This window comes from Melitaea cinxia, chromosome 6 (genome assembly GCF_905220565.1).
Source record: "Melitaea cinxia chromosome 6, ilMelCinx1.1, whole genome shotgun sequence".
In the NCBI taxonomy this organism is placed as follows: domain Eukaryota; kingdom Metazoa; phylum Arthropoda; class Insecta; order Lepidoptera; family Nymphalidae; genus Melitaea; species Melitaea cinxia.
Window position 1 is genome coordinate 430713 of NC_059399.1, and position 72089 is coordinate 502801.

Below are 72089 nucleotides of genomic sequence, written 5' to 3' on the forward strand. Positions count from 1 at the left end.
TAAGTGGAGCGGGCTAGCTTCGAGTGAAGCAAACTCACTCTACTTTTTAATACTTGCTTGAAGCTATACATACATAAATACGTGGCTTCCCGATCTTAATTAGACTTTGAGGTTGATGGTTTATTTTTGTTCGATTAAATCTATTGTTATGAGCTCCAGAGTTTTTGTAAAACAATGATATTAATATGTTTAATATACCACACCATATATTTATAGTTCACTAGCTGCTGCCCGCGACGTCGCCTGCGTGAACGCTATACAACATATACTATTTTTCAAAAGATTTACATGATTCGAGATTATTCTACAGCATTTTAATAGCTTAATTGATTAAATTAAATATTGATGAAATATTAAAAATGTCTCATGAAAATATAATTGCATTTTTAAACTAATTCACCCCGATATAAACGTTTCGATATGTTTCACAAGTCCCATCTCCATGCGGTCTCGGATGCTGCGGATGCAAGTCGGGTTACGGTCATTTGTAAGGATAAGTCGGTGGTAGCGACGACGCGCACCGTGTACTTACACGGAGCTATGATGAATGTCAATGAATTTATGTTGTTTAAACGTTGAATATTGTCTATGTAAATAAAAATGAAACACTGAAATGTACGCACGCGTATAATATCCGAGAGAATGCCAAATCAGGACACGATTTGTATTTATTACTAGCTGTTGCCCGCGACGTCGTCTGCGTGAACGCTATACAGCACTAAACATACCTACGATTATACCTTTTAAAATAACATTCATTTACCCGTTTCTTCTTTATATTTCATATCTACAGAAAAATCTCATAGATGGCGCTGCTTTAAAATTGCCTTGTCTACTTATATTCATTTAATTATGTTTATGGGCTTAGTTACTTATATTGCGTGATTTTTATAGTGTGAAGCTAGCTTATATAGCATGGTTATTAACCGACTTCCAAAAAAGGAGGAGGTTCTCAATTCGACTGTATTTTTTTTTATGTATGTTACATCAGAACTTTTGACCGGGTAGACCGATTTCGACAAATTTTGTTTTAATCGAAAGGTGGTGTGTGCCAATTGGTCCCATTTAAATTTATTTGAGATCTAATAACCACTTTTCGAGTTATATCTAATAATGCGTTTTTACTTGACGCGTTTTTCGTCGTTGTATTATACCGCATAACTTTCTACTGGATGTACCGATTTTGATAATTATTTTTTTGTTGGAATGGGGATATCCCTAGTTTAGTACCGTGATAAGGAAACCAGGATCTGATGATGGGATCCCAGAGAAATCGAGGGAAACTCTCGAAAATCCGTAATAACTTTTTACTGGGTGTACCGATTTTGATAATTTTTAATTTAATCGAAAGCTGATGTTTATCATGTGGTCAGATATAAATTTTATCGAGATCTGATAACTACTTTTTGAGTAATCTTTGATAACGCGTAGTTGCTTCACTATTTTTTCGTCGATTTACGTTGTATTACTTGTCGATGTAATTGAAGTCGGTTTTTTTTTTCGTTTGCGAGCAAACACAATTATTAACATAATAACAACATTCAAATATTCGTCGTTAGATTACACGTTGTTACAGAATGAGTTGAGGAAATAAAGGTTCACTGCTCCTTCCCGATAGGTGATAGCTTGATAATATGTAGCCTATATGTTGACCCGACTTCTTAATAATATTCGTGCCAAATTTGAAGTAAATCCATGCGGTACTTTTTGAGTTTATCCCGGACATACATACAGACAAACAGACAAAAATTCTAAAAACTATATTGGCTTCGGTATCGATTGTAGATCACACCCCAAGTATTCTTTTAAAAAAATATTCAATGTACAGTTTTGACTTTCCTACTATTTTATTATATGTATAGATAACATAATACTTGTTATAGGGAAGTTACGTTTTGTTTACTAACATAAAATGATGTATGTTATTACCGACTTTTAATATTTAATTGTTTAATTAAACCGAAATTTAAATATTCGTTGTGACTAAATGTTTTACATTATTGTTTTTTTTTTGCAACTCTATATACGTAGCGTTGATAAAATACGAGAAAGGCAATTGCCTCGATCAACCGCCTTGATGTAATGTTACGCGTTTCAAGTTAGCGCCTACACACCGATGGTTTGCGATAGAAAGATAATAATAGAAAGATATATTTATTTACAAATATTTCTGTGCGGTTTGGATATCAGTCCTTGTGGGTCTCCCTACCGGGACCTGGAGAGCGCGTTAGGCTGTCGTTCCCAGTTGTTACCATCAATATCTGATAGCGATAGTTACTCATTGTAGGTCTCCTAATTAAGCTAAGCTCCAATTCTTTTCTTACACGGTGAATGCCATGCCCAGCAGTGGAATATTACAGGTATATTACAGGCTAAATTGTAATTGACCGATAGATACTTAATACAGTTGCTCGTGAAAGTTTATGTAAATATTTATATATAACGTATTTTCGTACGAATCGAAGATAGTGTAGAGAACTGCAACAATAATAGGAAAACGTATAATACAAATATTATTGAATATTTATGGAAATATCTTCAAACTCACAAGTGTTTTCGTACCTCATCGGTCGGTCGGACCGACTTCCGGGACTTGGTGAATATATTAACGAGTTCGAGGATCTATTTCAAAGTTAATTTTATAGTTTAACTGAGGTAGGATAGATAGGATATATAGGTAATGGGTAACGGCCCGACTAGGGAAGTACCTCGACCTTACAGAAGATCACAGCTAAATATACTGCTTTCAAGCAGTGTTGTGCGTCTGTGGTGGACAAGGTGACCAGAGCTCATGGCAGGTAGAGTCGCCACGTTGCGATGCTTGTGGTTTATAGGGTACGGTAATCGCTTACCACGAGGTAAGCCAACGCTTGTTTGCCGACCTAGTTATATAACAAAAAGTGAATTCCACTTTAAGGATAAGATTTCCACAACTCCTGAATGACTTTTATACTCTTCTTATAAACTTCAAAAATTACTGATTTGCCCTAAAATTATTAAAATGAGGTAGGGCACAGCAAATACGTTACTTGATATTTGGAGCAGACTCCGTGGAAGTACTTGGCTTTACAGAAGATCCCAGCCAAATAATCATGCTCTCGAATAGTGTTGTAATCATGTGACTGTGTAGGTGTCATTCAGGTAGTCCGAACTCCTGGGAGTGTACTGTGTTGAAAGCGGCAATAGGGCCGGCAACAATTTTGTGTTACTCCTGGTTTTGAAGGCGTTCATTAGCTACGATAGCAACCATGAGACAACTGCCCTTGTTCCCCATCCTAGTGACATGAAAAATCTGACGATATTTCTTGAAATTCGTCTTTTCATTTGTTAATGGACTTCCGCTGTAAAGTTATCTGTATCATTTCTTGACATTTGACATGATTTCTCTTTTATCTTAAAATTATTCGAAAAGATTTTTTATCTACTTTTATATGCCAATATTTACTTATCCTTTCAGTCACAATTCATTATTTCACAATTCAATTGACTAGCCCGTTGGCGCAGTTTGAAGTGACTTGTGTGTATTCTGCTCCGGGGCTTGTAGGTTCGATTTCCAATCCAAGTCTGGGTGTTGTATATCTATTTATTTATATATGTATTAAAAAAATGTAGCCTGTATACCAGTCGGCTGTTACGTGTAACACAAGCATTAAGTTTATTTATTTATTTATACCTTATTGGACACCACAACTACATTTAAACAATAAACACATTTAAAAAAACATTTACAGACTGTGAAGTACAATGGGCGGACTTATGGCTATTTAGCCATTTCTTCCAGACAACCCAAACAAAGGAAGGAAAAATTTAATATAATCTCGAGACAGGGTAGGTAGTGCAGTTATATGATAAACTTACATGCTAATTCAATATACACATAAATGCATACATACATACACACACACACACAAATACACACACACACACATACATAACCTTATTATAAACTAATAAATACATAAAAAATAATCATTATTATTATAATTGACAAAATTAATAATATACATATTAAATTCTGAGTGAGAAACATATCAGAATAAAACTCGTTTTATCTCGTCTCCAGTTTAAGATAGTGACTTTAAATTCAATAATAATACAAAAAATTAAGTTGCTTACTTTAGGAACAGACGAATGTGTGTGTATGTTGTAAATTTCTATTTATTTAAAAAAAAAACCTGAAAATCTCAACGTCACGTGGTAACCTTACACAAAATTATATTTCCAAATAAATTTCTTTCGATTTGACCGTATAAGTAAAAATACAAAAACACATTTTCATATAGAATAAGGTGACCTTACGTTAGTATTTTAAAAGTAACGGAATGTTTCGCAGCGACCTTGTCCATGAAAATTGTTGCGTAATGTTTTGATATATTCAAATGAAAACAATGACGTGGTAGGCTGGCGTGGATTAACACTTTCCATGTAGTGCTGGCACTTACACTACGTGTGTGAATAGCTTTTTTAACAAAAAAAATTTTGCTTTCATTAAACAATTAAAGAGACAACTGCTAAAGTTATTTTCATTTATAATTTTATACTTGTATATCGTAACTTTAAATAAATTAATTATTATTTTAACATTTTATACTTATTATAATAATCTGTAGTCTATTCCTGTATTTATCTAACGACTAGCTGTGCCCACGACTTCGTCCGTGTGGAATTTAATAAAATAGTTATTGTTCAGTTTCTAGAGTTATAAAATAAAAATAATCTTAAATAAAAGTAGCCTAAGTTACACCTTATTAAATCAGCTATCTGCCAGCGAAAGTCCCGTCAAAATCGGTCTAGCTGTTTCAGAGATTAGACGGACCAAACAGACAGATAGACAAAAATTATGAAGAATGTTATTTTGTATGCGTGATACATAAGTTATAATTAGAAACGCTAAATACGATAATCATTTGTTGGGTTTTACAGATTTTTAATTCAATCTAATAACTGTAATATTTGTGTGATTTGCAAGACAAGCGTAAGCAATTAAACAAGTGCTAATTACCACAAGGTACGAGTACCATTGTAATATATATAGACCTTTATAGGTACGCACGATTTTTACATAGTTAGGTACATTCTAGGTACTAAGTATTATGAAATCCGAATAATTAGATGCAAACTGAAATGTAAATAAATTCGTATGTATTTCAGTCAGATATAATAATTTTAGTATATTGTTATATATGTATATTATGAGATATGTGTGTGGCAAGAACAGAAGCGGGAAACGCGACAAGATAATGCTCTCAGCCTGTAATCTCGGAGCGAGCCGCAATTTGTTGGCGATTTGTTGCACTGTTGTCGACAAGCGGGACGTAAACGCGCTTACGAGTGGAACATGGAACATTCACTTTTCAAATTGTTCGACCCCCTTTCTTTAATTGGTGCTTCACATCATCTAAATCTATATTAAATCAAAATGGAAACCAAGTTTATTTATTTTAGGCAGCACTCGTAAGTATAAAGTGATATTTTTGTTACAAATTACTAATAAAAATATAAAATTTTAATAGTTATTAAAACTCATGTATCGGTGTGACAAAACGGTCTCTAACCCGCTTGCCCAGCGTGGTGACTATGGGCAAAACACATGAATTCACTCCATTTTTGGTGCGAACTTTTAGAGGCCTATGTCCAGCAGTGGACTGTATTAGGCTGAACTGATGATGTATTTTTTTCTTATAAAGAATTATGCATATATAACAAGATTACACTTAAATTAATGTCTATATTAATATTTTAAATAGAAAAAATTCAAGTTAAACTAAAGCTGGTTACAGCAGGGAATTTCCTGCTCAAAATATCTATAGAGCAGCCCGACTGGAGAACCTCGACCTTACAGAAGATCAAATAATACTGTTTTTAAGCAGTGTCGTGTTCCTGATGGTGAGTAAGGTGACCAGAGCTCCTGGGGGAATTGAAGATAGGGTCGATAATGCGGTAAATTTCAATGCTTCTGGTGTTGCAGGTGTCTATAAGCTACGGTAATCGCTTACCATCAGGTGAGCCGTACGCTTGTTAGCCGACCTAGTTATATAAAACAGCCCTTATCTTAATAAAGGTTAAAGCTAAAAAAATAAAACTATCTGAAAAATGTCTATATCTTGAAACTATAAACAATAAATAATAAATAAACGCTTCAGACTATACGGCCCCTAGATGGATTTTCTCCTGTGTCGGGGTTAGTACCTCGAACTTGCAGAAGATCACAGCTAAATAATGCTGTTTTCAAGCAGTATTGTGTCCCTGTTGGTGAGTAAGGTGATTAGAACTCCTCGGGGGATTGACGGTAGGATTGACAAAGCATTTGCCATGCTTGTGGTGTTACAGGCCCCTATAGGCTACGTTAATCGCTTACCATCAGGTGATGCATGCATCATGCTTGTTTGCTGACCTAGTCGTATTAAACAAATTATAATTAAAACCTAGATCTTTAATTAAAACTATTTTTCACATGAATTATGGGAAATGTTTTTACAAATATTTACCCTAAACTTACAGAATTTAATCTGTAATCATTGCAATAAAAATTAACTGAAATTTATACCGTCATCAGTTATCACTAAATTGATCAAAAATTTAATTTGTTACAAAAAGACTTTCTGAGATCTTTATCACGTTTTTAATATTGCGTAAAGAAATATATTTTTTTTAGCATACAATACACAGTCGGCTTAGTGAGTTTAATTTGTACGAAACTTACGAACGGTCGTGTGGCTCGTGAACACAATGATCGTTAATTCCAACAAAATCCTTAAGCGACGATAAATGCGGCAAATTTGTATAAATTATGGCGGCGACACACGTAGCGGTCCCGTCGCAATTTGCGCCCATCTAAATCAACCCGGAAGGGCTTAACTTACTAAATGGGCTCCCTTTAACAATATTTAACACGCTCGCCTAATTGTACCGAGTCGGCGATATGAATGATTTTATTGTTTGATGATTGTGTTCTTTTCGTGTTTTCTTGATTACTTTCATTACAAGTATTATCAAGTTGCAATAGTGTTCTAACATGACCAAAGCCATTATAATGTCTATTATCGTCGGTATCGTCAATATAAATTTTTCAAGTTCAGTACAATTAGGACATTTTAAAATATTTTTGAAGGCTGTCTACAATTAATACTCAAGTCACAACTGTAACGTATTCCCCTTGTCTGCAATCAGTAGCTTGACCCCAAACACGGCCGAGTAGTATACGGATTTTAATACAACTTGACAATATCAAAATTGAAATTTACTTTTTCAAGGCTTTGAAATCGCCATTAATGATATATTATACGTATTTTTACAATATAAAATAAATTTGGTGTGTGGCGACATCTATCGCGCGAAATACGAACGACTATATTCGCGCGATAGATGTCGCCACAGGTGTAATGAATTAATTATAGTTAACACATTCGTTGCCAAATTAAAAATTTAGGTTTTTAGCGGATTTTTTAGCTAATAATACCTCTCAACAGTACTTCAATAAGAAGAACTTCTCTGTTGGTGGTCGTGAAAATATCTACACACAATACAAGTCCAAACACGTCCTGATTTGCAAATCATTGTGGTCTAAACAATTTTTAAGAGCAAGGGTCAAACGACCGTTTAACCAACTCGCGTTTAAGAGTTTCAATAACAGTATTAAGAAAATATGAATGGATACTTTTTTAAATATTTAGAAACACTCTCCTCGTATTCACGTAATAAAAATAATAAAGATTTTGAAATCAAAGAATATTCAATTTATATATTAGAAAATCATCATCATCATTGCCCTTAGTCCGTCTATTGCAGACGATTTAAACAGTGTCAGACAGACACTGTGTCGCCTAGGACACTCTTCAGGAATACGTAGAGTTGCCTAAGTTCTGCGCCACCCACTCGACCTCATTGGCTAGGCCCAAAGGAACAACGAGTCGATAAATGTGGAGCAAGTTCGTCTGCAGGAGTTTTTCGAATTTTAGAGCTATGCCACGAATGCTTGACAGAGACCCCATTCCGGGTTAAAAATGAAGTTTTCCTTCTCCAGGACCCTGATGATTTTGAGCCAGGTTTATCCCTCGGTCGCCTTTTACGACCCCCACGGAAAAAAAGGGGGTGGTGCTAATCTATTGGCCGACACCACACTGCAGATTAAAAAATGAATATGGAAAAATTATTGAAAATATTTAAATTTCAAATTGTTTGGTGTCTGGACCGAACTGTCTGATTAAAAAAGCCAGTGAACGTCCCACAGCTGGGAAACTGCCTCCTGTCTCTCTCTTTCTCTCTAATTTATAAAACGAAGTATTGTTTAATTTCATTTTTACATCAAAACATTTATAAAAAGATTTGTCCTTTGATATTTCTTATTCGTTAGATTTGTAAGTATCCAAGAAAACATACGGTTTCAATCGCTTTTATGTTCACTGTTCAGTTCTTATGAGAAATCACACGATCTTTTATGTGAATGATACCTTTTTCAGATAAAAAAATCTTTTAGAGGAATAATATTTTTTATAATTTAATTTGTAGATATTAAAATTACCGTTTTTAAAAACGTACTTTACCATTTCGTAATATTACACCTATTGTATAAATTATCTAAAAAATATTTTATTATATTAAAAACCGCACAGTTAAACGCGAAATATTATTAAAATACACTTGGTCAAAATGCACGACAGCAAAGCTAAGCTTTTAAAAGACGATACCTTTATCCGGCTAAAAGCATTTTATGATAATCCGTAACATTAGAGCTGGTTAGCATTAACAGGGATATCTTCGCATATAAAAATCTTAGCTAAAAGCAAGAATTTAAAATCGGCTAATAGAGGACCGAGACCGCAATGATCCAGAAGCAGCACTAATTTCAAGTGGGGCGTGCTAATCGCGAAGGTAAACATTAAACGTAGTGCAGAAAATGTTAAAGGCTAAAAAACCTGCCCGGCGGGATGACGGGCCGGTCGAGAATTAGCATATATATTGTCCTGCGACGCTCCCCCTTTTACTTTTGTACTCAGCTCGCTTTTACACCGATTATGTTCGAATTGCACTTGGTTGTATTCGAAATAAAAATCAAAATGAATTTTTTCGAATATCTACGATTTTATTTTTGTGTTACCCACACTAGGAGTTCTAAACATTTTTGAATATCATATCAAAAATTCACCATCACCAACCCGCCTGCCCAGCGTGGTGACTATGGGCAGAACATATGAGTTCACTCCATTTTTGGCGTGAACTTATGGAGGCCTATGTCTATAAGTAGTGGACTGCGAAAGGCTGCTGTGATGATGATGATATCAAAAATTGACCGCTCCAGCGGGGTTCGAACGCGCGTCTCCGACGGAGCGGTCAATTTTTAATATGATATTCAAAAATGTTTTTTTCGAATAGTCTTCAAAAGCACCTTCGAATCGTCATCTTTAAAGTCAAATTAAAATTTTAATGATTGAAGTAAGACTTCTTTACGCACGCTTGACTTTGACGGGAGGCGAACGGAAGTTGAGAGGGAGATATAAGTTAGTGAAGATAGAAAGAGAGAGGGTTACGTTTTGTAAGTTTTATTTCAGTTGTGTGGTCTAAAGCACACTCGTTTTTCTTTTAATGAAGCTATTCGGAATATAGATTCTGCGGAGGAGATTCGGCAAGAAAGTCCTCAGAATGCATTAAACTATAGACCAATATTCTCGAATAGCCGATGTGCGTCAAAAGTAATGCTGTCTAATAGTTTTTTAGTTTTGTCTAATAGCTTTAGTTTCAAATTGTATTAGTAAACATATATTTACAATATACTTTTTGGTAAAAATAATTGTGTTTGCTAGCAAACGAAAAAAACCGACTTCAATTACATCGACAAGTAATACAACGTAAGTTGACGAAGAAAAATTAACACGCACTAGTCGTCACTACGATTTTCGAGGGTTCCTCTCGATTTCTCTGGGTTTCCATTATCAGATCTTGGCTCATCCTTTGCAACAAAAAAAAAAAAAGAATTATCCAAATCGGTTCATAGGCGGCGAAGTTATCCTCGAATACTTTTTTGAAGTCAGTTAATAATTACAGATTGTTATATAATCGGCGTTTATCTATTGAACTGCTGGCTGGATTCTTTGGTCGAAGGAAAATAATTTCTTATAACGTTATTGATGTTCTTTTTAAGTTTTTTTCTAACTCGGTTACTTCAAAGTCTAAGTATTTTGATTGAAGCTATTGTATATGTTATATTGAGAGAGTATAAATATACAGTATAGCGTGAAAAACGAATATGTGAAATTATTGATGTGATGCTGTTAATATTTGTTATATACTTAAACTTAACAAAGTGTGTGTGTCAGCTCCACGACTGGAGTTTACTCCTTCACATCGTCTAAATAGGTACAAAAAAGGCACAAGTCAACTAGTCAAAGGAAAAGATTAATACCATATATCCTTATCCCGCCATCGATCGGCTTTTTAAGTTCCAAGGTGGTAGTGGAACCGTGTTATCCTTTAGTCGCCTCTTACGACATCCACGGGAAGAGACAGTCACTTGTAAAATTCTATATGGTAAGAGCCATAATATGTTGCATTGTGTTCACTGTAATGTTAGTTTTAAGTTTTTTATAAAATAATAAATAAAAATAAAAATAAAAATCTTTTAATGTCAATCAACATAGGCTCATAGTTGCTTAGTACAATATAATTAATTAAGAACTATGTTAGTAAAACAAAATACAAACAAAAAATAAAAATGAATAAATAGAAATAAATAAATATCTACCACTTTTTATGCATAAATAAATAAATAAATAAATAAATAAATAAATGTTTGATCAAGTAACATTTTTATGTTAAAGTTAGTTTTTTTTTTAGTTGTCTATCACTTAAATAAGAAATTATGAATGCAATGAACATTAAATTGTTGAGATTTGTAATTTTAAAATTGAAAATTCAGGAATAATATTTGCTAAAAAATATCGAGCGGTATCGGTGTGAGCCGCGGCGAGAGTGCAGTGTAGCCAGTTACGTCGTCGGGAGCTCGTCGGCCGGTACTTGTTTGCGCCATTTTCTTTTATAGCCACCGTCAAACAAGCGCCTCATACAATTCCGTATTGAGTAATTGAATGAGGGAACTTTAAATTGCATGTCATTTCTAATTGGAGTTCGGGAAATTGTACAGCGTTCAATTTAATTTTTATTTATAATTGGCGGGACTTTGATCACCTTTTATTACTGAGTAATATTGAATATTTGACTGTTTTAATAAATTAGTCCAGTTTATATTCTAATATTAGTAATTACTTAGTAAAAACCTATAAGGAACTAATAATGTAACTAATAAGTAATAAATTGACAATACCACAAGGCGCTATCAGTATAGTATATGAGTTAATATTGAAAGCATATTTTCTTTAATTTAGGTCACTGAAATACTGTACTGTGTGGCTACGGTACCAAAGAATATAGCCACCCCCTCTCTTCCGTGTCGTAAGAGGCAACTAAGGGATAACACAGTTCCGCTACCACCTTGGAACTTAAAATGCCGACCGGTGGCGGGATAACTATCCAACTGCTGGCTTTGAAATACACAGGCCGAAGACGGGCAGCAGCGTCTTCGGTGCGACAAAGCCAGTACTGCGGTCACCAACCCGCCTGCCCAGCGTGGTGACTATGGGCAACACACATGAGTTCACGCATTTTTTTTACGCGAACTTGTGGAGGCCTATGTCCAGCAGTGGACTGCAATAGGCTGGAATGATGATGATGATGATGAACTTGTAATGTTTAGTTGTCACTGCTATCACTAAAAAGATAGAGCATATAAATTTAATTTAATGAATTATGAAATGCATCATTCTGGTAATTAATTAATATATATATATATATATATATATATATATATATATATTAATTCTTTTTAAAATTTCCGCAACTCTTAAATTTATAAAACATAAGCATTCTAATTTATATTTTTTTTTATAAATCAAGACACGATTTTTTAATATGAGGCAGATTTAATATTATTCTGGTACAAATCAGTAACACGAATATAAATAACATTTTTTATTTATCGACAATTACATCACCGTTTCGAAAAAAACGAAAGGAATACTCGACTTAAATCCATTCCCAATATTTTTCAATGGAACCGTTTCGCGATCGTGTCAAATGTATGCAAATAGTTTTCAGCTACGATCGGACGAAACACTGATTGACAAGTAAAACATGGCTATTATGTGAAGTCGATCGGATTTCTATTTAATCAGAGTTTGTCGTTTCAAGCTATTTGTGTACATTTTGCAATATATGACAAGCTGTGGTACGCTACTTTGCTTACTTTTTTTAAATCAAACATCTTTAGAATTGTTGTGATTTGAAACTTGACAAAACGCAAATGTCTGCAGGAAAATAAACATAAATGTATAGAAGTGAATGAGATAGAATACATAACTACTCAAAACGCGTAAACGACGCGTTTTGCATGACACTTACGACTCTTTTCAAGCAACCGTGAATGAACGCCGATAAAACAAATCACAACGGTTAAATTAATTGTAAGCTCTGCCTTACGGTAAGCGATTACCGTTGCTTATAGATACCTCCGGTTAGGAGGCGCCAGACTCCTGCTGACTAAAGAACCACCACGTGTGAATAGTCGTCCGCCTGGGTGGGCGAGATGGGGTCGCGCTAGCATTCTCCACCTCATCCCGGTAGCTTACAGATACCTGCAACAGACACTAGGTGGTGTTAGAATGTAAGGTCTTTCTAAGGGTAAGCGGTTACTGAAGTTTAAGGACCGCTATCCCTGCTGTCTACGCAACACATACCACGGAATTCTGGCTACGTTACTGACCACAGGAAAACAATATTACTTATTTACTAAGGTGAACGCAATGTCAAGGTCATTAGCCTTTTATTTTAAGCCTTAAGTGCTACTGTGGTCGGGTATTTTTGTCTCATTTTCCAGTAAGCTATCGCAACATTATATTTCATCAAGCATTACCAATGCCGTGGGAGGCTTTATCGGAGCTTAATGTGTGTGCGAGCTACGCATGGTTAATTTTATCTGTGATATCATTTGTCCATTCATCTGTACTTCCGTCGTGGAAAGTGACATTTTAAAGATATATTGTATATATTGTTCTTTATTATTTTTCATCATTATCTATATACAAATAAATAAAATTGGAGTGTCTGTTTGTAATATTAAAATAACCGCTTTTTTTAAAATGCATATGGATACATTGTATACACAGTACATATAACAAAATAACATTTTTTATAGTTTTTGTCGGTCTGTCTGTCTGCTTGTTTGTTCCGGTTAATCTTTGAAACAGCTGGACCGATTTTAACGGGACTTTCACGGGCAGATAGCTGATATAGTAAGGAATAACTTAGGCTACTTTTATTTTAGAAATTTATTTATTTTATAACTCTGCGAACTGAACAACAACTTTTTTGTTAAATTACACGCGGTCAAAGTCGCGGGCACAGCTAGTATATTATAAAAAATAAGCTTGATGGGGAGAAGGGTTCACAACGCGCTTGCAATGCTTTTAGTGTTGCAGGCGTTCATAGGCTACAGTAACCGCTTACCATCAGGTTCGGCTTTATGCTTGTTTGTCACCATAGGAGTATAAATAAAATTCCTGGTCATTATTTTAAAATAAGACGCTAAAGATACCAAGAACGTTCACTGAGATTGTTATTGCCTTGATTTAGCCTTTAAGATGAAATAGTAACGTCAGCTAAATATCAGTCGTAAGGTTTAAACATTTTAGTGCATTCTGGGTTTCATTTTATTTGGGCCGTATATAGTAAAAATTAGTAATAATTACGTACTCGTTTTGGTTTAATCTCATCTCTTCTTCTCAAGAAGAAGACTTCTTAAAATGGCTTTCAATGGTGCCAAATGAACACATATGATTTCGCCAATGTCACGTAGAATTCATCTCATCACCCAAAAACTATGTATAATTCGAAACGAAAAGTGTCCATTGTTTAGTAAAGTCTTCTCGTAGTATGAACTCAACTCGTGTCAATTTTCATTTTAATCCATTCGTACTGTCTTTTTTATGCGCCGTTATATCTGTCTAGACAGACGTAATGGAAAAAAAGTGCTCGTATAAGTAAAGAACATATCTGTTTCAGCTTTTTACAGCAGCAAATATCTTGTATAAAATTTTAAGTAGTACAATAGTACTTGCCAATACCTTACAGATTTATCAATCTCGACTATTATAATAAACACCTGATAGAGATAGTTACTCATAGTAAGAAATATGTCCACAAAACTGCATTAAGGCAACTTGGTGGATTAAGCTCTAAGCTCCTTTGCCTACGTGGAGAAAATACCCATTATCAGATGTAACAGGCTGAATTGTAATTTAATACCGCTCTCAAGCAGCGTTGTGTTCCTGTGGTGTGTAAGGTGACCAGAGCTCCTGGGGAGGGTTTGGGGGTAGGGTTGGCAACGTGCTTGCGATGCTTCTGATGTTACAGGTGTTTTTAGCGTTTCTATACCAAAAAAGAATTTATTATTAGTATAAATAAGTGTGTTTGCATCGACGAGTAATACAACGTAGATCGACGAAAAAATAGTCAAGTAACTATGCGTTATCAAAGATAACTCAAAAAGTAGTCATCAGATCTCGATAAAATTTATATGTGAAAAATAACATGATAATCATTAGCTTTCGATTAAATTAAAAAAATATCAAAATCGGTACACCCAGTAAAAAGTTATTGCGGATTTTCGAGAGTTTCCCTCGATTTCTCTGGGATCCCATCATCAGATTCTGGTTTCCTTATCATGGTACCAAACTAGGGATATCCCCTTTCCAACAAAAAAAGAAATATCGTAGAAAGTTATGCGGTATAATATAACGTAGGTCGACGAAAAAAGCATCAAGTAAAAAAGGAATTTTTAGATATAACTCGAAAAGTAGTTGTCAAAGTGTTGTTGTTTGTTGATCTCAGATAAATTTAAATGGGACCAATTGACACACACCACCCCAAAAATTGTTGAAATCGGTCCACCCGGTCAATAGTTCTGATGTAACATACATAAAAAAAAAATACAGTCGAATTGAGAACCTCCTCCTTTTTTGGAAGTCGGTTAAAGATGGATGCAGAATCATTGAATATCAGTATTTTTCATCTTTATTGTATTGACGACGCGTTGGCGCAGCGGTCACAGCACTGTATGTTGCGGTCGCGGGTTCAATACACGCACATGACAAACATTTGTATTGGCCATATAGATGTTTGTCGTGGTCTGGGCGTTAGTGAGTGTGTATTGTGTGTTTCCAGACCACTAACACAAGAGAAAATCTTACTGGAAGTCGTTGAGTGTGAAGCGGTTTTTTATCATTTATTTTTATACGAGCAGAGATATTTTCATACATAACAAAACAACAAGATAAAAATTTCACACTTACTACGTAGTCCTTACTGCATTCTTCTATGCTAATTTAGCCAGGTTCCTAATCCTCACACGTTGTGAAATGGAACTTAGTTTGTATTCTTTGTTATTTTCTGCCTTACTGCAACAATGTTTGTACCATCAAGTATGCGGACATCGGATAAGTTAATGCAACGCTAAGTTTATGTATCTTTATTGTATTTAGAGTTACAAAGATTTATCATACGATGATTATGTCATGTATGTACAACAAGAAATTTTTTGAATAGAAAGTAATTGAATAGATATTTATATTTCAGTTGTATTAACATTAAAATAAGTGAAACATTTGGAGTAAGTCTAGAACTATAGATCAATTTAGCACTTTAGTGTTTCACTATTAACTTTTGTAAATTTATCTGTATTTGTAATAACCATATGATAATTTGTTAAAATCAATGTGATATGTTTAATTTCTATTTTGTTGTACAATAAAGTGTATTGTTATGTTATATTGTTACTTTATTTTTGTAATAAATACTATGCACCTGTAAGATATATTAAATATCTGTAATTACCAGATATATAATTATCCCATAATCTTAATACTTGAAGATAACTAGTCTTCTTTATAGAACTAGGTCTGCAAACAGACGGTAAGCGAATACTGTAGCTAATAGACATCTGCAAAATCAAAAGCATGGCAAACACGTTTCCAAACATAGCTCCAATCAATGGCTATGGTCATCTTACTTACCACACCAACACAACACTGTTTGAAAGCGGTAATATTTAGATGTGTGTGTAAATTCTTTAAGTTCGAGGTACTTCCCCAGTCGGACTGCTTCAAACTCTGAGCAGGATATTTCCTACTGTGCCTCACCTCAATATCAGTACCTCAGAGTAACATTCATTCAGTCATCTGTACGTAAGTTTAATTCGTCCCCGTTGAACAGAGAGTGTTATAATTCGTCGTTGTCTGCACAAAAGGCTTAAGTTTATAAATGAATGCTATTGAAAGTTTAAATTTTCGCCGAGGGATCCATTGTCCGAGTGTTGTATAATTTCTTCGCAGAACGAGCTATAAAACGAACAATATTCATTTTAAAATACAATTTAAAATATAATTAAAATGTTAATTTGCTTTTCAATTAAATATTTGTTGAAATTTTTATAAATATCGATGTTACGATACTTATTTACGGTCATTTTAATTGTTTTTTTTTTTTTTTTTTTTTATAATTGTGTAATCGATTTAAGGATTGAAACGTTTATTTAATATAATATTTTATGATTTTATTTATATTCTTCATCATTACAGCCTATACAGTCCACTGCTGGACATAGGCCTCCACAAGTTTACGCCAAAAATAACGTGAACTCATGTGTTTTGCCCATAGTCACCACGCTGGGCAGGCGGGTTGGTGACCGCAGTACTGGCTTTGTCGCACCGGAGACGCTGCTGCCCGTCTTCGGCCTGTGTATTTCAAAGCCAGCAGTTGGATGGTTATCCCGCCATCGGTCGGCTTCTTAAGTTCCAAGATGGTTGTGGAACCTTGTTATCCCTTAGTCGCCTCTTACGACACCCACGGGAAGAGAGGGGGTGGCTAAATTCTTTAGTGCCGTAGCCACACAGCACTATTCTTATTCAGTTATAATTGATTGATCCCACCGCTGGGCATAGGCCTCTTTCCGTGTGGGAGAAGGTTAACCTACTACGCTGTTGTGCCATACTATGAGTAACTATCGCTATCAGGTCTTTATGATAACAGCCGGAACAGACAACTCAACATGCTCTCCAAGGCACGGTGGATAGACTCACAGGGACAGACATCCAGACCAAAAGGAAAAAGATAAGAAATAGATCATCACTTCAGCCTATCGGAGTCCACTGCTGGACATAGGCCTCCACAAGTTCACGCCAAAAATGGCGTAAACTCATGTGTTTTACCCATGAAGACGCTGCTGTCCGTCTTCGGCCTGTGTATTTCAAAGCTAGCAGTAGTATAGTTATCACGCCATCAGTCGGCTTTCGAAGCTTCAAGATGAGAGTAGAACTGCGTTATCCCTTAGTTGCCTCTTCACACCCACGGGAAGAGAGGAGGTGGCTATATTCTTGAATGCCGTAACCACACAGCAATCGGTTATAATAATATTTTGTAAACTAAAGAATTACACAAAAAAAAATAATTTACGCACAGAAAGTGAAAAGTCAAATGTATATCTATATGTATGTCTATACTCGTAGCTATAAAAATGATATCGTTCGCAATAGACAAATATTTAGAAACCGTGTTTTAGAACGCCTAATGGTTTGTAATAGAAGTGGTAACAATTTTAAATATAAAAATATAAACGTAGCTTTATTCTCTACAGTATAAATGGCGTATTTAAATGCCTTAACAAAAGATCAACGGAAAAGAATGTTTGATCCGTCTTCGCCATGTCGCCGTTAAGAAAGTTGCGTTTTTTACTATAAAATTATAATGATGGATTTTGCATGCCTATAAAGTCTTTTTTTTTAATATGATACAGTTAACTATTACAGTTATCTTTAGTTATTTTTTTTTTTCATTTAATTAATATCACTCCATGCCTCCTTACGGATAAATGTTCGGTGCATACCACGTAAACTACGTTTCACAATTTATAATTCCTTAATAAGGTTTTATTATATCTAATCGAAATCTAGGGAAGTGCTGTCAAAACACGATTGGACAAAATACAAGTCCTACAAAATAAAATAATAAAAGTGTTATTAAATTTTTAAATTTCGAATATCAACTAAAAAAAATCTATTGCGAAACTTAATTAATGAGCATAAAACAATTATATAATTACAGTACCTGTACTTTCATACGTAAAACTATAAATAATTTTTTTTTTGAATATCATATCAAAAATTGACCGCTCCAGCGGGATTCGAACCCGCGTCTCCGACTGACCGTGTCGACACGGAGTAATAATAATACGTAGGTAAACGAAAAAATAGTCAAGTAAATACGCATTATCAAAGATCACTCCAAAAGTTGTAATCTGAAGGCCTAGCCAAGTTACAGACGTTTCGTATCGAACGTCTTTCTACAATCGTTGACGGCTCGGCGTAAGTCATTTTAAATTGGTAGCCAAGTTGACACGACTGAGTCAAACGCTCATTATACAACGTCTTTAGAAAAAACTAATACTTTAGTCTATGATGAGCGTTTTTACGAGCGTCAAACTAACGTCAAAGTCACAACGTCGTAATACATAAAATTATAAATTGTTATTAGAACTATTGAAAGCCATTAATCCTGAAGAAGAAATTGTTATTAACTTATTAAGTGTTTTATGCGTAACCGAAATAAGGTAAAGTTCTTATATTTGGTTTATTATTATTATATCACAGTGTTAATTTTAAACATTACTGTGTCTAGAAAAACTCGAAATGTTATGATAACATGATTCTGAATAGGAATGAAAAAAATCTTGGAAGAATATTAGGTGTTAAATCTTTGCAATTTTAATTTTAAGAATTGGTTAGGACTTGTTCTTATCGTTTCGTTAGCTGTCATGTTCATTAATTTTATTCATTTTCTCTTTTCTCTTAAATTGTAATTTACATTTTCAGAAATATTGTGCTACCATGTATATAATATCATATGTGGATAACGGCGCTGATAAACTTTTATTATGCAATTGTTTGTTGTCCTAAATAAAATAAAATAAAATCTTAAAAATTAAGTGGTTTATATGATGGAATATAGATCTTGAGCAAGCCCAGTACAGTTCGCAGCTTTACTGGAATTCATGGAAAGGGAACAAAATTCCACGAAGAGAAAAGGAAAGGTTGTGATTAGAATTGCGAAGGATAGCAATGGAAGAAAGCCAAAATGTAATTTTAAGTCGTTTAGTTGATACTAGACAATTTGATGCAAATTTTACCATTTTTTACAAGTTGAGACCATCATCGCTACCTCCGACAAACACTATTCCTTAAAATGTCTAATGTAGTGATAGTGGTCTCAGCTGAGGGCTATATACAATTTCAAATTGCCTGCAATATCAGAGGAACAATTAATTTTTGTTTGTATATAACAAAACCTATTTTAATTTATACTTAAAATGTAATAATGAAACTAATATTTATGTACAATAACTGTAGCTAATTGATTTTTATGTAAAGTAACAAATAATACCTAAAATGTAGGTTTTGAGTGAATTGTAAATAAAAAGTATTAATGACTGAAAAATCCTTTCTTTTCAACTGTGCATGCCACGAATATCATCAGTGTTTTAATAAAACAATAATAAACTTATTTGTAATAATAATAATGTTTTATTAATTATTTTATATTTAAGTAGGTACATTACATTGAACATAAAACTAACTACTCATATGTAGGTAAATGATAAATTAAATATGAAGGACCTAGATAAAGTTACGTACGACGTACGAAGTTAAGTACGACGCGTTGGCGCAATGGTAAATGCACTGGCTGTTGCGCTAGCGGTCGCGGGTTCGATTCCCGCTCCCGACAGACATTTATATCGACCATATAGATGTTAGTCGTGGTCTGGGTGTTGTGTTTGTGTATTGTGTGTGTTTCCGGACCCCCAACACAGGAGAAAGTCCTACTGGGGGATCCGTTGAGTGTAAAGCGTTTATTAATTTTTATAAAAAAAGAATAAAAGTTTGTAACTAGACAATGTAAATAAAATCTTACTAATTAAAATTACTATAATCTATTCAATAATAACTCAGCATGGCTCTTCCAAAATCATCATGGCTAAATGCTGCATATAGTTCAAAATTATCGTAAATAAATAATTCTCGGTCCTAACACAACTCTTTCATATTATCATAAAGGACGCCATTTTTTAACGTTTACTACTGGGTTTCGGCAATCTTTTAACTATCGTTCAAAAATTTCGATATCGTTTCGCTGACGCTTGTCAAAACTGTAACATGGCTACCATTTGTATGGGATGTAGTGATCGTCGTTGTAGAAACGATTCCGTTCGACGTTGTAACATTTTGAACGAGTAAACTTGTCTACGAATTTTCTATTCGTTTGTTATGATCACGTGACTTTACGTTGAGATGATGTCATTCCTATACATTTGGTTAGTTTTCTAATAGCGTTATCGATTGTAGATTGTCAACTTGGCTAAGCCCGCAGATCTCGATGAAATTTAAATGTGATCACATGATGAACATCGGCTTTCGAATAAATTAAAAATCATCAAAATCGGTACACCCAGTAAAAAGTTATGCGGATTTTCGAGAGTTTCCCTCGATTTCTCTGGGATCCCATCATCAGATCCTGGTTGCCTTATCATGGTACTACAACAGGGATATCTCCTTTCCAACAACAAAAGAATTATCAAAATCGGTTCATAAACGACAAAGTTATCCCCGAACACACATAAAATATATATATATATATATATATATATATATATATATATATATATATATATATATATATATATATATATATATATATTAAATGAGTAATATGAATTGAGTAACCTCCTCCTTTTTTGAAGTCGGTTAAAAAAGCGACTGTCTTATTATATTATTACAAAAATATCTGTCTGAGTATGTAGAATGGAATAATAGTGGTTTTCAAATCGTGGTGATGTTTTTGTTTTTTTAATTGATCCGTGGTATCTGGTTGGTTTGTTTTTAATGATTTGTGTGTTATTTTCTCCATTGAAAATGTAAGTACGACAACGAATGTCTGTTGTTTGTTTTAATTTTAATGGTGAATTTATGTAAGTAATGTAATTGTCTTAATGACAACAAATAGTCTTAAACCTAATAATAATAAACAAGCAGATGCACTGTTCATAATATTTCAAATGACTGAAAAAATGTTTATCAAATTTAATAGATAATGGTAAAAGAATTAAAAAAAATGAATAGCTGTTGATTCTATGTAGCTTTATATAGATATACAATATATGTATGCACTCGTTAGGCTTTATTTATTCTAATGTTTGTTTCATGGGCCATTGAGCGACAAGTTAAGCGCCGCGATTATATGGCAGAGCGGACGGAACATTTGCAGTCATTTGTTGATCGCCTGCCTTCACAGGCCACTTATGTTATTAAAAGGTATTTATAGGTTTAATATGAAAACTAGTTTGTTTTTTTTGTTTTTCCTTTTTTTTTCACGTTCTTAATTTAAATTTTAAACGGATGGATCGTCGTAATTGGCCTTTTTGATTATATTTCATTCTAGTTTGTTTTATATTTTTTTCTGTGCTGTGTACCATCCCTTATAAGTAAATAAATAAATAAATAATTTGTACTGTTTTATACGAATTGGGTAGGAGTTGTTACTTTGGAGGTAAAATATTGATTAAATAATTAATTTAATTTTTACTACAGCAAATAATTTTTTTGTGAAAAATAAATACCTCACGCTCATTTCAATAAAATTAAAAATTGAATTGTCCCGTTTGGAGAAAAAAAAAATTGTTTTTTTTATACCACTAGGTCAGCAAACAAGCGTACGACTCACCTGATGGTAAGTGGTTACCTTGGGTAATAGACCGAAAGATCTGGTCACCTTACTCACCACAAGAACACAACACTTCTTGAAAGCAGTATTGTTAGTTTTGGAAGTAGTCATGAGAGCTTAAAAATTTATAACTGATTTTAATATAGTATAAAAGTAAGTGCGAATTTTTTTTTTGGATTAAACATCTTGATAAATAAAATTTTGTGACTGTCGTATATGTAATTGTCAGAACGTAAAAAATATTAAAATGATTTTCGTGTGTTTAAGTTGTCACAAGTTCTGTGAGCGTGGAAAGTAAATGATCTGTCTGCACTTAATGTTATCGGTTTTGTAATGTTGTAATTAAAGAAATGAATAATTATGTATTTATTAGTAATAATTTTTCACCAGCTTCGAAAAAAGGAGGAGTTCTTTATTAGACTTTGTTTCTTTTATGTTCATGCTTTACTGGCTTCACTGATTTTGATAATTTTTTTTTATCGTAAGTCTGTGATTTTTGTGTGGTCATATTACCTATATATGATCGAATTCTGACGAGTCCTTTTTTGAGTTATGTTGTATTACTTGTCGATGTATAACGAAGTCGGTTTTTTTCTCTTTAACAAACATTTACAATTATCTTCTATATTAAGGGCCAATTATAATTAGTTTCAGAGTAATATTGCTCAACACATTGACAAAGGTTCGTTCAAGAGATGATGGGGCGCTTATTATTAATGTTCCTAGTTATGATTATGTGTGTGTGGGCTGCGATGACAAGTGTCGCAGTTGACTACTTTAGCAGCAAGCGTGTTCCATATGTGAGCTACTTGACGTGCGGATCTAAGATGAGTGAGTTGTTGTTTGTAATCATAATTTATATGTATTTCATTGGCGTAATTTGTCAGAATTTGTAATTTCAAATATCCTTAATCTTTAATTTGGCTAGGCTTTAGATTAAGAACCGTCATTTTAAAGTTAGATAGGTTGGGGTTATTTTTTTTTTGTAACGAAATTATGCTGATAAACGGTCAAATTTTGAGCTTAGATAATTCGACGGTTTTTAATCTAAAGCCTTACCCTTTAATTTCAATAATCCTATGATACTTTGTTAAAATCAATCTGATATGTATTATTTCTGTTTTGGTCTACAATAAAGTTTATTTTTATGTTATGTTATGTTATTTTTTTTTATTAATTTTTGAAGTAAAACTTCTTTACGTACGCTTAACTTGGGAAGTAAGCTGGTGAATTCGTGACGAGGGTTGAGAGGGAGATATAAGTTAGTGAAGATAGAAAGGGAGAGAGAATTATGTTTTGTATGTTACTGTAGGGCCAACTAAAAAAGTTTTACTTCAGTCGTGTGGTCTAAAGCACATTCGTTTTATTTTTTATTTTTAATGTATAATATTTTTTTTTATTTTTTTTTTCATATATTTGAGGTTAAATTTTTTTCCTGTTTTTATTTTTCATATCCTTATTACCACACGTATTTATTAATTTGCTTACGCTTTATACTATTCCTTTATACCTTTCGTCTCAAATATAAGAGTTTTAAAAACCAGAAAGTATAGTAGAATTACAATAAAATTTATAGCTTACAATTATGTTGCTAAGTTAAAATTGTTTTTCAGGTAACAAAAATCAAGTTTATGATTTGATACGGAATGGTATGAGAGTTTCAATGCAGATGATTGATAAAGATGACGCTGCTATCAAGAAAAACTTGCAACAGTGGCTCGTTCCTGTCGGAGTTTTGCTGGAATGGGGTTGTGATGGAAGCCAGATCGTTCTAGAAACGGTGACGTAGCTTTCCGGAAATCTATATAAGCTTATCAAACTGTCAGTCAAAGTTGTAAGCTCTTCTTTTTTTGAATCAATAATAATCATGAAAAAGTAATGAAAAGAATTATAATGAATATTTTTTTTTACCGACAGTAATAAAAAATATAAATAAGTAAAAAAAATCAATAAAAAAATAATTAAAAATTAATAATAATAAAATATGAATATTATTTTTCGATTTTACCGACATAATAATCAAAAATAAAAACTGGTTATTTAAATAAAAAATAACGAGTGCAATTAGAAAAAAAAAAGAAAAACTAATAATCGATATGGAAATTTAAGGATTTGAACTGTGGTCTTTTCGGTCGGTCGCGACCGACCGATTTCCTAACTGAGCTATTACAACTTTATTGACAAGTGCGTATATTGTAGCCATTTTTTCATTGTCTAAAAACAGGGATATAACGACATTTTCTAAAAATGAATCCTAGCTGTATTTATTATTTCTTCCCCGATAATAATATTTATATATATATATATACAATATATATTTTATGGTATCTCCAGGCGTCGAGAGCAACGCTTTTTGATTCAGTTCACATGTGGCTTATCTTGGAGAACGAAATATTGAGTGAAGCGAGTGTATCGACTTCCTTGGATGTTTTACGACGAATGAATCTCAGTGTCGATGCTGATGTTGTAGTGGCTATTAATAAGGGTAAGGTTTCAATTATAGCTACTTTAGCTACTAGCTATTCACTTTAATTACCAAGATGGTGTAGGGTACATAAAATTATCTCGATGATTGTTATGAAATTTTGTTTATTAATAAACTTTTCTGCTACTTTTTTTATGTATATAAGTAATATATTAAACCAACTTATTCATAAAAACATCGATATTCACAAGTATTTTTGCAAGCGCACAACAAAAATCTATAAACGGCATGTTATTAGACAAATGTCTCTCCTCAAGGGAAGACGATATGACAATTTACAAGCATATTTAAGTAGCTTTTTAATAGAAATTAAATATTTTATATCACAGTTCTTCTGATAATGTGCTTAACTTTAGCTTAAATAGTAAATGTGCACGGAATCAATACTAATTCTCCTCTCAGGGGCACAATATGACCTAATTGACGTATTTAACTTTGGCAAGATTCAGGGCAATGATCTGGAGAAGAAACACATAGGCACTTGGCGTCCCGGGAAAGGTGAATAATACCGAAATAAAATATTCAAAGCCTCGAAATTTCGTGCTGATTCGCGTTACACAATTTCAGGTCTGAACGTTTCGTTGAGCGGATTCAAATATTATGATCGCTGGGATTTCCACAATTTGACGCTGCGAGCCATATCTGTGGTGCGTTGAATAATGTTACGACATTCTCGTGCTTTAGTTATATTTTATAATATTATATAAATTTCTCGCGGTAAGGAATCTCTGTATTTTAATGTGAATTTTCATTTATGTTGTTTTGAAATATTTGGTTTAATTGAATAAGTAATATCTTATCTTTTCTCCCTCTCTCTCCTCTCTTTTGTTAAATAATAATGAACTTTTTAACTATTTTAGGATTAACGAATACCAAGTAAATTTAATGGAGAATATTCGTGTTAAATTGGTTAATATATTTTATTTAATTAAGTCAGTCTGTTATCTTAGTAATATTTTATTTAATTGAGATATTCTACTGAAAAATAAATAAATAGGCTTCGGGACGTTATTGCTTCAATAAAATAATCAACACTCAATTTTACGAACTCCTAAAATGCTTTATTTATCTTAAAAACATAAAAGAGATCGGTTAAAAAAATTAAATAATTAATTCGCCGAAAAGATCACTTTGCTAAATAAATGAATAAAAAAATATGGTTCTATAATAAATGAGCATAGAATAGTCTGTTATTTGAATCTACATGTTACTTTACGTTTTTTTTTTCCAGATTCTTGATCGTCCTAAAGTGTTCAAGCCAGAAATGTTATCAGACTTAGGCTACACAGTCGGCGTGTCGGTGATGACGAAAATCGTGACTCAGCAACTATGGGTGCTGAAAGAAATGCATAATTTTAGGTACCAATTTGTTTTCTTATATTATTGATATATAACCATTAACTCGATAATGACAAATCACTAAAAATGTGAGACATTAAATTAACTACTTTTGACGACGTCACAGCACTGTCTGTTGCGCTGGCGGTCGCGGTTTCGATCCCCACTCAAGATAGACATTTGTGTTGGCCATATGGATGTTTGTAGTGGTCTGGGCGTTTGTGTTTGTGTATAGTGTGTGTTTCCGGACCCCCGACACAACAGAAAACTCTATTGGGGTCGTTGAGTGTGAACCGTTTATTTATATATTTATTATGTATACATACATTGAATTCCACTATGAAGCTGTTTACAAAATATTAGTTAAAATAAAATTAGTAGTTTAAACACGGAACAGTTCGTAGTTTTGCGATTTGGTTCTAGCTGTCCGTCAGACGTTTACGTCAATTTTTTTATACAACTAAGTCGGCAAACAAGCGTACGACTCGACTGATGGTAAGAGTATACCGTAGCCTATAGTCGCCTGCAATACTACAAGCATCCCCATCAGCTCTGGTCACCTTACTCACCACAGGAACACAACACTGCTTGGAAGCAGTATTATTTAGCTGTGATCTTCTGTAAGTTCTGTAATTAAAAATCTTTTATGTTTTTGTATATAACTTAGAAGTAGCTATTACCTATGAAAGCATGTTAGTAGTTAAATATTATACTTTTGTGTTTTACTAGTGGTCGCGCAGAGGTCGAAATTTGACCATTATCAAAAAATTTAATTAAAGAAAACCAAAAAATAATGAATATAAAGAACCTTTTTAAAAAAAATAACTCGAGTAATATAATGAGTGAAGGTAGGTGACTATCGAACGATGTGCTGCTAGGTGGTGTGATCGGTGCATCTGTTGTTTATAAATTCCTTGCTAATTGCGTACCTACGACAGCGCAAGTGCCGACAAATATATAAATAATATCTATAAGTTTACTAACTATATGCATCATATTTCTTTTTTATCAGCATTGAAATGTATTAATATTCTAAAACTATCAGAACGTTTGAAAAACTTGTAATCGAAGAGTTTTTTTTTCTTCTGTGTTTATGATTAGGTTTAACTACACTATCGCGGGACGATGGATCGGTTCCCCTGCAAGGAACTCAACTTTGGTATGTCAACTATTTTTATTTTAAAATATTCATTACGTAATTTTCTCAGTATATACAAACGCTGAGAATGCACCTCATCTAGCGATATAAAATTCAATTTTATTTCGCAGGCGGTCACCAATTCCCTGTACTGGGGCGAACAAGACATTTCGTGCACTTGCGCTCGGATATTCACTCAGTGGCTGGATTGGGTCGATGTATTCTTTCCGTCGGCGACCACGCTCGAGTAAGACATTAATATTTATTTTCGTGAAAATTGCAGCTTAAGCCATTTTAGCCATATTTTATCTTTGTTTTAAATTGAACGCCGCAACTGTCACATAAAGACCAGTGCCTTTAGCTTTTGAAACCAAAAAATTTATAGTAGGATGAAACCCATTGTAAAAGAAAGAGAATACAACGAAAATGAAAGGAAGGGAGCTCCCCTCCCCCTTAAGGGTAAAAAACGGCTTACCTCGGTTTTTGGCTAAACTACATGTCCCATGGAAAAAATCCAATGGCAAAGTTGTAGATAATGAGAAGATCTTTTGTATTCACATTTTTTTTCACATAACCTCAAAATTCACGTGAAAAATTCAAAAAATCAAGTTTTTTGTTTTTTATTTTTACCTTTTACAACATTTTTTGTTATCTTTTACAACAATTTTTTTTTACAAAATTTGGCGGAAACTTACCTTTTTATGTTTCAAACACACTAATTTTTTTAATTTAAAATATTTATTTTTTCACTTATTTTGACCTCAATATCGGAAATACCCTCATTTTCCATTTTATCTTTACTTTATATGTATAATGGATATTTTAATAACCCTAGTACAGTGTTTAGATTGAAGTCGAGACATTAACATCAATCATTACAAAATTATAAATATACTGTGGGTATAACACATAGTAGTTTTTTGATAAGTAATCAAAGAATGGATAGATTCTTGAAGTGAAACTTCTTATATATCATAAATGTATAGGAGAGAATGAGATAGAATATATTACTTGCTAAAACGCGTAAGCGACGCGTTTTCCATGGCACTTACGACCTTTTCACGAGATCGTGATGATCGTTGATAGAACAAATCACAACGGCCGGCCTTCCTACGACTTTTCAAAAATTTACTTGAGCTGTGTGTGAATGGCACACACACGAATTCCTGGGCGAAATTATGTGTATTATAACATCTTTATTTTTCTAAAAAAATTTTATGTTAAACGTTATACAAGTTACGGTCATGTGAATATTTTCAGGACAAAATTCTATTATCTAATCATAGAAAAAGGTGTAGGAGGTTATGAGAACCGATTCCTGACACCATTATCACCAGGCGTCTGGTGGTGTACTATCATAGCTTGTGTGGCTTGCACCATAATACTGGCCATCAGTTCATATTTAGAAGCGAGAGAGGAGCCAGGATTGTATGCGGCATTTAGTGTTTACGCTGTTATTTGTCAACAAGGTAAGATATATGACTGTCACTATCAACATTTTTTAACCGACTTCCAAAAAAGGAGGAGGTTCTCAATTCGTCTGTATTATTATTATTTTTTTTTTTTTTTTTTATGTATGTTACATCAGAAGTTTTGACTGGGTGGAGCGATTTCGACAAATTTTCTTTTAATCGAAAGGTGGTGTGTGCCAATTGGTCCCATTTAAATTTATTTGAGATCTAACAACTACTTTTCGAGCTATATCTAATAATGCGTTTTTACTTGACGCTTTTTTCGTCGACCTACGTTGTATTATACCGCATAACTTTCTACTGGATGTACCAATTTTGATAATTCTTTTTTTGTTGGAAAGGAGATATCCCAAGTTTAGTACCGAGATAAGGAAACCAGGATCTGATGATGGGATCCCAGAGAAATCGAAGGAAATTCTTGAAAATCCGCAATAACTTTTTACTGGGTGTACCGATGTTGATAATTCTTTTTTTGTTGGAAAGAAGATATCTTTAGTTTAGTACCATGATAAGGAAACCAGGATCTGATGATGGAATCCCAGAGAAATCGAGGGAACTTCTTGAAAATCCGCAATAATTTTTTACTGGGTGTACCGATTTTAATAATTTTTAATTTAACCGAAAGCTAATGTTTGTCATGTGGTCACATATAAATTTTATTGAGATCTGATAACTACTTTTTGAGTAATCTTTGATAACGCGCAGTAACTTGACTATTTTTTCGTCGATCTACGTTATACCACTCGTCGATGTAATTGAAGTCGGTTTTTTTTCGTTTGCGAGCAAACACAATTATTTATACTTATACGGATGTTACCGCGATCATTTTGAGAGTCATTTTTGACTTATTTAACACTTTAATTTTAATTTGATGTCGCTTATTATACTTTTGTATGGTTGCAGCTTATGAAGATGGCGTTCAGTTATTCGAGGAAGCTACTTCGAGTCAAGGTAAAATATAGACACCTGTAACACCAGAAGCATTGTAAGCGCGTTGCCGATCCATTCCCCGTTTCCCCAGTAGCTCTGATCACCGTACTCACCACAGAAACAGAACACTGCGTGAGAGCAGTATTAAATTACGACTCAGCCTGTTATATCCCACATTCCACTGCTGGTCATACCCTTCTTTCTCCATGTAGGAAAAGGATTGGAGCTTAATCCACAACAGTAATGCGGACAGATTCCTTACTATGAGTAACTATCGCTATCAGATGTTTATGATTATAGTCGGGACTGACAAATGAACGTGCTCTCCGAGACACGATGGATAGACCCATGGTGATAGACATCCAGAATGGAAGGAAATAGATAAGAAATATGCTTAACTTCGGGTTGGCGTTGATGTTCTCTATTATGAGTAAGGATTGCTGTTAGGTATTATTATTGTTTAGGTTTTATATATTATAATATAACAAACTGGACTGACGGCTTAACGTGCTCTCCGAGGCCCGATGTGGAGATCCACAAGGACAAACATCCAAGGCGGGAAGAAATATTTGTACAAATATCCGTCCCGATCTGGTATCGAACCCGTAAACCGTAGGTGTTTTAGGTGACTACTCGCACCACTATAAAAGTGGTTTTGCAGGTCGTCGTTTAATTCTCCTAGTAGTTGGTCTGATGAGCATGCTTCTGTACAACTACTACACCAGCAGCGTGGTCTCCTGGCTGCTCAATGCCGCAGCTCCCACGCTCGCCGACATGGATGCCTTGATCAACAGTGACTTGGAGCTCGTGTTTGAAGATATCGGCTACACCAGAGGATGGCTTGATGTTAGTAACAAAGAAATCTTCTCTTCTTCGTTCCCTCAATAACGAGGATCGTGAACGCGAATGATAAGTTTTCATTGAAGGCGATCGTAAGCAGCATGTATTGCACGGTGTAAGCTGCCCCCGACTGTATTCTTAATGATATCAGACCATCTTGCTAGCTTGCATTTGTTATCAAAGGATTAAAAGATTATTCATCAGAGGATTGTCAATAGTATTTCTATGTTCATAAACCAATCAAGGATGTGATATTTGTCGTTATTTACTGGCACTGCATAATGACGAGCAAAAACTTGGCCTTTTCAAAGACAAAAATTGCCCTTAAAATCAACCTTTTACGAACCAAATATTAAGAAAATTGAGACACATCTAAAAATGTACAGCTAAAATCCGTCTTATTGGTAGCAGAACCTTTTAAGTAGTTTGTCCATTATGTTGGTTTGAAAACCGAACAGTGCATTCTCAATGTTTATACTCTAAATTATGTAAGAATTTTAGATACGCTCATAACAAAAAGATTGAGGAGTTCAATTTTATGTGGAACTATTTATTGATAACATTTTACTGCTTGTTTTTATTACCCTTAGAATCCCGGATTTTTTTACTATAGCGGCTATAAAAATCCGAAGGAAGATTATTTAAGAATGAAGAAGGTGACAATGGCGAAGCGGACGACACCGCTCTTACAGGCGGCAGCCGCTGGAATAAACTTAATTAGAACTGGGGGTAAGATAACTAATTATTTTATTTTCTGATTGATAATTAAATAATTATTTCCTACGTGGCTGATAAAATTCTACATCGAAGTTTGTAGGTTTGACTTTCGTCCGAAGTGAATATTTGTAACAATCGCTCTTGTGTACCAGTTTGCGAGTTTGATTTCCACTCAGGATGGATATTTGTGTTTGTACAAATATTCTGTTTCCGGTTTGGATATTTGTCCTTATAGATATATTCCCTCCGAACCATGGCTTAACGTGCTCTCCGAGGTAAGGTGGGGAGACCCACGAGGGCTGCAATAAACATTCAGACCACATTATTATGGCTAATACAAATGTGACAAACATTTGTATGTGCGGGGATCGAATCCGCAATCGCCAGCGCAACAGCCACAAACCAGTACGGTGGCCTTTACGCCAACGCGTGTCAAACTATTTAGTAAATAAAGCTATGTAAAAAAAATTACATAGATTTATTTACCAACTAAACTTATTATTCGCCAGAAAGAATATTATACAAGAAAAGTAAAACGGTTGTAACATAATAATACTCTTTACACAATGAAGTGACAAACCCATGACGACGGATCAAGTGTTTATAACCTCATGCTATGGGCCAATAAAGTGTAAACATCCTTGAGTCCTCCTAAGGTTAAGTGCCTTATATATAAAACTAGCTGTGCCCGCGGCTTCGCCCGCGTTGAAATCAGTGTGTCACAAAGTTTTCCCGGCACACTTCCAGTTAAACTCTCATTATAATCGGCTTAGCCGTTCCGTAAACCTTCCTCTTGAACCGCATGAAAATCCGTTCAGTAGATTTTGAGGAAATCGATCACATACACTTTTGGGGACTTTGTTTTATAATACACTAACTGTTGCCCGCGACTACATCCGCGTGGTTATGAAGATATGCATTACTATTAAGATGTTTAACGCATTTTTTTTTATTTCAGTCACTTGAAATGCTTATCACACTGAGTAACTTTTTAAAAGGCACAATTTAGTATAATTTAATACTTGTTTTTATAAAACCTCTCTATACACCACATTTTTATTTTTATTTTCAGGCTGTATATGTTTCATACAAACTATCAACCCCAATTAAACCCCCTTAGCGGTGGAATATCGCTAAATCTCTCTACTCTACTACTATTATCTACTAACTACAATCTACCTCCCTGCCAAATTTCATCTTTATCCATCCTAGATGGATGGACCTTCCAGCTGTTTTTGGGTTCTCGTGATGAGTGAGTCAGTGACCTTTCTCTTTTATATATATAGATTACGATGTATTATTTGGACACCTCCTCACCATCTATAGAACATATATTTTAAATTTCAAGTCTCTTACTTCAAAGACATAGAACTTTCATACAAATTTCCAAGCCCCGTTTTATCCCCTTAGGGGTCGAGTTTCGTAAAATTTGTTCTTAGCGAATGTTTACGCTCTATAAGGAACCTACCTATCAAATATCAAATTTGTAGCTGTTATAGTTTCGGGGATTTCGTGATGAATGAGTCAATGTACCACCCCCCGTTTTAACCCCGAAAGGGAGTTGATTTCTAAAGATACATTGTTTTGAGACCTCCTCACCATCTATGGAGCATACATTTTAAATTTCAAGTCTCTTACTTCAAAATCATAGGACGTTCATACAAACTTGCAACCCCCATTTCACCCTCTTAGGGGTCGAGTTTCGTAAAATTTGTTCTTAGCGGATGTTTAAGCCCTATAAGAAACCTACCTATCAAATGTCAAATTTGTAGCTGTTATAGTTTCGGAGATTTCGTGATGAATGAGTCAATCTACCATCCCCCGTTTTAACCCCAAAAAGTAGTTGATTTCTAAAGATACATTGTTTGGACACGTCCTCACCATCTATAGAGCATACATTTTAAACTTCAAGTCGTTTACTTCAAAAACATAGGACTTTCATACAAAATTCCAACCCCCGCTTTATCCCCTTAGGGGTCGAGTTTCGTAAAATCCGTTCTTAGCGGGTGTCTACGCCCTATAAGAAACCAACCTGCCAAATTTCAAATTTGTAGCTGTTATAGTTTCGGAGATTTCGTGATGAGTGAGTCAATCTACCATCCCCCGTTTCAACTCCAAAAGGGAAGTTATTTTTAAAGATACATTATTTGTACACTTTCTCATCATCTATAGAGCATACATTTTAAATTTCAAGTCTCTTACTTCAAAAACATAGGACTTTCATACAAACTTCCAACCCCCGTTTTACCCCTTTAAGGGTCGAGTTTTGTAAAATCAGTTCTTAGTAGATGTCTACGCCTTATAAGGAACCTACCTGTCAAATATCAAATTTGTAGCTCTTATAGTTTCGGAGATTTCGTGATGAATGAGTCAATCTACCATCCCCTATTTTAACCCCAAAAGAGAATTTATTTCTAAAGATACATTATTTGGATACCTCTTCACCATCTATAGAGTATACATTTTAAATTTCAAGTAGCTTACTTCAAAAACATAGGACTTTCATACAAACTTCCAACCCCCGTTTTACCCCTCTAGGGGTCGAATTTCGTAAAACCCGTTCTTAGCGAATGTTTACGCTTTATAAGGAGCCTATCTGCCAAATTTCAAGTTTTTAGGTGTTATAGTTTCGGAGATTTCGTGGTGAGTGAGTAAACCTACCATCCCCCGTTTTAACCCCAAAAGGGAGTTGATTTCTAAAGATAGATTATTTGGACTACTTCTCATTATCTATAAGGCATACATTTTAAATTTCAAGTCTCTTACTTCAAAATCATGGGACTTTCATACAAACTTCCAACCCCCGTTTTATCCCCTTAGGGGTTGAATTTCGTAAAATCCGTTCTTAGCGGATGTTTACACTCTATAAGGAGCCTTCCTGCTAAATTTCAAGTTTGTAGATGTTATAGTTTCGGAGATTTCGTGATGAGTGAGTCAACCTACCATCTCCCGATTCAACCCCAAAAGGGAGTTGATTTCTAAAGATATATTATTTGAACACCTTCTCATCATCTATAGAGCATACATTTTAAATTTCAAGTCTCTTACTTCAAAATCATAGGACGTTCATACAAACTTGCAACCCCCATTTCACCCCCTTAGGGGTCGAGTTTCGTAAAATCCGTTCTTAGCAGATGCCTACGTCTTATAAGGAGCCTACCTGCCAAATTTCAAGTTTGTAGGTGTTATAGTTTCGGAGATTTCGTGATGAATGACCTTTCGCGTTTATATATATTATAGATATTATAGATAACTGTTACAACATACTTGAGATCAGAATCAAAAAAATTATCTGTACCATACATTCGTATTGATACATAGTAAATTAAAATAATAATGAATTGATAAACAGTGCAATTATAAGAGATTTTAACATTTATTTTATTTTATTTATTGTACAACATCCACGGGCTTGTAATTGCCCGTTATTTGTTTTAAAATTATTTAGCATTTTATCCCTTATCCGCGAGTGGTTTTTAATACATTGGCACTCCAGGCCGCCAGTCATCAGAGCGCCTAGAAAATATAAGACATGGTCCGACACTGACCGGTTTTTCTTATATATTTTTTTTGTAAGTATACATTTCCAAAAAAAATCTTTTGAATATAGTCAAGGCAATACGTAAATAACGCAGTAAATTATTGCATCGAATAAGTTCTTTTCATGAAAATAAAGCGCGGTGGCATCAGACATGATATGTACCCTATATTCTGTAATTTTTTTTCGTTGTGTTTTTTACCTTTTTAATACACAGTAGTCAACAATAACGCCGTATGTGTTGATTAATATACTAATATATATCTTAAGGTTTAAGATTAAAATACAATGCTAAAATGTCAACACCCAATCCTCTAAAACATCGGCTGCAAAATTACCATTTAATTATCAGCCTTAACCCCAGTACTGACTAAAGTATAGACAAAGACCCACAAGGGTATATATCCAGACTAAGAAACAATTTTGATTTTGGTAGATAATTTACACCCCAACCGGGAATCGAACCTATAATCACTGGCGTTAAGGCAACAACTTACACCAGAAATGTTGCCACAGTCTTTTCAATTGAACATAATTCAAGATAAGATACAAAAGGGCTAATAAAATGTTATAATACATATTTATGCGTTTACTTGAACCATTTTACTGAACGTATTCACGGGAGCGTGTTACCATTATTTACAGACTATGCGTATCACACTGAACCCTATACGGCTTATCAGGTCCTATCTAAGACGTTTGAAGATAAGGAGTTATGCGAGCTAGGGTCGTTGCAGATGATGTCGCCCGCCCATGTCTACATAATGGCACAAAAACGGAGTCCCTATAAGCAGTTTTTCGTCTGGAGGTCTGTTTATCGATATTAATAATTTTCTTTTGTTAAAAGATATAAAACTTACTTTATATTTATTACACATTACTTTTTATTTATATTTACAGTCTAATGCGTCTCCTTGAGCGCGGCCATACATCAGCAGTTCGAGGTAGAGTTAGCGGCTACAGGCCCAAGTGCTCGGGGCGGACTCCACGCGCCTTAGCGCTGGGGCAAGCGGCGCCTGCCTTCATAGTCCTTGCCCAAGTGGCCTCGTTCTCTGTGATTATTTTACTATGCGAAATTTACTGGTACAGGTATTTAAATATAAAAATTAATATTATCGAATCCAAGGAAATCTTTTGAATTGATAATGATTACATTTTCATTGCTAGTCTATGTAATGAGTTTGAAAAGTTAGTGAACAACTTATATGAAATACTTTAGAAGCTTAGAAGCTTCAGCCAGTAATATCCTACTACTAGGCATAGGCCTCTTTCTCCGTGTAGGAAAAGGATCAGAGCTTAATCCACCACGCTGCTCCATCACGGCAAACACCTGTATGGTCAATACAAATGTTTGTCATGTGCGAGGATCGAACCCGCAACCGCCAACGCAACAGGTAAAATCCATGGCTGTAACCGTTGCGCCAACACGGCGTATGAAATGCTTTATATAAGTTATATTTCGTAAATGCCACCCCTAATTTCCATCCGAATTATTCCTTTATCGAATACACGTAGATATGACAAGACAGTCCATCAATATTTTTTCCAGAGTCCAAGGTAAAAAACAAGCTGGAAGTACGCTCAATAATCGCGAACATAACGCACAAGAGGTACGAACGAGGACTGATTCCCAAGGAGCATAAAAAAACAATAAAGGGAAAAATATTTGATAGCCCGTGTCAGGAGGAAGGGGCTATCTAAGAGTGTATTCACATTGCAAGCGTTTTAGACGCGTGGCAGTTGTCTAGCGTAGTTTGTAGAGTTGTTTGGCTTTGTTTTGCATGAACACTTGTTACATTCGGATTAATTTAAAGAAAAAAAAAATCAAAAGGAAATGATGTCTTTGTCTACACCAGCACAAGCAAAATTTGACGATTACTAAATAGTAACAAAAAATATATGATTTATCAAATACAAACTGTACTTTTACTATCACGTGTCATTGCCTCATTATTTCCAGAGAAAACATTTAAACCTGCTTAAATAATATATGATTATATCCCATCCATACCATCTGTTCGATCCTGTTGTGTAGGTGCTGTTTGTCAAATTCTAGATCTGGTTTTTTCCGGTCTGATGGTGTTTGTATTGATTATGTCTCCAGACACAGGACTCCAATCCTCCTGGGAGCCGTTAAGCTTATGGCATTTATGCTTATTACAAGAACTATTTTGACAGACTAACTTTTAATAACATTTTTTTGCCATCATCCGTTTGACACATATCTAAGATGATTAATATGGTTTAGTAGTAAGTAATACAAGTAATTAGATACACACAAAAAAGTTATAATTACATTTTAAAAAACGTTTTGTCATTTAAGATATATTGACAAACGCTTAAAAACCGCACCTTAGTTAGTCTGAAGCGGCATTGAGACGTTTGACGCGGGACCCGGCGGCGGTGAGTAATGGAGGCGCGTCGGCGGGCTATCTGAATCGCGCGTTATAAATGACGCGATCAATTCTTGTTTACTCCCGGCGGCCCTCATTGAATACACTCGCTTAGAGTGCAGGGACTTTATATTTTAATAAATTCAAGAAGATTTAAACTTGCTGATGGAGTTTTATCAATCTAACATTAATTTGTTGTATTGTTCTTATAATTATCACCAGACGCCCCTTTTTGGTGTTATCTCCGTTTTTATTTATTGCTACGATAATTACTTCTATAATATTGTTTGCTTAAGCTTGATGATAACTTTTTTTTAATTTAATGTTTTATAGACCGTCCTGTTAAAATGTCGTGTCTCAGTGATAGCACTGTGTTACAAAGCCATCTCTAAAGTCTAAGAAAGTCTAAAGAAATGCCGCATTATGTTACAACCGCAGGCCTTATAACATTTATTTTTATTTTCTTTCCCTTTTCTAAAATTGGCTTATATCGCCTATCTATAGAACTGGAAAAACGTTATTTTCCTAAATCCATTTTTGAATACTAAAAACGAGACTAGGCAATTGGGCATATAATTTAATGCGGTTAGCTGTCAACACTTTTATTAATTTAATCTTAATATATATAAATCTCGTGTCACAATGTTTGTCCTCAATGGACTCCTAAACTACTTAACCGATTTTAGTCAAATTTGCGCACCGTGTGCAGTTTGATCCAACTTAAAAGATAGTTACTATATTTTATTTTGATATATTATGTTATTATTATATTTCAGAAAAAAATAAGGTGATACGAAGTTCGCCAGGTCAGCTAGTATTAATTAAAAAAAATACTTTTAACTTGATTTTTGCTTTTGATTTACAGAATAAACATAGACAAACATAAGCGACATTTAAGTTTTAATTATATCACACGTTGTTTCCTTTAAAGATGATAAAATATGAAATAATCTCTATTAATAAAAATGAATGTTGCTAAGCGGATAACTCGAGAATGGCTCGACCAATTCAGTTAATTTTTTTTTCTGTTTTCCTTAAAACGCACGGAAGGTTCTAATAATAAAAAAAAAAAATATTAATTTTTTCTATTAACTTTTGACAGAACGAAGTCTGTCCGGGCAGCTAGTATTTAATAAAATAAAATGTTATTATTTTTAATATTTGTCACCTCTAACTGTAGTAGCCCAAGTGAGTAACTTAGGCACCTTCCGCCCTGGAGGTATCACCATGTATAGGTATATTTCAGGTGGCTACGACCCATGTATCTATATATCCATGTATTTTTCAGGTGGCTACGACTGTATGAAAGAGTTATTTAGAATGTGGTTAAAGGTACGGAGTCCTAAAAAGCAATTTAACATTTTCGTTGACATGAATTATCCCTAAAAAATGTATGATTTAAGTATGCAAGGTATAAAGTGAGCCTTTTACGACAGAGAAAGGTTGGATGAGACTTTAAAATACATAATTTATTTCATTTAAACCCGCCCATAAATAAGTAGATACATAACACCTGAAGCTCAAGCGAGCGGCCATTTTATTTGCGTCTCACCTTTGTTGTTTACGCTGAGATAGTTTCTATTCTAAAACTAAAAAGGAAAAATAATAACAAATCTTTTGCTAAATAAAGCAATGTGTTATCGAAATAACATTATTAAGAATTTTAAGTAGATTACATTAATTTCATTATTTTTGAATTTAAAAAAGTGCACCAGTAATTAATTACCACTATTAAAAAAAAAACTACCATAGTTTTTTGTATTTTAATATTTGTTAGTCTGTACTAAGATTAGCGGAGAATTTATCTTCTAAGTCAAGGTTATTAAGAAACAATTTATATTGTAAAATGGGAAAGTAAGTTCACTACATAAACAGGTGACTTTATGTGTTCTGCCACACACTCCAAGCGCTTGTGCGTCTAGGTGCTAGAACGGTGATAAAGCTACGCATATTTATGGAACAGAATAACTAAATTATGGCTATATTATAATGATCGTTTTTGCAGTAGTTTATGTCACGTCTAGTTAAAACACATCCTTAACTAATTATTTATTTTAGTACATTAAAATAAAAGTGTTATTATTTAGTATAATTTATATAATTAAGTGTGTGACAATTTATTTTGTATATGTGTATTTAAATAAATAATTATTATAATATAAAATGAAATCTTCCGAAACACGCAGGACCTAGTGTGCACGAGATTTTAATTTTAATTATAACAATTGAAGACTATATTTCTGATCAAGATTTGAAACAATGAACTATCGCCATATTTTTCTTTGTATTATTTTTTGTGTAATACCCACACATGAGGAGATTATAAAAAAAATTAATATCATATCAAAAATACCTACCGTTCCAGCGGGGATCGGACCCGCACCTCCGACTCATCGTGTCGGTTCGAAATCTTTGATATGATGAATTTTTATTCGGTCTTATGGAACCGCGGCGCAAAAATATTTATAATTTCCTCATGTGTGGGTACTACACAAAAAATAATACAAACAAATGAAAAGTGGCAAGGTGTCGTCTTATGTCAAAGATTTTCATTGTAATATGAAAAATTGATTAGTTACGGGTGCTGTGAAGGATTCACTATAGGCAACGCCGCGGTTCCTTAAGACCGAATAAAAATTCATCATATCAAAGATTTCGAACCGACACGGTGACTCGGAGGTTGGAAATCGAATCGTCGGAGGTTCGATCCCCGCTGGAACGGTCGGTATTTTTGATATAACATTAAAAATGTTTATATTTTTCTTCTTAGCAAATAAAGCCATTGAAAACAAAGCATTGCCCATCCACTTTTCAACGAAAAGTCTTTTCATATTTTTCATCCTAATAAAATAAAACACATTCTTCTTTGGAAATTACATTTACAAGAATCGTTTCTGGAACGATATATCAGTGTAGTTAAATGAGCTCAGTTCGAGGAAAACGGTGCGGAGCTCACCCCGAGACATTTAAATATGTCCTCAAAAATTAACTGTCAGAGATATTAGTAATGACGCTACGAAGACACGTAGCCGGATGTCGACAAATGCATTTGCATACAAATGGAAGTGTCTCCTTGTGTTTTATATTACTTAACGGCTGTGTCTATGTCGTATCGCTTGTAAATTTTTAATATTTGATAAAATTGTTTTTGTGTTTGTATTGTGTTTGTGTCTTTTTTATATTTTTGTTTAAGTATTTTCGAGAATATTATAGAATGTATTTAAGAAAGTTTGTTTTAGGATTTTAAGGGTATCTCTAATCAGCTCTCTAAGTTGAAGGACTGTGAGCAAATTGTTTGTTGAAGTTTTTTGCAAATATTTAATTAGGAATTTATCAAATTACTTTCTTACAAGTTTATTCGACCAATTAAATCCTCTTTAAATTTAAATATAATTTATAATGTTGATTAAATGTTCATTTTTCTATTTATAAGTGTATATGTTATGTTATGAAATGTACCGCCTTAAAAACGTCACCTCACACGCCTATACGTAATATTTACGTAAGCGTCTATCTGTAGGCAATAAAAATTCTGATCCTTGTAAGGAATGTTGTTTTTGTTTAAATCTACCGGGATATCGGGCCAGCGGAGCGTGTAAACGAATCTGACCCTTTCGGGAGAACTTTATGTAAAGTTGCTACTAAAATATGAAACAATCCGGATATTATAATCCGTGCAAATTAAATTGTCGTATTCGATAAGCGTTTGAAACTTTTACGGTATGGTTTTTTTTGATTTACTACGATTACGACACCTAAAGTTTAAAAATATATTTTTTAATTTTTACGTTAATGAAATTGGCGAGTGATGGTTGCCAGACATTTCTGATATTTATATTTATTTTCTTTGAATTGAAAGATATTTTAAATAGATAGTTATGCATGCACGCCGGCCGTCTTAGATTACTACGAAACTGTTCCGCTGACTTAGCATTGCCACCGGGCAGTTCATAGTATTAAGAACGAGGACTAAACATAGAGATTAATTAATTCCTGGACTTGTTTTTAAGAAACAGGAATGTAATAATATACTCTGTGAGAATCAGAAATATAACAGCCTCCAAATCGGCAACATGTTTCTCATCTTTTATTTCGTTCTTAATTTTAAGTGTAAATAGTTTTATATATATAAAAACCCTTATATCTAAGGGCAAAGTTTGACTAGATACAATTTTATCTAATATTATTTATATAAATAAATACTATAATATTTGTACTGCGCTAAATCTCATGACCGCCAGCACAACAGTCGGTAATCCCACGACGGTATCGCAAACTTCTTTATTCAAACTTTATTACGCAAGTATTTAATAACATAACCGGCCAAGTGCGACTCGGATTCGAGAACGAAGGGTTCCGTACCTTTGACTAGGGAAAGATATTTAGAATATTTTTTTGTCTTAATATTTTTTTATTTTAATTTTATTATTTATTATTAAAGTAAATATACAATTAAGTATTTTGTGAATATTCAAAGTGCCTATTTGGCGTTTTTTGTATGTTTATTGTAATTTTATATTTTATATTTTTTGTATGTTTATTTTAGTATTTGTATGTTTTATTTTAATTTCACTAATTATTATTAAAGTAAATACAGTTGAGTATTATGTGAATATTTCAAGTGCCTACCTGATGTCTTTATTGATATCGAGCCAAAAGGGGCAAAAAATTTTGTTGTATGGGAGCCCCTCCTTAATTTTTTTTTTTTAGTATTTCTTGTTATAGCGGCAACAGAAATACATAATTTGTGAAAATTTCAACTGTCGAGCTATCACGGTTCTTGAAATACAGTCTGGTGACACGCAGAAGGACGGACGGACGGACGGACGGACAGACAGCGAAGTCTCAGTAATAGGGTTCGTTTTTACCCTTTGGGTACGGAACCCTAATAAAAAGCAGACTTCAAGCGATACAGCTTTATCCGCCAATCATCTTCAAGATATAAAAGAAAAAATTTTTGATAGATGTAAAAACTAGCATCAAATAAAGATAGGTAATAGCTACACAATAATACATAAACTTACAAGTATAATTTATACATACAGATTAATAACTATTTATAATATTAATTTATTCTTAAAATAACAGGCTGTAAGTTCAATTCTATCAAGCGACTGATCAAACCTCATTATTAACGACCTGCTATTTCAGACGCAATTTAAATTCGATGCCGAACTAATTTACCGTTGTTGTCATAAGAATCAAAATTAATTTGGTACCTATTAGTCTAAGATTTCATAGCTGATTGAACATAATATCTCCAATATCGATTTTAATTTATAGGTATTCGGTTGTATGAAGCGTGTATGACTCGGTAATTGAAAATTTATTGCAACGCTATTTAATGCTTGTATTTATGTTAAATTGATGAGATGATGATTTCAAAAAATGTAGCTATATACCAGTCGGCTGTTACCTGTAACACAAGCATTAAGTTGCTTACTTTAGGAACAGACGACCGTGTGTGTGTTGTGTAGATATTTATATATTATATATTATATTAAAAAAAGAAGGTTTTAAGGGTTTTTATTTCGAGTGTATTTTTCATGTTTGTTACTTCATAGCTTCTTACTGGGTATAAAGACTGATGATTCTTTTCGAACGAAGTTCCTTATGGGGCGTTGCGTTTTTTCCCGGCTAGGAAACCATTCCTAGCCGGGGAAAAACGGCCGTAATGTAAAAAAAAAGTTTTTATGTATAATCTATGTATGATCGCTATATAGTGCCTAATGTATGTAGTATATATACGTGATGACTATTATTGCAGCTTGCTATTATTTTTATGTGATGCGATAATTAGATACTTTATGATTATTTTTGTAAAGTAGTTCTTTGATTATTATCGATAAAAAAATTATAATAAAAAAAAATGTATAGGTATCCGAATAATTATTTTCTTATTACCTCGAATAGAACTTGAAATTAATAATTTATAATAAGGAACTTAGTTCCTATCTGGTGTCACACGACACCACACGTTTTTTTTTGTTTTAAGGCTTTTGTGCCTTATCACTTTGTTCCATTTGAATAATTGAAGTGTTTTTTTTTGTTTGAGATATTTATTTATTTCAAACTACATTTACAATTTAAAAATACACACATGAACGAAAAATACGTACGTTGTTGTACGTACGTTGATTGAATTTGTCTAATCTTACGTAAAATTAGACATTTTTCGCCCATTTTTGAAATGTTTAACATCAGCAAGGCAAGGTCTATATTTATAACATCAAACAAAAATATGGTCACAACGTAATTATTTTGTTTTAGAAATGATATTGTTTGCAACATTGATTATTAAGTTTATGGTTACCTTTTCGATTTATTTATTTAACCTGTGTGGTTACGGTATTAAGAATATAGCCATCCCTCTCTTCCCGTGGGTATAGTAAGAGGTGATTCAGGGATAACACAATTCCATTACCACCTTGGAACTTAAAAAGCCGACCGATGGTGGGATAACTATCCAACTGCTGGCTTTGAAATACACAGGCTAAAGACGGGCAGCAGTGTCTTTGGCGCGACAAAACCAGCTTTGCGGTCAACAAACCTCCTGCCCAGCGTGGTGACTATGGGCAACACACATGAGTTCGCGCGTTTTTAGGCGCAAACTTGTGTAGGACTATGTCCAGCAGTGGACTGCGATAGACTGAAGTGTGTGTAATTATTTTGGCTGTAAAACCACAAATCGAGTGTCGCTCTAATATCGCCTGTTAGATATAAAAAATTGACAAAAATGTCTGTATATCGATAATTCATTCCGCGCTCGACAATAGCGACAGGACGTAAAAGTTTTATGTGTCATAAAGTCGCCGTCAATATTGACTGAGCGATGGACGGACACGAGCGATTTGTCAAACGGGTTTAAAAAACGGGATATATTGAACTGTATTGTTATAAATGCGGAAGTGTATTATTCGAGTACTGTAAACATTAACCATAATAGAAGTGTCGTGGAATTTGTATAGTGTTGGTCAGCGATACGCAATTAAATAATGTTGTTGGTACAAAGAAGATATTTAATGACATCTAATTCAAGAATAATTGTATTTTAGTGGTTCGAAACGCCATCTTAGATGACATGATAACTAGTTACTAGAGCTGCGACGTTACGATTAGTGCTGTGACACACACATAACAGGATTTACAAATTTTTAACGTGAAATGAGGCGGTGTAACTCTATTGACTTTGATCTTATTCTAATCTCGTATCACTTCTACTCTTCTCCACTAGGGTGGGTCTCCACCAAGTGTACGATCAATGTGATTATGAATAACACAACGTGAAATGAAATATGTGTTATAATACAGTGCTCGTCCGGATTACATGTGTCAATAGATTCAAAGAGTTTAATTTGAATTAATGACTGAATGTAATTGTTAAGAATTCAACGGAACCTTCCCCCACCGCGCCGGCGACTGCGGGTAGCTTGGAAAATTAGAAACGTCAAGTCAGACGCATTCACATTATTACCGACAATAAGTTAGTCTTTATAATCATATGTTCAATCATTGGTAAAAGTTTGTATATACGTTATCTGAAATTAATTAAAGTTAATTTAAGAAGAAATGCTACATTATTATTGAAGTCAACCTCCCCAACATAAAGTTGGTCCTTCGAGCCGGATATCACGCCACGCCTAAGGATTTGGGACTAACCAGGATCTTCTGCTGCATTAATCATTACGAAGAGGATCTCTTTATGGATGCCCAGAATCGGTGACGTGACAGAATGAACCAGTGACTACAAAGATAATAAGCAATTATACCAAGATTGATAAGCAAGCGGTCTGAGTGAGTCCGATCCATTTCTTTGCCCTTTATTATAGCTTTGTCCCTAAACCGTAACCCCTCCCAATCATTTTCTTTCAATATTGTATTATTAAAAGTATATTATTAAAAATAACTCGTGCATCTAATCGTAACGTAAGCGGCCGGGCGCTGCATAGAACAATAGACAGTGAATATTCTTTGTTTGTTCACCGTTGTAGGTAGTTTACAAGTTTCTTTTATACAATTCCTAATTAATTATTTTAGTGCTCGGATGTAATTTATGTTAATGGGCTTATTAATTCGATTGGATTTAGAATAAGTAAAAGATTAAATAAGTTAAATTAATATTCAAAAATTCTATTCACTCATTTGATTGACTTTTGTATCATTTAATGATAATTAGCGTAATAAATAATTATAAATTTAATGTTTCTAAAATTTAATATTTAGTATTTAATATTTAATATTCTATACATTTAATATAAATTTTAAAATTTTATTAATTTTTTCTTTCGTAATTTGCGTAAATAAATTCTTTAATTCTTTGGTTTATCTCATTCGACTGGTGCGAATCAGATAGAACAAAGATTAATTAATTATTAATCAATTCTATTCAATCGAATCAACGTACTTTGTTGTAGATACATTGATTTATAAAAAGGTTTTTTTTTTTTTATAAATCAATGTGTAGGTAGTAATAAATTCATTGGATAAAATATAAAACTAATAGTATAGTAATATTTTCGTTGCTTATTGTAATTTATTGAATCATTCTGTATATTTCCATTAAATTTCAATCACTACATTTACTTGCTATTGAAACGATAGTTTAAGTAAATACTTATATTTGTTGTTTTGTGAATAATTATTGATTTATTTAATATAATAATAATTTATTGAATTTTGAATTTAACGAATAATTTATTGAATTTTGATTGTATATTTTACGATGGGTACTATGAACGAGTTAGTAAAGAAACGAGGAACTTATAAGGGTCGTTTAACGAAATTTCTCACGTACATTGATACATATAAAGATGTTGTATGTTGCAGTCAAGTGGAGATTTTGGAATTAAAGTTGCGAATGGCTAACATTGAAGCGATGTTTGCGGATTTCCAGGAAACACAAACGAGCATCGAAGTTCAGACACATGCGGTACAAAGGTCAGATTTTGAATCTCAATATTATTCCGCGATGGCTAGGGCCCAACAGTTATGTGGTAAACATAAACATACACATAGACGTCATCGTAAATATACCCATAGTAGTTCTGAGACTTGCTTTTCCTTAGCCAGCGATAACGAGGATGGTGAAACGGTGAAGCAGATAAAGAAGGGCATTGCAAATGTTAAACTACCCACCATCCAAATTCCTAAATACAGTGGCGAATTTGAAACCTGGCTTGAGTTCCGCGACGTTTACACATCTCTCATCCATTCGAATACAGCAATTAGTGACATACAAAAATTCCATTATTTACGGGCTTCCCTGGAAGGCAGCGCTGCTCAGGTCATTCGCGCGTTGGAATTTTCTGCGTCCAACTATACTTTAGCGTGGAAGTCTTTATGCGATCGGTTTGATAATACTAGGCTGTTAGTGCAAAATCACGTTAAGGCTATTTTTGATGAAGAGGTGATAAAAAAGGAATCTGCTTCATCCATACGTAGGGTTTTAGATGCATGTAATAAAAACCTACGAGCATTAGAAATTTTAGGGGAACCCGTAACCAGTTGGGACACATTAATTATATACATCATGGCAACAAAATTAGATGCGCGTACGCTTCGTGAATGGGAGGAGCACAAAGTTACACACACAAAACTAACATTAGAAATATTCACAAATTTCCTTAAAAATAGGGCAGATGTATTGGAAACCATCGAATTAGGTAACAACACAAGCAACAACAGACACGAGTCGTTATCGAAGGGTACAAGTAGGCATGTTCGAGGCTTAGCTACAGTGGTGCAACCTGGTTATAAAAAACACAAATGTCATCTTTGTAAATCGGAGCACCCCTTATATTTATGTAATGAATTCGCGCAAATGAGCATTACTGGTAGGGAACAGTTTGTTAGGCGAATGAAATTGTGCAGTAATTGTTTAAGAGCAGGGCATAACTTGCGTGTGTGTAGGCTAGGTCCTTGTCGGAAGTGCGGCAGCATGCATAACACTTTGCTACATAGGGACGATGGCCTAAATAATGCAGCACATGACACGACAGCTCCAAGAACATCAGCGCTGCTGGCACCTACATCAGCGGCGCAGCCAACCCAGCCGGTGCTGAAGTCAACTGATGATGTTGTCAAGAACATGTCAGCAATCAACAAGCAGTCCGGCCGGGTTCTTCTTGCCACGGCATTAATTAATATTTTTGACATCCATGGTAGACCTCATGAAGTCCGAGCCATTCTCGATTCCGGGAGTCAGGCATCTTTCATGACGGAGTCACTCCTTAAAACATTAGGCCTGAACCATAAGGATACCATGTCCACTGTAGCTGGCATCAACGACCTGGTCTCGGTAGTCAACAAACGATGCGATGCAATAATACAGTCCAGAGTAAACTCATTTAAAACTAACATCACATTCCTGGTATTGCCAAACATAACTTCAACTAAAAATGAAGTCTTTAATGTAGGCACATTAAACATTCCTTCGGGTATTCAACTCGCAGACCCAGAATACTTTAGTCCGTCAAGCTACGATATATTGCTCGGCGCAGACATATTCTGGGACTTGCTATGCGCAAACAAAATAAGCTTAGGCAAAAATTGTCCGGTGTTGCAAGAGACGAAGTTCGGGTACATTATTTCCGGACCCACTGGACAACAAACGTCAAATAAGATTTCATGCAACTTTAGCAAGTTTGATGAAATCCAAGATCAGTTGGCCAAGTTCTGGACAATCGAAGAAGTTCCTTCCACTAAAAAATCGATATATACCGATGAAGAAGAATTATGCGAAGCACACTTCGTACAAAACATGTCACGTAATGTAGACGGTAGATTTTCAGTAGGTATTCCTCTAAAAGGAAATGAATCTGAACTTGGCCAATCATTTGAACGCGCTAAGGCGTGCTTCCTAGCACTAGAGCGTCGACTCGCAAAGCAGCCCGTATTGAGGGCCATGTACGTCGATTTTATGAAGGAGTATTTATCGTTAGGTCACATGGCTTTAAGTGACATCGATGCTCCTCATGAAAATTCATACTTCATGCCACATCACGGCGTCCTGCGTGATGAAAGCACCACGACAAAATTGCGAGTCGTCTTTAACGCCAGTGCTCCTACAAATTCCGGCCTATCCCTAAACGATCTTCAGATGGTAGGGCCGACGATACAAAGCGACCTGTTTTCTATTCTCCTTAGATTTCGACAACATCGTTATGTAATGGCAGGTGACATCGAAAAGATGTACAGACAGGTGCTCGTGAACGAAAATCAACGTCACCTACAACAAATAATTTGGCGCGACGACCCCTCTCAACCCCTTCAGACATATACGCTCAACACGGTGACGTATGGCACAGCCTCGGCTCCGTTCCTGTCAGTTCGTTGCCTTAAGCAAATAGCGGACGAATGTGACAATGAACTGGTGCGCAAGGTCATTAGTGAAGACTTTTATGTTGATGATTTGCTGACGGGGCATGAAACAGCTGAAGGTCTCATGGAGGTTCGTGCTCTGATTTCACAGGAACTATCGTCGGGATGCTTCAATTTAAGGAAATTCCGATCAAATCTTCCTGTTTGCAGCGATGGGTCAGATCCAAACAGAGATTCACCCGTCGTTGATTTGAGTGAGCACCAGCAATCCAAGACTCTAGGCCTGAAGTGGGCACCGTCAGACGACGTATTTCAGTTCGACATTAAAACTGAAACTGTCCCCAACACTACGAAAAGAGTGATTTTATCCACAATTTCTCAAATATTCGACCCACTCGGGTTGCTAAGTATTTTCATTATCGCCGGTAAAATCATTTTGCAAAAACTTTGGCTGCACAAGCTAGATTGGGATAGTCCGCTACCGTCAGATATTGTCAAATCATGGCTCAAATTTGTAACCGACCTAAAACAATTAGACAATCTCAACATTCCTCGGCATGTTGTATGCCAGAGTCCAGTCAACATTCAATTTCATGCATTCTGTGATTCGTCTAAAGATGCTTATGGCGCTTGTGTTTACGTCAGATCCGTAGATTTTAATGGAACTACACAAGTTCGTCTCCTGTGCTCAAAAACACGCGTAGCACCCATTAAGACGGTGACGATACCTCGTCTTGAACTCTGCGGAGCATTGGTAGCTGCCAAGCTGCTAGAAAAGGTTTTAAAAACCACTCGATTACATATAGATAGTTGCTTTCTTTGGACGGACTCATCCGTGGTATTAGGCTGGCTTAAAACACCACCCAATAAGTTGAAGCCATTCGTTAAGAATAGGGTAGCGGACATCCAAGAAATCGCAAAATCATATCTCTGGCGACACGTGCCTACGTCTAGCAATCCCGCCGATTTATTAAGTAGAGGCATTGGTGTCCTTCAATCGGACAAGGTGGATCTTTGGTTCAATGGACCAAAATTCCTATTAGATCCAGAAGAATCGTGGCCTGATAGATCATTTGATCAAAGTTCCACAGAACTGCCAGAGGTGAGGTCCAATGTAGCCTTAACTGCTAATGAACCAAGGGAACTATTCCCATTTTCTCGATTCTCAAGTCTCACCAAACTCAAAAATACAATGGCTTATGTTTTACGCTTTGTAACTGTTTGTCGAAGTAAGAATAAAACCCAGAGTCCACTTTCGTCGTCAGAACAGCAATCAGCGCTTAACACACTTGTTAAACTGTCACAGAGGGAATCGTTTGATGAGTATGAATATTTAATACAAGGTAAATCATTACCACCAAAACACAAGATGCTTTCTTTAAGTCCGTTTGTGGATGAAAAGGGTCTCATTAGAGTAGGGGGTCGAATCAAAAATGGTAATTTTACATTCGATAAAAAGCATCCACTCATGCTAACGTCGAAACACATTTTAACCAAACTAATATTTCAGTATGAACATTTACGTTTAATGCATGCAGGGCCTCAACTTTTGCTTGCTTCAATTCGAGAAGAGTTTGGCCCATTGGGGGTCGCAATCTGGCCCGATTCACGGTACATAAATGTTTACGTTGCTTCCGTCTAAATGCACAAATAGCCCGTCCAATAATGGGCAATTTACCTGAGCAGCGCCTCCAGCCTGGCTACCCGTTTTATACTACAGGAATGGACTATGCGGGTCCCCTAATAGCACTTAATAAAAGAGGTCGCGGTAGCAAGACCGAAAAAGTGTACATTGCCATATTTATCTGCTTCGCCACCAAATGCGTTCATCTCGAACTCGTTAGCTCCTTAAGTACAGACTCTTTCTTAGCCACGCTAAATCGCTTCATTGGTAGGCGCTCGAGACCAGCTACCATATTTTCTGATAATGGAACTCAATTCGTCGGTGCCCGAAATGAACTTTATAAGTTCCTCAACCAAAACGCAAGTTCTATTGTACGTGAAATGTCAAATGAGAGAATAGACTTTAAATTCATACCAGCATACGCTGCTCATATGGCTGGTTTTTGGGAAGCAAACATTAAATGTTTAAAATCACATTTGCATCGTGTGTTAGGGAACGCTCATTTAGTTTTTGAGGACCTTTACACTGTCCTAGTCCAAATTGAGGCGATACTCAATTCACGTCCCCTGACACCGCTGTCGACTGACCCAACTGACTTGACGCCATTGACTCCAGGGCACTTCTTGGTAGGACGACCGATGACCGCTTTGCCTACACCTGCGCTTGTAAATGTCAACACAAATAGGCTGACGCAATATGAAAGACTCGAGCAGCTACGTCAACACTTCTGGGCCAGGTGGCACAAAGAATGCATTGCTGAACTTCAGCAACGCACTAAATGGCGCACCTCTAAGGGACAGCAATTACAAAAGGGAGCTTTAGTCCTGATTAAAGAAGAAGGTCTTCCGCCTATGAAGTGGCGTTTGGGACGCATTGTTGAGGTGTATCCTGGAACTGATGGGTGCGTCAGGGTCGCAGACGTTAAAACCGCACGCGGGGTGATTCGCAGAGGCTTTAACCGTATCTGCCCGTTACCAGTCAACGACGAAGGGTTGAAAGACAAGCCTTTCAACGCCGGGGGGCATGTTAAGAATTCAACGGAACCTTCCCCCACCGCGCCGGCGACTGCGGGTAGCTTGGAAAATTAGAAACGTCAAGTCAGACGCATTCACATTATTACCGACAATAAGTTAGTCTTTATAATCATATGTTCAATCATTGGTAAAAGTTTGTATATACGTTATCTGAAATTAATTAAAGTTAATTTAAGAAGAAATGCTACATTATTATTGAAGTCAACCTCCCCAACAGTAATGATAATACATGTCTTTCTTAAATAAATAAATAAATAATAAATAAATGTGTAATGTACCACAAAGGGTTGAGAAGGTTTTGCAGTAAACTAGTATAAATATATAAATAATATATTTTATAACGTTTTACTGTTTGTACCGATTTTGATGATTCTAATTTTAATTGAAAGCTTATATTTGTTATAGTTGAATTTAATTTTGCTCGAGACCCAATGAATACTTTAGAGTAATCTTTGATAACGCGTAATTACTTGACTATTTTTTCATCTACCTACGTTGTGTTACTTGTCAATGTAATTGAAGTCCTTTTTTTTCATTTCCGAGCAAACAATTATTTTATTGTTGTTTTTTCTTTAAAATATTATTTTGTTCTCCGCGATAAACTATATCTATGTGATTTGCAAGAAATTTCGAAACAAGTTTAAATATAAGGAAGGCATGTACTTCGTCTTAACAGAAGAAGATCGTCAACGTATGGTACATTTACAGCCTGTTACAGTGCGGGACAGATTTATTGTGATTCAATCTAAGTTACGGATGCGGGAACAAAATCAAATGGTCGGCTTAAAATAAAACGAATCTTTAATATTTTTGCTGTATTTTTTCCCTGTAATCGAGATCGCTTTATCCATTTAATACGATTGGGATTTTGTATATGTTTGTTGATTGTTTTTTTTGTATATTTTTTTTTCGTAATGAACATTTACTTTTTATTGGTTTTCATACTTCAAATGTACCTTTCTAAGTCAGACCGAATCTATAAGTTACTTAGTTAAACACATATTATGCTTGTTTTATTTGGTGTATTATCCAAATTGATACAGCAGTTTTTCAACATTATAATACGATCTACGTAAGATTGCCGGTGGAGGCTGGATGAGAATTGTGGAAAATCGGGATGTTTGGCGCGAACTTTAGGAGGCCTATGTCCAGCAGTGCAGCAGATATACATTATAAATTAAATCTACGTGAAACAATTGTATATTTTGACTATTTAAAAATGTCAAAAATTATCAGTAAAGGGATTTGTTATTTGTCGCGGTTAAAGACCCTTCCCATTTGTGCTGGAAATCTAAATTGCTAACAGATATCAAAACGTAGCAAACAAAAGCGCTTATGGCGTGGCAATAAATCAAAGTTATAAATCAGGCTGTTTCGGCGCGAAATGTAAACCGCACAACATTAAAAGTTGGACGCGGTCGTGGTTGAGCTCCGTCAGCTTTTCACTTTGTAAGGATTTTATTTGCGAGTCCCGACTGTATCTGATGTCTGAGTGAATCGGTTGTAAGTGAATGGAGATGTATATTAACTTCCATTACCTATTGTTGATGTTTTTTTTAAAGTTATACTTCTTTTTACGATACACACGCACACCGTCACAAAAACCGACACAATGAAGTTAGTTAACGAAAAAGAAATTAGCAACGTGAAGTTAGCTAGCCAATGAAGTATACTTCTTACTTGCGTATATAAGTTCACACATAATTTTATTGAAATATTTTTGTTGATAATCTAATCGATCGTAAATCGAACCATCGTTTATTGTTGACTGGCTTAAAATACAATATCATTCCAAACGACAGTTAGAACAATTATCAGCGGAAGTCTTTAGCATTAAATTTGTTACTAGTATTTCTATCAGATCTTATAGATTCTCATAACTCGGTATGAGAATTTGGTCTGCATTTGTCCATGTTTTATGAGATTTTTTCCATAGCCTTTTAATGTTCTTAGCTTTAGACCTAGATCATAATAATACAGGGACACGGGACTTTATGTTACCAAAATGACGCTGCTTTATAATGTGTGTCGAAGACAAAATATTTTGGCTTTGGGTTAAGGCATCCGATCTTAGCAGCATGTGATCTACCGGACTAATATGTACGATTTTTATTTTTGTGTTACCCACAATTAGGAATTCTAAACATCTTTGAATATCATATCAAAAATTGACCGCTCCAGCGGGGTTCGAACCCGCGTCTCCAACTGACCGTGTCGGCGCTCTAGCCAATTAAGCTATGGAACGGTGTACCCGCTAGAGCGAAATTTTTGATATGATAATTTTTATCTTCGGTTTTACCGGAATAATACTGCTTGTTCTCATCACCATTAAACGCCGTTAAATGCTCAAGTACGGACCACTTTCAATTGTTACAAAGTTCCATTTAAGACATTTATTTGTATTCAAACATGTGTAATCATGTATAAATTATATAGAATACGTATCATTTCGAGATTATGATCGTGGCTCTTTAATATAAGCTTTTGTATATTTTAAAAATCTTAATACGGGAAAACATTCGCCCATTCAACGAATCCAATATAGATTATTTTATCTACTGAATTTATCTGAGTATTCATTAACATTCAAATCGCTTCAACTTATACCTTGACTCCGTTCACCTCTCATTGATCTCTCTTCTAACTGAAAGGGTTCACGTCTAAGCCATCTATCGGTTCTTCGAAAAGGCTTTGTTAGAGTCTTGTTTAGGCCAATCTTTCTTCAAAAGCCGCGTTATCAATTTAATCATCGGAAACTTTTATGAGTTTTTTTCCGGACTGTATTTTTATGTTTCTCAACTTCAAAGGACATTATCGTTCGAGGGACGCAGAATTAATAATGCTAAGTATATAATGGATTACGTTATTCAGAGAACCTTTTAATAAAAATACTTGAAATACGACTTATGTTAGTGGATTTAAAGATAGGTTAGTGATTTATAAGATAACAAAGGTCGTCGGTGAAAAAGTAAATAATTCTGAAAGTTTCTGAGTGGCCATCGACTTGATTATATAAAGAAAATGACAAATGATATTAGGTTTTGTTTGTAGTAAGAACAGCAATTATTTTGTTTTATAATGTCTGAAGACATCTCCATGCTTTACAGATGCTTTCGCTCGTAGAAAGTTCCAATGTTCCAAAGTTCCAATATACAACGCTTTAAGAAGACTTCTTGCTAAGGCCAGACAAATAATAATATAAATTATTATATGCATACCTACTATAAAATAATATAAGCATTTGCAAATGTGAAAGACAGCATGTTCTCTGCATGTTTCTGCCTCTAACATTAACTTGTGCACAAAGCACATGTCCATTTAACACAAGGTAGCTTCTGTTTTTTAAAGTTTTCTTGTAATATAGTTAAGGCTATTTTATTTATTTTTTATAATAATAATAATATTTATTGTACACCATTAAAAGAAACAATAAAAAAAAAACATAAAATGAAAGATGTACAAAGGCGGTCTTATCGCTGAAAGAGCGATTATTATGTACGAAATTACGGTTAAAAATTAATTTCTTCAAAATGTAAAAGTAGGATAAACTGAACTATCAAAAGTAAGTAACCGGTAGAGCAATAGAACATTAAATAGTCAACGGCGAATCGCGATTGGCGTTCTTCCAATTCTCGAGAATTCTTGAGAGTTAAGCACTTGCTTGGGTTACTGGAATCGCATGTTATCAGTGCCTACTGTCTTCTTTGAAAAGTTAGCATTTATACCGGAATGCTTTTATTACTCGAAAATCAAATTAAAAAGGCATTCGAGGCATGCGATGCTTAAGTTTCTTCAAATACTTTCTTGTTTGCATAAAATGTCTTTGATATTTAAGGGGTTTGATAAATGTTTAAGTTGTACTTTGGCTAATTTACTGATTTTATGTAATTAATGGTTGTTTTTTTTACTCAACGTTAATAGATATTTTTCACAAATTCAGGGATCGTCATTACAGCCTATACAGTCCACTGCTGGACATAGGCCTCCACAAGTTACGCGAAAAATAACGTGAACTCATGTGTTTTGCCCATAGTCACCACCCTGGGCAGGCGAGTTGGTGACCAAATTCAGGGATATTATAATATATGTGGTATCTATGTCTAAACTTGTGGAGGCCTATGTCCAGCAGTGGACTGTATAGGCTGTAATGATGATGAATAGTCAATATATGTGTGTCTCACACGTGTGAGTGCTATATGTGTAGTACATATAAATCCTTACTAATAAATGGAGAGCCAGTTTTTTTGGTCGGTTACACTGCAAAACTACTGAAACCATCCGACAGAGGTCGCTAGTATATATATACATAAATAATAAATGCTAGGTAGACACCCGAATAGTTATAAGTTTAGTTGACATTCCGTATGATTGCAGAAAATAACGTGTTTTATTTCGCTTGTGCGGTATTTAGATATTGATGATCTTGTAGAAGTAATAGTGTAATGATTACCACCATATCAATTCTAACAATAGCAAAATTTGGTATGTGAAGACAAGTAGAATAATATTTCGTCTACGATATTGTAACATTCAAATAATAAAACAAATGCGCAAAGTAAAAATTCAAAAGTAAGATTCTGTTTTTGACGTGATTTGTTCATGAAAACTAAAGGCAAGTTCAAAAGGACTAAGGCAGGCAAATGCTGGGGAATACAAACAATGCCTCCACAGGACGTAGTCTGCATGACTTGAAAGACTCAAAACGCGTTTCGTCTTGTTCCAAATTATTTAAAACTCATAATCCTAGAGCTTTGTTTTCGAGGAATGATGTAATGCCAACATATTTACAGCGGATATGTACAGAGTTGATCGTAGTCCTTGGTGATGAATGGGAACTTATGTTACATTGGACAATTCTGTGCTATGTAGTTCAGCGAACAATATTTGTGAATATATTCTTAAACCAATCGCTATATTCTTAAATAAATCGCGTTAGCGCAACGGTCACAGCCATGGATTGTGCCTGTTGCGCTGGCGGTTGTGGGTTCGATCCCCGCAGATGCAAATATTTGTATTGGCCATACAGGTGTTTGCCGTGGTCTGGGTGTTTGTGCAGTCCTTGTGGGTCTCCCTACCGTGCCTCGGAGAGCACGTTAAGCCGTCAGTCCCGGTTGTTATCATGTACATTTGATAGCGATCGTTACTCAGGTATACACTCGTAGGTATATCCGCCAACCCGTGTTGAAGCAGCGTGGTGGATTTAAGCTCTGATCCTTCTCCTGCATGGGGAAAGAGGCCTATGCCTAGTAGTGGGATATTGCAGGCTGAAGCGATATTCTTAAATATGTGCTACTTTACAAAATTCAGCCTGTAACATCCCATTGCTGGGCATAGGCCTCTCTCTTCATATAGGGAAAGAATTGGAGCTTAATGCACGACGCTGCTCTACTGCGGGGATATTCCCTACCATGAGTAACGATCGTTATCAGGGTATATGATAGCAACCGGGACCGACGGCTTAACGTGCTTTCCGAAGCACGAAGACCCACAAGGACAGACATCCAAACCGGAAAGAAATATTTGCACAAAAACAAATATCCATCCCGAGCGGGAATAGAAACTCCAAACCGTCGGTGTTTCAGGCGCCTACACGCACCATTACACCAGAGCGGTTGTTATGTGATAGTTTAATTATATACGCTGTATTTTATGCAAGGGATGGCTAAGTTTACAACGATTGGTAGAATTTATATTCTAGATTCATCACTCATCATCACTTCAGCCTATCGCAGTCCACTGCTGGACATAGGCCTCCACAAGTTCACGAAAAAATGGCGTGAACTCATGTGTGTTCACCACACGGGGCAGGCGGGTTGGTGACCGCAGGGCTGGCTTTGTCGCACCGAAGACGCTGCTGCCCGTCTTAGACCTGTGTATTTCAAAGCCAGCAGTTTTTAAGTTTAACGGTGGTAGTGGAAATGTGTTATCCCTAGTTAGTCGCCTCTTACGACACCCATGGGAAGAGAGGGGGTGGCTACATTCTTTGCTGCCGTAACCACACATCTTCTTCTTTATTCTAGATTTCTATTTTTATTTTTAACTATTTTCTTATTATTTTCATATATGATGATTTCAAAAATGGCTATTATGCGTTTAGTGATATTTGAAATATAGGTTTACGATAGCAGAAAATCAGTCTAGGTGGGTCACAGATGTGGGAAAATTCGTTTTATTTTTTCTTTTTTTGTTTTGGTATTATAACAGCGGTGTTGTGTTACGTACGTGCATTAACTTTGTAAGCTTGTTCACGTACAAAGAAGCCTAAAGCAGATTTGAAGCACAATATTATTTAAATAATTATTTAAATTATAAAAAAAATTGACGGTAAAATATTATAACATTTTATTTTTTAATAATTTTGAAATACACTTTTCGTTTTAATACGTAATAAGAACATGATTTAACCATAAAATAGGAACGACGAATTTATCAAAATTAAATGACCATACAGCGTTACGACACTCGACGAGTTTTTCATACATAATGTATAAGTGTTCCCGTGAATAAGCAAATAACACTCTCTCTTTATTGTTTATGTTATCACTCTAACTACAATTTTTTTTCTATTATTATTTAGCGTTCTGTATACAAATATGTCATTGAAATACTATTACGATATTTGTCAAATTCCTTAGTTCTGTTTGTGTCATAGGGTTGTTTTTAGTGTTGCCCAAATGCAAGAACAAGACGAGACTTAGCCAGTCTTGGTCTTGGTCTTGCGCCAATACACCTGGTCTTGGTCTTGGTCTTGGTCTTGCGCTCCCAGTCTTGGTCTTGGTCTTGGTCTTGGTCTTGCAGCAAGAGTCTTGCAAGTCTTGCAATTACCTATTAGTCTATTACTATTTATTAAAGTTTACTTTAAATCTTAGAAAAACGTATTAGAATTGGAACATTGTGAGCTTGAATTAACATAGCCATAGTAAAGATCAAGCAGATTAATAAATAACTGAAGATTTGATAAGAAATTCGAAAAATCAACTGACCTATATGTCGTTTTCCATGGAAGTAACTGTTTCTTAATAAACATTTATGATTTATAAGCTTACATTTGCTAAAACATGTAAAAAAACAAATTAATTACAATAACTTGACTGTATTTTAAAGAACAATACTTATCTGTCTAGAAAGAGATTGAACCCTCAACTTATAATGTATGTAATCAATATTATAATATATACTTACTAGAATGAATTAATATGACATCTACTACCTATCCTTACCATTTTATCCTAATCATAATACTACTTGCGTGATCAGTATAATGTATTCATTTTCATTCTAAGCACTCTGAAACTTATTTATTCTTTGGAACACCTGTAGGTACTCTTAAAATTCGAAATTATTTTGCATGAGTATACCTACGCCCTATGGCGGCAATCAAATAGTGTCAAATGTTATGATTTCGGCGTGGCGGCAACGATTGTTTTAGATTTCAAAAGAAGCCGCCGGCGCGTGTATCATAACCATGTACTTCCGAAAAGCGGCAAATTTCTTTGAGAAGTAAGTACAAAACCTTTGATGCCGCATTATCAAAGTGCCGATGGTTAAAACATAACTATGCATGCACTCAGTTTGATTTTAATAGATATTTTTTTATTCGCTATGTTTATGGTATTAGTCGTAATGCGCATAGGTCCAGTTTTTCATATTCTTTGATACAGTTTTTTGCGTCTCATAGAATTCCTAAGCGTACCTACCTATACACCGAACTGTTACACCTAACTACTCAGTGAAATAGCGCTAAGTCCTAGCTGCAAGACGCAAGAGTCTTGCAGGCTATGTCTTGTTCTTGCTCAAGTCTTGCACGGTCAGTCTTGGTCTTGGTCTTGCTAAAAATACGCGGTCTTGTTCTTGGTCTTGGTCTTGCAAAAACGCAAGAACAAGACCAAGACTGCAAGACCAAGACTGAATTTGGGCAACACTAGTTGTTTTTATGAATCGTAATACGCAAATTAAAATTCGAATAAGTACAATTTAGTTACCACAGCCAGAAATATTCTGCTTATAATCTGTAGCAATCCGAGTAGGGAAGGACCTCGACTTTACAGAAGACCACTGTTAAGTAATATACAGCTGTTTACAAGCAGTGTTGTGGGGGGTGCTAGGATGCTTCTAGTGTTGCAGGCGTGTATAAGCTGAGGTAATCGGTAATTATTAGGTTAGCCGTACGCTTTTTTTTCCGTTATAATATGGCATAGATTTAAGTACGATAGGGAAAGGAAGGAAAGGAAAAGGAAGATATAATTATAAAATATGTATTTTAAATACTTTTTCGAAGTAAAATTCGAGTCTTATAACAGTTTACAGGTTTTCATTTTAAAGACCGCAGATTGTACATAAAATGAACTAATTCTTCAATATTACCGGATATTTGTATTTATAATTCTTTCCCATCTCGTCGTCTGTCCGTGTGGGTCTCTCCACCGTGCGTCGGATAGCGATCGCTACTCATAGTAGGCAATATGTCCACCAACCCGCAGTGGAGCAGCGTGGTGGATTTAGCTCCGATCCTTGTCTACGGAGAAAGAGGCCAATGCCCAGCAGTGGGATGTAATAGGATGAAGCGTACTAATATCCTATTACAGATAAATTTATATTGGTAATATAAAACGAATAAATTTACTATTTTGCAGATATAGGGACTCTTTGCGTAGGGTTACGGCGTGCACTTCATTATTATTTTTTTAATATTTAAGAGAGGTTTTCCACCGAATAGTGGAGAGTAACCATAAAGCCCACAAAGCATTAACATGGATTTTATTTACTTGCATTTGAGTGAAGGAAGCTGAAATCGAACGACAATATTGTAGTAAAAATATATCAAGGACAAGAAAATCACTGGTTCGTGAAGATAAAAATAATTAATCATGTTACGATAACATCTGAAATGGAATAAAATATCATTTCAAAATACTTCTGTAATTTTTTTAGATAAGTCTTTATTTATGTAATAAATTATAAATGATAAATACGTTTTATATTACGTATTAAATCACCCCCTATCTTTTCGTGGTTGTCGTAAGAGGCGACTAAGAGATAGCACAGTTCCACTGCCACCTTGGAACTTAAAAAACCGACCAATGGCAGGATAACCATCCAACTGCTGGCTTTGAAATACACAGGCCGAAGATTGGCAGCAGCGTTTTCGGTGCGACAAAGCCAGCCCTACGGTCACCAACCCGCCTGCCCAGCGTGGTGACTATGGGCAACACACATGGGTTCACGCCATTTTTGGCGCGAACTTGTTGAGGCCTATGTCCAGCAGTGGACTGCAATAGTGATGATGATGATGATGATATCTCTTTTTAGTGGTTGTTTGTCGCGTTCGTGTTTTTTGCTTTTTATTAATTACTTTTTTAGGAATTATCTATTTTGTATGAATGGTTTACATATTTACGTAATACGCGCGACCAAATAGTAATAAAGACAAGAATAGAATTATTAATATTCGTTAATTTAAATAATAATAAATACTTTTATTATTTGCTAATTGGTTTTCACAAAATATAAAAAAAAAAATGGAACGTCGAACTTAATTCCCAGTAGCACTTTATCGTACAAAGTAAATAAATTGTAATTACATTTATGATTTTCTTATAGCTATTTCATTATAATAGATTTCTACAAGGAACGTCAGTCGTTAAACATCTAGATCGCAATGAGATATATGTAGATACAAGTTCATTTCATCTTCGAGTCTAAGGACGACTGAAGTGTTATTTCGCGCCTGAATTTAATTTAGACACCTGACTCGTCTGATGCATAAAACATAGGTTTTTTTTTATCCACAGACTACTTAATGGCAGACGTTTTTCATTGCCCGTAAAAATGTAATCAAATTATTATCTTCTAATATATAAAATTCTCGTGTCATGGTGTTAAACATTGAACTCCTTCGAAACGGCTCGACCGATTTTAATAAAATTTTTGTGGGCATATCGGGTAGGAGAATCGGCCAACATCTATTTTTCATACCCCTAAGTTATAAGGGGGGGGGGATTAAGCGGGTTAACAACATATATGGCAAAAAACGTTTGCGGGGTCAGCTAGTATAGCATATAATTTATGTTATTTTTTAAACTTTAAATAATATTATTCTTTCATATATACATTGAAAGTTATGTGCGATAAAAATGTTTTTACTAAATTCAGCAAGTGGAGTTAAAGTTGTGGAAAATTGTTCTTAGAATATATCTTGATATAAAAGATAGGAGTTTTTACACAAATAAGTTTAAAAATACCTCAAGACCTAAGAATGTATGAGTGTATTTTTAAATCTTTAGTAAGACGCTTGCAAAAGTAATCACGCATTATAAGGCTGACATATATGTATAGAAAATTGATTAAAATCTCTTTCTCTCGCGTTCAAGATTAAATGCGAATTTTAATCTTAAATCTTTTTATATTCGTTTCTTAGAATAAATTGTAAAAATATATAAATAATTACATTTGTGTATTATTTTTATAGATAATTTGTACACCATGTTATAGATGTATCAAATCAAAATCAAAAACAGTTTTATTCAAATAGGCTCCAAGAGCACTTTCGAATCGTCATTTTACAAATTAAAACTTTAAAAATTAATTATTATATTTGTAGAAGTAATGCTACCACCGATTCGGAATGTAGATTCTGCAGAGAAGAATCGGCGAGAAACTCCGCAGTTACTCTTTTGAAAATAATATATATAATAAACTGTGTTTTAGTACAAAATTAGTAACATGTTGCATACAATACAGCGCCACTAATATAATAATAAATGTTTGTCATGTGCGGATATCGAACCCGCAACCGCCAGCGCAACTGCCACAAACCAGTGCCGTGATCGTCTTAAAAAGGACTTTTTTGGTATATTACAATCAAAGACTTTCTTTGAAGAGCACTTTAATTTCAATATTGAAGTCAAGACGTATTTTGCTATTTATTGTGTCTGTTTCTCTATGTATGTATTTCTAATTTTAAATTGACCACGCATCTTGATGATAGCTACATGTTTGACATTCAACATGCTCTGACTCTGGGTACTAATTTTTTCTATTATTTAGTTCCCTTGAGAAATAATTTACATAAATTATAATATTTAAATGCGAATGGAGTCAGAGTCACTAGTATTCGATATATGTAATATGTTGAAACTCATCACAACGTTAATAATCACGAATTAATTTATTGGTGCGTTCGTTAGTTTTTGGACTCATTAGCTGATATCGATATTCAATCATATTAGCATGGAAAATTTTCTGCGTACATTTGCATTATTCGCATACTGAATATTCTGGTGTAGCGGTGAGTCTTGTAAGCTGAACACGGGCGGCTGCGAGTTCCATTCTGACTCGGGATGGTATATATGGTAATATTTGTTTCCGGGTGGGTGTCTGTCCTTGTTGATCTCCCCACCGTGCTTCGAAAAGCACCAGAAGCTGTCAATTTCTGGTGTTATCATGGATATCAAGATGGCGATTGTTTATTTTAGGGAATATATCCGCCAACTCGCAGTGGAGTGGATTAAACTTCCCTTCAAATTGAGATAGATACCTATGTCCAGCAGTGGAATGTTGCAGGCTGAATGATCACTAGTCTCTGTTTTTGTTGCTCTGTACGAAACCATTCGAAAGGGCGACGTTTTCGGGGCTTGTATTTTAATGAAACGGCGCAATATTTGTTTGCCTGGCTTCATAATCCCATACGAGAATACTTTGTATGAAGCTTTTTTAGTTAAATCTTTTATTCTTTTTAATTTAACGTTTGTAATTAAATAATAAACTCAAAAAAAAACATTATTATCGTTTATACACAACGAAAAATTAATTATTGAAGTAAACCTTCTTTAAACACGCTTGACTTGGGGAGTAAGCTGGTGAATGCGTGACGAGAGCGTTACGAAAAATGTGATCGGGCGAGGCGAACGGAAGTTGAGAGGGAGATATAAGTTATTGAAGATAGAACGGGAGAGAGTTACGTTTCGTAAGTTTTAATTTAGTCGTGTGGTCTAAAGCGCACTCGTTTTTTTCAGTAATTTAGAGTATTTATTGTAGTTAAGTTATTATTTACCTAAATATTAGACACACAGGCTTTTTTTTACGTCACTAGGTCGGCAAACAAGCGTACGGCTCACCTGACGGTAAGCGATTACCGTAGCTTATAGACGCCCGCAACACCAGAAGCATCGCAAGCGCGTTGCCGACCCAATCCCCAATCCCCCCAGGGCTGGATGACTAATCAATAATTATATGTATCTAAGTACTTGTTCTGGACGAAAAGATAATCAAGTTTTAATAGTGCAGCTGTGACCGTGTTTCGTATGTGATGATTTGATGGAAAAAATTACCGATAGTCTTCCTCTTTAAATGGTCTAACATAAAACGTATTTATCTATTGACGCTTCTTATATATGTTAGTGTACTATAAATGTCATGTAATTTGTGTGTGGTATTTTGTAACTTTGTAAGTTAATCTCTTAAAATAGTTTGGGTTGACGGTTTAAATAGTATTAGGATGAAATTTGAATACTTAATATGAATTTGTTGTTCGGTAATTTAATTTTCAATATGAATTTAAATTAGTACATATACATATCTGCTGTGTGGTTACGGCAGTAAATAATGTAGCCACCCCTTCTCTACCCGTGGGTGTAGTAAGAGGCGACTAAGGGATAACACAGTTCTACTACCACTTTGGTCCTTAAAAAGCCGACCGATGGCGAATAACCATCTAACTGCTGGCTTTGAAATACACAGGTCGAATACAGGCAAGCTTCTCTGTGACAGATACTGACATCTATCGTCAATCAAAGTAAGAAATAAAATTTTACTAATCTTATACCAAACTAGCAGTGCCCGCGACTTCGTCCGCGTAGAATTTAATAAAAAAGTTATTGTTCAGTTTGTAGAGTTATAAAATAAATAAATTGCTAAAATAAAAGTAGCCTAAGTTACTTCTTATTACATCAGCTATCTGCCAGTTAAAGTCCCGTCAAAATCGATTCAGTCGTTTTTAAGTTTAGCCGGAACAAGCAGGCAGACAGACAGATAGACAGATCAAAATTAATTAAATTACAAATAAATGTTATTTTGGTAAATGTACCGTGTATATATCCGTATGCATTTATTAAAAAGCGGTTATTTTAATATTACAAACAGACACCCCAATTTTATTTATTTGTATAGATGGAGGCCTTATTAAGACGTTTACAAGTTGAGTTAATGTTAGTAAATATAAATAAATGCAAGTTACGTTAGAACTTTTCCTCTCAGACGATTCACTCGCTTAGTTATGAGACATTCACAGACAGATACAACAGTAGTCTTAACTGAAGTTATTTATTTAACTTTTACAACTACTTTCTTACAATATTTTCCTAGTTCAGGAAACTATTACACCGCTCGGAATGTTGATTCTACCGTAACGGAAAGAAAAAATAATAAGTTGCACTTTTAAATAACCGCTTCGGTATTTCGAAGATAATTGAGCTCGAATAACTGCGTTAAATTCAGTGTAACATAACTGACGTTTGCAGATCGGAATAAAATTCTAGACTGCCAATATTATAATGTTCTGTTTTTAGTCGTTTTGCTTATGTGTGTATTTGTTTATGTGTTTATGTTTGTGTATGTGTTTTATGCGCGGGAATTATGAAAATGATCGAACTCTGTCTATCAGTCAAATTAACTTAATTTAATATTGACAATGCATTACACTGAATATTTCAAAATCTCACTTATTACAATACTCGCCTATTACGAAATTAAAAAAAAAAAGTATAGGTAATGTGAAAAAAAGCGCAATGATATTCGATATTTATTTATTTGGGTTCGACACTTTACATTATTATCCGTCGCTCCGTACCGTGAGCTGTAGGTTTTATGGCGTTTTGACCGCTCGCCGTTTTACCCTAACGCATAACTATAAATCAACATTTTTATTTTTTCTCGTACCCGTAATTTTACGACTAGTAGACGGCGTGAAGCCTGCTGTACTAAATTTATTTTGACAACAATAACCTAATAATAATGCTTGATTATAAATTGAGAAATAAAGTGCTATAATATATTGTACTGTACTGTCATAGCGACATTAAACTTTGTAGTTTCAATTACATTTATTTATTATATCGTATTCTCCTATTGACGCCGCGTTGGCGCAACGGTTATAGCGATGGATTGTATCTGTTGCGCTGGCGGTTGCAGGTTCGATCCTCGTACATGACAAACATTTGTATTGGCCATACAGGTGTTTGGCGTGATCTGGGTATTTGTGCAGTCCTTGTGAGTCTCCCCACCGTGCCTTGAAGAGCACGTTAAGCCGTCGGTCCCGGTTGTTATCATGTACATCTGATAGCGATCGTTACTCATAGTAGGGAATATACCCGCCAACCCGCATTCGAGCAGCGTGGTGGATTAAGTTCTGATCCTTCTCCTACACGGGGAAAGAGGCCTATGCCCAGATATTACAGGCTGAAGCGTATTCTCCTATTTAATCTACCCTTAACTGAGATCAAAATTATTATCAGAAGTATAACATAATATAATACTTAATATATTTAATAAAGTTGTATAAAAAATTACTATAAGGCGTTATAGAGGTTAGCGGGAGGTAAACGAACACGCTATATATGATATAAAATAACAGCAATTAGGAGTAATATAAGCCGCGAGACCAAACCGCTGTTACATACGCGTGACTACAGTAAACATGGAGATGGGCAAATAAAATTTATTATTACTGTAATTTTAACTGAGGCAGGCACAGGGATGTCAGATGTACCATTTTAATGGTATACATACCATTTTCTAGTATCACATACCATGTACGTGGTACGTGGTGGTATGCAAAAATACCAGGACTGGCCGTTGACCGACAATACAGAATAACCGACAAATTTTAGAGATGCATATGAAATATATCAAATATTATACGGAGCTCTCAGTTTTTTCACTAGGTTGCAATTTCCGGCACAGTTTATATATTAGTGTTGGCAGCGCTGCAACGGAGCACAGGCGTACCATTTTTTTGTTGCCAGTCCCATTTTTTTTAACTAGTTCGGTACCTACCTACAAGGATTTTTGAGTGACTGTCTAATATCCCTGGGCATGCACAGCAGAAATATCCTCGAAGTACCTCGACCTTACAGAAGATTTCAGCTAAATAATACTGCTTTCTAGCAGTGTTCTATTCCTGTAATAAGTCTATATTTTATGGTTGACTCATATACCTATATAACCTTTTTAAGGTAATCAAGTTTGTTTTAAAATAATGCGTCATTTGCCAAGGTTCTCTTATAAACATTATATCTATAAATTCTTATCCAAATAAATACGTACTTGATTACAAGTATTTCTTTGTGAATAAAAATGTTCTTGACATCATTTGATTTCAATGAATCATAGTTTTAAAATAACTCTGTAACGAATTAGTGATCACAAAAAAAATGTTAAAATAATTTTATTGAATTATTATTATTACCCATGATTATGAATCATTACGAATGAAACATACTTCATCAACAATGTAATTTAATGAAGATAAACTTTCCTTTTTATAAAATTTAAACGCCTAATTTAGGAGATAATGTAAAATCAAATGAAACGACGTCGCGTCGTGCCTCGCATGAGCGTAAGTTGCACAGTAATGTTTAAAAATACAGTGTGTTTTTTCCTCAAGTTAACGCGGGTGACCGCGGGGCACAGCTCGCTATATTTGCTTTTAACTATTAAAGAAGTTACGGGTATGCTAACACTAAAAAAAAATTATTATCTATATTTACATATAATAAACTGGTAGGAAAGTCAAAACTGTACATTGAATTTTTTTTTAAAGAATACTTGGGGTGTGATCTACAATCGATACCGAAGCCAAAAATATAGTTTTTAGAATTTTTGTCTGTATGTCTGTATGTGTGTCCGGAATAAAATCAAAAAGTACCGCATGGATTTACTTCAAATTTGGCACGAATATTATTAAGAAGTCGGGTCAACATATAGGCTACATATTATCATGCTATCACCTACCGGGAACGAGCAGTGAACCTTTATTTCCTCAACGCATTCTGTAACAACGTTTAATCTAACGTCGAATATTTGAATGTTGTTGTTATTATGTTAATAACCATGCTATATAAGCTAGCTTCACACTATAAAAATCACGCAATATAAGTAACTACGCCGATAAACATAATTAAATGAATATAAGTAGACAAGACAATTTTAAAGCAGCGCCATCTATGAGATTTTTCTGTGGATATGAAATTTAAAGAAGAAACGGGAAAATGAATGTTATTTTAAAAGGTATAATCGTAGGTATTTTTAGTGCAGTTTAGCGTTCACGCAGACGACGTCGCGGGCAGCAGCTAGTACTGTATATGTATACAAAATATCAGAATATAAGCTACAATGCATTAAATAAAACGTGAACGACCACTAATTAGGTAATAATATTGAAAGTATTTCTTTTAAATATATTAAAAAATCCTAATGTAAATTAATAAATATAAGTACACACAAAATAATAATAATAATAAGGAAATAGCTCACAAAATGTCAAAAATTAAGTTAAATAAATCTGAATTATAAATAATTAAAAAATATATTAAAAAGTTAATTCTTATATGTTCATTTTTGCTGCGTGGTTACGGCAGTAAGAATATAGCCACCAACTCTCTTCCCGTTAGTGTCGTAAGAGGCGATACATAACACAGTTCCACTACCAGCCTATACAGTCCACTGCTGGACATAGGCCTCCACAAGTTTACGCCAAAAATAACGTGAACTCATGTGTTTTGCCCATAGTCACCACGCTGGGCAGGCGGGTTGGTGACCGCAGTACTGGCTTTGTCGCACCGAAGACGCTGCTGCCCGTCTTCGGCCTGTGTATTTCAAAGCCAGTAGTTGGATGGTTATCCCGCCATCGGTCGGCTTTTTAAGTTCCAAGGTGGTAGCGGAACTGTGTTATCCCTTAGTCGCCTCTTACGACACCCACGGGAAGAGAGGGGGTGGCTAAATTCTTTAGTACCGTAGCCACACAGTACTTTTTAATGTTTATGCTCAACTACAAAACAATTATTATACAAACAAATATAAATTCTTTATAAAAATCACATTATATCTCACATCAGATCCATAGAAACATTTTAGCTTACACAGTTTAATCGCAACTTGACTTTTCTTGTGTGTTTATATCTTTTTAACTTCCAATTATAATAATTTTGGTGTATTAATTATTGAAATAGTGACATAAGTACTAATAAACAATATAAAAAAACATAAAAAGTATTTCTTTTAATTATAAACAAACATAAACTTTTCAAAATAAATATAACATAGAAATAAATTTTTGGTAATTACTTAGTAGAATAATCAGATTTTTATAATGAAAACAATAGTAAAGTTATCTTCTAGGTATTGTTTTCATGGAATTCAGAAAAGCAGTTTCTGTTCGGATTGAAACACAAAAAACTTCGCAACTTTTACAGTAAACAGTGGTTCGTTTGTCACGTCCACTCTTTCTGCAACGATATTTTTTTGAAGTATCATACTCAGGCAGATGTGCGGCTTTTTACACACGACATTCAAGGGTTGGTATGGGTTTTATGAGAACCTTCCTCTTCTTGTGCTTAGGCTCCAACTCCTCGTAAACTCGGTCGATTTCTTCATCGCTTTGGTTCTTATTGTCAGTTATGAATTTGGTGCCTAGCTCTAACTTGTATTGTCGTAGCTGCATTATGGTTTTGACCAGGGTTAAATTTTGTGTCGCTTCCCTTCGATATTGCAACCAAGCATCCACAACACATAAATCAAAAATAAAATCGGTTGCGATTCATAGCCATAGCTATTGCAGGAACTTTCCATTTAGGTGACCAATACATATCTATTTGTGGGTATTGAAGCGCAGACATAATCATGGTTATGCCCAAATAAATTTTTAACTCTTTCAGGGTCAGCCTAAGTGATTTACCTGTCTCTAAAATGTGCGTTTTATTCGTGTTCTCAACAATCGTTAAAAGAATTTCGTCGTTAATATATTGATCGTAGTATTTATGCCATTCCCAGTCGGTAGTGTCTACATGAGAATACGCAGGGACGGTAAAATTTAGGGTTTCAGGCACAAATTGATCCGATGCCCAGTTGTCTTCCTGCTGCTCTTGCCTGCTGATATTTCGTCGAAGTGATGGTGACGAACGAGCACTGAGACAGCCTGTACGCGCTCTTGCACGCCCACGTGGATGACTAATTGTAGACCTCGTGCGTCCTCTTGATCCTACTTGTGATGTTGTTGTGGTAGGGATCACCTCTGAGTTGACAAAAAATGCTGGAGAAGCCGCTGAAATCTTTAATCCATCATCGTTTTCATCAGAGCTGCTACTTGATTCATGGTTAGTTTGCTGTATAAGATCTGGTGGTGTGTACCCTGGATCTTCATCGGAATCATCCCCAGAGAAGTCTATTTCCGAATCATTGAACAAATCTTCAATTTGGTCATCGAATATCCCTGAAAAAAAAAGGAATCTTTTAAGTACTTCACAAAGTACAGATGTAGTAAAACACAACAACTATGCAGTATCTACTTTTGTGCTTTGGAAAGTACATAAAAATATATAGGTTTGTGTCTCAATTATTATGAACCAGAACAGAAAAATACTTCTCGGGAGATGGACTTCATTACTTTACTTACCATTTACCATAAAAAATATTATAATTACAAACAATTAATTAAGATCCAAGTGGACTGACTTACCTCCACGCATGTGCTGACCCGAACATGACTCCATCGACGCCATTTTTTACTGAAATGACAGCTGCAACTTGTTGTTGTTTTTTTTTTCTATTGTTGCATGAACCAATGTTGCCAGTAGTAAGAATATTAGATAAAATAATTGAAAAAGAAAATAACTTGATTTTTTTATTTCTTATGTACTATACGAAGTACGAAAGTAGGCAGGAGGTTAAGCTTATCGTGTTTTACGCGACACTCTCGGCTAGGAATAATGTAATACTTATAATTTGTTTATGTTATTTTTTGTCTAATACCCGCTTCAGCCTGTAATATCTCACTACTGGGCATAGGCCTCTTTCCCAAGTAGGAGAAGAATCAGAGCTTACCTTATTCACCACGCTGCTCCAATGCGGGTTGCCGGATATATTCCCTACTATGAGTAACGATCGCTATCAGGTGTACATGATAACAACCGGGACCGACGGCTTAACGTGCTTTCCGAGGCACGGTTGGGAGACCCACAAGGACTGCACAACTCATTTTGGTAAACAATTTATATGCGACAATTGTTGGTTTACAGTTCATATGAGACTATCTTTGACCCGATTTGCAGTTTCAGGGATCATAACCACGCATGACAAATGTTTGTGTACACTACACTATTTGCAGTGTTCTGGACGTTTGTGCTTGTGTACCGTGTATGTTTCCAGACCAGACATAGGATTCTAGTAGCGGCCCTTGAACCTAAGCGTTTATTATTATATTTTATATTTTTCAGATCGTTGTTTATTAACTGTTAATATTGCAAATTGTTACAAAACTTCTTTTGTTATTTTAACTGAGGTAGGGCACAGCAGGAATTTCCTGCTCAAATTATGAAGCAGCCCGACTGGGATAGTACCTCGACCTTACAGAAGATCACAGCTAAATAATACTGTTTTCAAGCAGTATTGTGTTCCTGTTGGTGAGTAAGGTGACCAGAGCTCCTGGGGGGATTGGGGATTGGGTCGGCAACGCGCTTGCGATGCTTCTGGTGTTGCAGGTGTCTATAAGCTACGGTAATCGCTTACTATCAGGTGAGCCGTACGCTTGTTTGCCGACCTAGTGACATAAAAAAAAAGTTATTGTAGTTGTGTTGTCAAACTTTTTAGAATAACAGAAGATTAGATTTGATTATAATCGAAGTTAATATTCGTTAATAAAAATTATGAGAAGTAAAATCTACTGAACGAATTACCTCGTTACGTTTCTCGTAACGCCATCTAGCCGATAGATGGGGTTATTTGATTCATTTATTTATCATTTGATATGGTATTAATTTTTTTCTTAGACAAGTAATATCGTCGGCGAAACGACTTAAATATAATTGTTTAAATGGTTCGTATTAGATGGATGATTATAACAATATGTACAATGTTACGGTGACATACAGATTTGAAAAGAGTTCTTATGTCAGAATTTCACACGCCTATATAAGTTTCTAAGCTTTCAAGGCTATTACGACCAATTTTACGGAAGTTACCGCGATCGCCATAAAGAAAGAAAGAAAACTTTTTATTAGCCTTTTTGGTTCACAATTTATAAAAATTAAGTAGGGAAAAATGAAGAAGAATACCCGTGAAAGTAAAAGTGTTTCATGTTTCCAGTTTCAATAGACATAAAATAAAGACAATTACACTGCTCGACGACACAGTCGGGTAGTAAACGACAAATATCAGTAAACATCGAATCGTGCTGATATAAAGTACAGTTTACAGGTCCATGAAATTCAATAGCGTTATAAAATGAATTATTTTACCGTCTGTACTTGGTTTAGGACGCGACCGATGAAATCGTTGTATTAAATGTTGCGCTACCCGCAAACATGCTGAAAATTAAATGTTTAACTTTATTATTATTTGTGTGATAAATTCTTTTACAATACTACGTATTTACAATTCACAAGTTAAGAACTCATTATTTACTGATAATTGCGGAATTTATACTAATTTTCTGTATCTCTCTGTTTTAGAAAAGCGATACATGCGTTTGATATAATATATTGCTCATCACAGCATGAGACATTGCTCGTGACATCGTTCCGGTAAGAGGTGTACCTAGTTCGAAGCTCACACACCTGCTATTGCGGGGTCGACCACCGCTCTTCATTAATATTTGTTTTTGTACAAGCGTTTCATTCCGGTCTGTCTGTCCGATTGGTCTTCCTACCGTGTATCAGAAAGCACGTTAAGTAGTAGCTTCTGGCTGTTATCATAGACACATCATAGCAATCGTAATTCATAATACGGAATATATTCACCAACCCGCAGCGAAGCAGTGTAGTGAATTAAGCTCCGACCTATGCCCAGCAGTGGGACGCTACATTCTCAATCGTATAATATAATACAGATAGAGAATACTAAAATATTAGCAATGTATAATTACTACCCAAAATCACGTAAAGATATTTTCTTCAAAACGGTAATAATCATTCTTAATACTTACATTGTTTTCTCATATATTGTTATCTTTTGGTAGTCGAAAACAAATTTACACTACCCTGGGAATAAAAAACCTCCGCTGTTAATGTAACTTTGAGTTCAAGACAATTACCTTTAAGCATAAACTTAGCGCTATCCTCTTGGTCATAAATAAAATTGTTTTAATCGTAATTTGCGTGTTGAAACGGTAAAGTTGTTG

The 72089-nt window shown here is 34.8% G+C and overlaps 3 protein-coding genes across 3 annotated transcripts; all 3 read left to right on the plus strand.

Moving 5' to 3' along the window:
• Positions 1–22625: 22625 nt before the first annotated feature.
• LOC123654574 (ionotropic receptor 75a-like) lies at positions 22626–36245 on the plus strand. Its single transcript, XM_045590474.1, has 15 exons — positions 22626–22704; positions 23487–23653; positions 24208–24358; positions 24761–24856; positions 24926–25005; positions 25590–25717; positions 26798–26855; positions 26966–27081; positions 28095–28303; positions 29210–29257; positions 29898–30082; positions 30667–30805; positions 34977–35139; positions 35232–35420; positions 35881–36245. Exons 1-15 carry the CDS (start codon positions 22626–22628, stop codon positions 35972–35974), a joined length of 1902 nt encoding a protein of 633 aa, XP_045446430.1. The 3' UTR covers positions 35975–36245.
• Positions 36246–45692: 9447 nt separating this feature from the next.
• On the plus strand, positions 45693–49685 carry LOC123654462. The gene has a single exon (XM_045590362.1). The coding sequence runs from the start codon at positions 45693–45695 to the stop codon at positions 49683–49685; it is 3993 nt and encodes a 1330-aa protein (XP_045446318.1).
• Positions 49686–49708: 23 nt separating this feature from the next.
• Positions 49709–50755, plus strand: LOC123654463. The gene has a single exon (XM_045590363.1). The coding sequence runs from the start codon at positions 49709–49711 to the stop codon at positions 50753–50755; it is 1047 nt and encodes a 348-aa protein (XP_045446319.1).
• The last annotated feature ends 21334 nt before the right edge of the window (positions 50756–72089 follow it).

Excerpts from the sequence above, each read along its gene's own strand:
- LOC123654462 (XM_045590362.1), top strand. The coding sequence starts at position 45,693 with ATGGCTAGGGCCCAACAGTTATGTGGTAAACATAAACATACACATAGA.
- LOC123654574 (XM_045590474.1), top strand. The coding sequence starts at position 22,626 with ATGACAAGTGTCGCAGTTGACTACTTTAGCAGCAAGCGTGTTCCATAT. Across the intron at positions 23,654-24,207 it reads GCCAGATCGTTCTAGAAACG|GCGTCGAGAGCAACGCTTTT; the intron begins GTGACGTAGCTT and ends TGGTATCTCCAG. Across the intron at positions 30,806-34,976 it reads AAACTTAATTAGAACTGGGG|ACTATGCGTATCACACTGAA; the intron begins GTAAGATAACTA and ends CATTATTTACAG.
- LOC123654463 (XM_045590363.1), top strand. The coding sequence starts at position 49,709 with ATGGGCAATTTACCTGAGCAGCGCCTCCAGCCTGGCTACCCGTTTTAT.